This window comes from Pan troglodytes, chromosome 1, assembly GCF_028858775.2.
Source record: "Pan troglodytes isolate AG18354 chromosome 1, NHGRI_mPanTro3-v2.0_pri, whole genome shotgun sequence".
In the NCBI taxonomy this organism is placed as follows: domain Eukaryota; kingdom Metazoa; phylum Chordata; class Mammalia; order Primates; family Hominidae; genus Pan; species Pan troglodytes.
The window spans coordinates 43,317,110-43,384,283 of record NC_072398.2 but is presented as its reverse complement, the minus strand read 5'-3'; the positions used below and the strand labels follow the sequence as shown (position 1 = coordinate 43,384,283).

Here is a 67,174-nt window from a genome sequence, read left to right as displayed (position 1 = left end):
GCAATTCTCCTCAACCTCCCGAGTAGCTGGGACTACAGGCACACGCCAACATGCCTGGCTAATCTTTTGTATTTTTAGTAGAGACAGGGTTTCACCATGCTGGCCAGGCTGGTCTCAAACTTCTGAACTTGTGACCTGCCTGCCTTGGCCTCCCAAAGTGCTGGGATTACAGGCATGAGCCACCACGCCCGGTCTACCCATAATGTACTTTTTTTTTTTTTGAGAGGGAATCTCGCTTTGTTGCCCATGCTGGAGCGCAGTGGCATGATCTAGGCTCACTGCAACCTCTGCCTCTTGGGTTCAAGAGATTATCCTGCCTCAGCCTCCTGAGCAGCTGGGATTACAGGCATGCGCCACCATACCCAGCTAATTTTTTTTGTTGTTGTATTTTTAGTAGAGACAGGGTTTTGTCCTGTTGGCCAGGCTGGTCTCGAACTCCTGACCTCAGGGGATCCTCCCACCTTGGCGTCCCAAAGTGCAAGGATTACAGGCGTGAGCCACCATGCCCAGGCCCATAATGTACATTTTTAAAGGTCATTTTGGGAGGTATAAATTTGGCTCCAGTTAGGACCTGAGAGGTGCCAGAGGCAGGAAGAGTAGATGAGAGCAGGAAACAGACTCGAGAGCCTATAAGCCCGACTTTTTTTTTTTTTTTTTTTTTTTTTTTGAGACAGGGTCTTGCTCTGTCACCCAGGCTGGAGTGCAGTGGCACAATCATAACTCACTGCAGCCTTGAACTCCCAGGCTCAAGTGATCCTCCTGCCTCAGGAGGGATCAATAAAACCAGTGAAAAAAGTAATGATTGGCACAAAGAAGTTTGGAATAGAACAGAAAATGTGCTGTGACCACTAGAGTGGTGGGGAGGGCCTTGAATGAGGTGGAAGGGCTCTTTTAGACTGGCCACATCCAAAGCAAACTCTGTCTCTATCCACCTCCTTCTATCTCCCCTACCCCATGCCCACTCTGGAGGAGGCAAGACCGGAGGCCCAAAGGGCGATGGGAGAGAGAACTGGCAGACCACACATCCAGGAGCGCAGTGGCCTGTTGCCCCTGGTCACCACCACCACTGGCTTCAAAGGCCAGGGGCTCTTCCCAGCCACATCTCTGGCTCCAAGGGGAAGCAGGAGGAAGTCAGGAGCTGGGAGGTGCCAGAGGCAGGAAGAGTAGATGACAGCAGAAAACAGAGACTCAAGAGCTTATGATCCCCTTCTGTTCCAAAAGACACGAAGGGAGGTAACCCATGTTCAAAAGAAACAAGAGTGGGAACAAGGAAAGGAGGGTTCTATTTCCCCCCATTCCAGTGGCCTAGGGCTGGGGAACAGTCCCATGATGGGATCAAAAGGTCAAGTGTCTTCGTGAGATCAAAGGTAGCCCTGGGAGGAGGGCTGTGCTGGGCCAGGCACTTTCTGGAAGGCGTTGGAGGGACCAAGGACTTTGGCTGCTTGGGGTTTGGAATCTGAAGAGGGGGTGGTTTGGTGGATGGTTTGCATTTGCTGGGCTGGAGGAGAGGGGCAGGCGAGCATCTTGTCCAACACACCCTGGTAGCTGCTCCAAAGAGGGATGCACACTGTCTGTGTCAGGCCTTTAATAAAGTAAGGAGAAGCTCACCTCGAAAGCAGAAAAAACAGAGCGTGGAATACCCAGCCAAGCAGTAACTGAACTAGTGACCCCTTGGGCCAAACCCTATTTGTGAATTCCTGCTCTGCTTTGAGGCAATCCCTATGCTCCAAAGAGGGGGCCTGCATCTAATTCAGTCCACTTCTGAGTCCAGTCTCCCTGCCTGAGTTCAGTCTGTCCTCTGTCTTACTCGGATGCCCCCTACAAGCTTTCTTTAAACCAAACTCCTTTTCAGAGGTCTTTCCTGACTAGCCAGCCCCAAAATCTTTTTCTTTTTTTTCTTTTTTTTTGAGATGGAGTCTTGCTCTGTCGCCAGGCAGGAGTGCAGTGGCACAATCTTGGCTCACTGCAACCTCCGCCCCCCAGGTTCAAGTGATTCTCCTGCCTCAGCCTCCCTAGTAGCTGGGACTACAGGCGCAAGTCACCATGCCTGGCTAATTTTTGTATTTTTAGTAGAGACAGGGTTTTCACCACGTTGGCCAGGCTGGTCTCAAACTCCTAACCTCAGGTGATCCGCCTGCCTCAGCCTCCCAAAGTGCTAGGATTACAGGTGTGAGCTACCAAGCCCGACTTTTTTTTTTTTTTTTTTTTTTGAGACAGGGTCTTGCTCTGTCACCCAGGCTGGAGTGCTGTGGCACAATCATAACTCACTGCAGCCTTGAACTCCCAGGCTCAAGTGATCCTCCTGCCTCAGCCTCCTAAATTGCTGGGACTGCAGACATGAGTCACTGCACCCCTAATATCTATTACTTCTTTACTTGCCATTAGGGTGGGGAGGCAGAAAGGAAACTAATATTCATTCAGGGACTACTGTGAGTCAAGAACTTTATGTATCCTATTTTACTCATTGCTCAGGACTCTTATGAGAAAGATACTATTATATCTTCATTTTACAGGTTAGAAAATGTAGTCTCAGAGAGATTAAGTAACTTGCGCAGAACACACAGCTAAAAAGTGGTGGAGGCGGGGTTTGAATAAAGTGTTCCCAAAGCCCCTGCTGTCATCACTGTTAGAGCTGCTTCAGGATTCCTGTAACCTGCATGTATATCATTTCACACACTGTCCCATGCCATGTCCACTGTCACTCTCACCCATATATTACCATTTGTTCACTATATGTAATTTTGGCCTCCTGTAGTCCCAACTGCTTAATACTAATCATGACCACGCGTCCTTTGATCAATCCTTTCATCAGACTGAGCCTTGATTTTTGGCTCATTGTTCGTAGAAATGACCATCCCCCACCGTCATTCTTGCTTTCTTCCCTACTCCCACCTGGACTACAGTGCTAGAGCAGATTGTCCTGAGTCATTTCCAAGGAACACTGACTGAGGATCTGATGTGTGCCCGGCACGATACTGGCACTGGATAGACAAGCACGTAAAAACTTGATGTTCATATAAAAATGAACTGTCACATAAATGTCCATAGCAGCCTTATTTGTATAGCTCCAAATGGAAAACAACCCAAATGTCCTTTGACAGGTGAATGTTCAAACAAACTCTGGTACTAACATACCACAGATTACTACTCAGCAATAAAAAGGAATGAACTATATCTTTTTTTTTTTTTTTTGGACAGAGTCTTGCTCTGTTGCCTAGGCTGGAGTGCAGTGGCGTGATCTCGGCTCACTGCAACCTCTGCCTTCTGGTTTTAAGCAATTATCCTGCCTCAGCCTCCCGAGTGGCTGGGACTACAGGTACACACCACCACGCCCAGCTAATTTTTGTATATTTTGTAGAGATGAGGTTTTGCCATGTTGCCCAGCCTGGTCTTGAACCCCTGAGCTCAAGCAATTTGCCCACCTGGCCTCCGAAAGTGCTGGGATTACATGTGTGAACCACCGTGCCCAGCCAGGAATGAACTATTGATTTATGCCATGACTTGGATGAATCTGTAGGGAATTATGCCAAGAGAAAAGCCAATCCCTAAAAGTCACATGCCATATGATTCCCTTTATATAAGGTTTTTGAAAGAAAATTTAGAAATGGAGGGCAGAATAGTAGTTGCCAGGAATCAGGTACAGAAAGGGGAATGGGAAAGGAGGAAGTGTGGTTTCAAGACGGCAACATAAGGGACCTCTTCATGTTATAACTGTTCAGAATCTGGATTGAGGTGGTGGATACTCACATGTGGGTGATGAAATTGTATAAAACTCAACACACACACACATACAGGTACAAATAAAACAGGAAATCTGAATAAGGTTGTTGGATTGTATCAGTGTCAATATCCTGGTTGTGATATTTTACTGTAGTTTTGCAAAATGTCATCAATGGGGGAAACTGGGCAAGTATACAAGGGATCTCTCTGTATTGTTTCTTATAACTGCATGTGAATCTACAATGATCTTAATAAAAAGTTTAATTCAAAAAAAGACTTGAGGCCGGTGCAGTGGCTCAGGCCTGTAATCCCAGCACTTTGGGAGGCCAAGGTGGGCAGATCACTTAAAGTCAAGAGTTTGAGATCAGCCTGGCCAACATGGTGAAACCCTGTCTTTACTAAAAATAAAAAAATTAGCCTGGCCTGGTGGTGCACACTTGTAATCCCAGCTACTCAGGAGGCTGAGGCAGAAGTGCTTGAACATGGGAGGCAGAGGTGGCATGATCCCTCAGTGAGCTGAGATCACGCCACTGCACTCCAGCCTGGGCGACAGAGCAAGGCTCCATCTCAAAAACAAAACAAAACAAAACAAAACAAAAACCAAACACAAAAGACTTGAAAGGTCTCCTGCCCTCAAAGGGCTTGTACTCTCAACTGTGTTTCCGGTTTCTTTCTTCTGCCTGTTTCTCTTATCTAGCTGAATGCCATCGATGCACAACAAATGACTGTCCTGATTTTCTTCCGGGAAGACATTGCTAAATGATTGGTGAAGGACCATATGTTCAGGTTACTCCTCTTCCCGATTTCCCCAATCCCAGTCTCTTCAACTTTGGCATTTTATTTTTTTTAAAGGAGAATTGGGAGGTGGGAAGCTCTTAGAACCTTCAGGATAACCCTGTTTCTTGTTTGTGTTTGACCTGTTCATGTGTATGATAGAGAAATAGAGAGGCAGAGTATGAAATTTTTGTGTTTTTTGGAGGGTGGGTGGCTGAAAGAGAAGAGGCCAGAGATTTTCTCTTGTGTAATCCCACATTGCCAGGCTCCCAGCTGACCAGCTTCCATCTCACTGTAGGTGTTGAAGAGACCATGGAACCACTGTGGGTCTCTCTCTCTCTCTCTCCTTTCCAGTAGTGGAAAGAGGAAAGGTGCCCAGAACCCTCACATCCTGGAATCTGCTCCATGAGTAACCTCTCTAGGGAAACAGCAGCCCAGCTGTTTCCTGGACCGGTAACTTCTCTCCCCAGCACCCCCTCACCTATAGTCCCCAACTGACTGTTTTCTGAAACCACCTCCCAGAGACTGTGCTGACTGAGGGAGGCCCTGGAGGGAGAGGAAGATCTTGCAGCCTTGTCCTGGGACTTCAGCCAATCTCCCCTGCCTCCCCCACTGTGTCCCTGCCCCCAACCCCAGCCAAGCTTAGAGCAGCCGGCTCTGTCCCCAGCAGCTGTACACAGCAGGGGTGGGGGACAGTCACACTCCCTCGCTCCTAGGCTGCAGCTGAGGGGCTGTGAATAAAAAACTTGGCTTCCTCAGGGGTCTGGTTGACATCCAGCCCGTATCCACCACCTAATCCCATCCTTTGCTTGGGTTTTCTCAACGTATCCATGTCCTGGCCATGCCCGGTGGCAGGTCTGGAGGCTCCTGCTGGCAGAAGGAAATGGTTCCTGTCTCCAGGTGGGGCCGGGCACCCCTCAAGAGGGTTGGGAAGGCAAGAAGTAGGAGCAGCTGCTTCCTTTCTTGTCCTTCCCAGATACCCATGATGAGGGGGCACCAGGGACTTGGGTTTCCCAGCTTAGCTGAGAAACTATTTCCTTTCATTAAATAGGCAAGTAATTAGCTGGGGGAAATGGGAGGACCCTGGAGAGTGAACACATCCTTTGGTGCATTGACAAGAGAGGGGCTCCAGAGTGATGAGAAGCCCCTGTTCCAGCCCCCCACCCTCCCAAACACACAAAAATTCCACACTCTGCCTCTCTATTTCTCTATCATACACATGAACAGGCCAAACACAAACAAGAAACACTAGGTGTGCCCTAGGGTACATAGAATTCCGAAAATCTTGCTGCATTAGGAGCACTGTGCAGCAGGAGGCAGGCAGATGCAAGCCCAGCCCCAGCTGTAAGTCCTAGTTGTGCGTTCCTAGAGGTGCTGTGCCTCCTCGTGATCCTTTTCTTCCTGCTTCTAGTCCAGGTCTGGGTTGCCAGATGGACTGCAGTGGTCAAGGTGAAAAAGCAGAGGTTGCCTGGGGCTCCCTAAGCTAGGCAGGGCAAGTGGGGCCAAGGGTTGGGCTTCTTCTCTTGAAGCCAGCTTTGTCCCTCGCTCTTTGATAAGACCTATAGAATGAAAAACTCAAGACCAAATCACTAGAAAAAAAATTGTAGGAAACATTTAGATCAGTGTTGTCAATTGAGGCAATTTTATTCCCCAGTGGACATGTGGCAGTGTCTGAACACTTTTTATTTTTTTAATAACAACTAGAAGGCTGGGCGTGGTGGCTCACGGCTGTAATCCCAGCACTTTGGGAGGCTGAGGTGGGCAGATCACAAGGTCAGGAGTTCGAGACCAGCCTGGCCAACATGGTGAAACCCATCTCTATTAAAATTACAAAAATTAGCAGCGCGTGATGGCGCATGCCTGTAATCTCAGCTACTTGGGAGACTGAGGAAGCAGAATTGCTTGAAACCGGGAGGTGGAGGTTTCAGTGAGCCGAGATCCTGCCACTGCACTCCAGCCTGGGAAAAAGAGTGAAACTCTATCTCAAAAAAACAAAACAAAGCAAAACAAAACAAAACAAAATGACTAGGGAAGAGAGTGCTATTGGCATCTGATAGGTAGAGGCCAGGGTTGCTGGTAAACATCCTACAATGCACAGGACAGCTCCCCAAAACAAAGAATTATCTGTCAATTCGTGCTAAGGTTACAAAATCCTGATTTCGGCTGGGGTGGTGGCTCACTCTATTGCACTCCAGCCTTGGTGACAAGAGTGAAATTCTGTCTCAAAAAAAAAAAAAAAGAAATCCTGATTTAGATAAACCAACATTTGTCTGACTCCTTATGATAAAAATTTCTCCTTCTTCCCCATCCTACAGGAAAAAAAAAAAAAAAGCCCCACAAAACTGTCCACTTAACAATATATTACTTCCTGATCACTTTGGGTCAATTTTTCTTCTCTCAAGGAAAAAAAAAAATGGAAGCAAAGCTCCCCACTAACAAAAAATTTGTCCTCCACCTAGCTGGCAGATCAGCTTGCATCCCCTTCCACAGTGGCACATTAAAAAAAAAAAAAAAAAACAAAAAAAAAAAAAAGGAGAAACACAGCCAAATAATAAAACAATATCTTCTGTAAGTAAAGAGTACAGCCCTGTTTACCTGGTCGCCACTGTTTATTCTGAAAGCCTACACTAAGCAAATACTGAGCCTGACAGCTAGGCTGGAGGGGAGGGGTCTCTAGGCCACAAAGGTGCAAAGCCCTCTTTCAGATCAGTCTCCACCATTTCCCTTCAGGATGGTGGGTGCAGGACCACCCCTAGCCATGAGCAACTTGAGTTCCTAGAGGGAGGTGGTCCTTTTCTTCATGCTTCATGCTTCTTGTTCACTTTCTATTCACCATCAGCTCTTCCCTACCTCCCCGCAAGACTGAGAGCCTGTAGTTCTACAAGGCTGACAATCAAGAGTCTATCCACCTATGTGTGGATGTGGATGTGAATTCCAGGCCTCCCCACCACACTCTGACTCTGCTAAGCCCATGTAGGGAGGCGGAGGCGAGCAAAAAGCTGACTGGTGGGAAATACCCAGTGTGGCCTGTCTTCCTCTCCAAGGCTCAAATAAACTCAAGTCATCTGCACCAAGGGAGCAAGGGAAAAGGAACAAGAAAGCTGTGTGGGGTTATTCTGCATCTCACCTGCCCACCACCTGCCCTTCCCTCCTTTTTAGGAATCCACTGCAGCATTAGAGAGAGAGGCCTAAGAGGGAGCTCACCGTACTCCCAACCCATCCCTCTGCCCAGCTCTTATTATTATGGTCCCATTTCCTAGGGTAGAGCTTCTACATTCAGTGTCTCACAAGGGGTACTAGTTACCTATCATTTCCATCATGCCCTCCACCCACCACCTAACCAGGGAGATCTGACCAGCCAAGAGAATGTTGTGAGGCCGACCTGATTGTTGCCCTTCTGAATGTTAGGGCATTCCAACAGAGACCTCTGCCTGGCTCCATCCACAAGTATCAGAATGTCATAAGAAGTGTGTTGTTTGCCAGATAGTTCACAGAACAAGTATAAGTTAACAGATAGCGTCTGAAGCAAGGCACCCAGGGAGGCACAGAGGGACGCAGGAGCGCTGAGACATGGTGGATGGTAGGATTCCAACCTGCCCTCCTTTCCCCTTATTTACCCAGTTTGCACCATCATCCCACTCTCCAGAGAAAATACGGAGACAGGGAACGTCCCTCGGCAGCAAGAATGAAAGGTACGGTGGCTCAGCAACCAAGGCTGCTCCTTGTTTCTGCTACTGATGTCCTATTAACTTCTTATCTTCCAGGGTGAAGATATTACTGCAAGGCCTTTTGCCAGGCAGTTTCATGTATGATCCTTATTACAACCCTGAGAAGTAGATGTTACTGACCTGGTTAACAGTCTCAGAAACTGAGACTCAGAGAGATTGTGTTCCCAAAGACCCAGCTGGTTAGCAGAGAGCCAGAACTCAGACCTAGGTCCCTGACTTTCTGTCTAGAGTTTTTCCCACTGTTTCTCTTTTCATCTATTTTTGGTCAATTCACTGCTCCCTGATGCTTCTGCTGGAGGCTCTATATTCTGGGAAACAAGCAAAGGCAAGCAAAATGCAGCCAATCAGTGCTGACCTTAGTCAATAAAAAGGTTGCAAACAGTTGTGGTTGTCAGGCTTTGTTGCTTAACCATCTCTAGACCTCTGTTTCTTTCTCTGTAGATTGGGGACAGTAATATTACCTGTATCTCATGGGACTGTGGTGAGGATTCAATGATAAAAGGCAGGATAAGTGCTCAAGAGGATGCCTTGAACATAGTAAGCCCTCAATAAAGGGGAGCTGCGGTTACTACTAAGACAGTGTTGGAGAAAGTACAAGAGCCACAGTTTTTCCAGGGTAAGAGGTAGATTATTAACGGCTGATACTGTATATGTTCTCTTAGCTCCTCTCTTGAACATAAACATCTGTGGTTTGTCAAAGACATTTTCAGGATCCGGTTTTCTTTTCAGAAAGAGGAAGGAAAAAAAACCCAAGGCCTGAATCTATAGGAAGTCCAAATGCACCCAGGATTCTTAAGTCACAAGATAAAAAGTGGAGATGCTTGAAGAGGCATCTGATAGTGGAATTCATGGAAGAGGAAAAGGTCAGTTCCATCTCTAGTGACTCCATCAGAGGGATGAAACATCCAAGAATGAAGAAAATTATTTCCAGGAATGGCAAATGAGGATGGAACCATAGGATTTAGTTATTGTTGTTAAACCAAACCCAGTGCAATAATTGGTCTGTCTCAATAACATCACTCCGGCCAAGTTGCCGTTTCCAAGAAGGAAAGAATAAGAATTTAGTCCAGCTGATCCTTCGGCATGATTTAAACCAGGAGTTGTTGTCAAACCTTAGTGTGCCCCTTCGGTATGATTTAAACCAGCAGTGGTTGTCAAACCTTAGTGTGCCTCAGAATCAACTGGAGGGCTTGTTAAATCCAAACTGCGAAGTCTCATCCCGAGTTTCTGATTTAATGGATTGGGGGTGGGACCCAAGAGTTTGCATTTTGAACAAGCTACCAGCTGATGCTGAGACTGCTGGTCCATCCGGGGACCACATTTCGAGAACCACTGATTTAAAGCACTTTTCTATGGGCAATCAAAGAATATCAAATTGCATAATTCTTTTTTATTTTTATTTTTGAGACGTAGTCTGGCTCTGTCGCCCAGGCTGGAGTGCAGTGGTGCGATCTCGGCTCACTGCAAGCTCCGCCTCCTGGTTTCACGCCATTCTCCCGCCTCAGCCTCGCGAGTAGGTGGGACTACAGGCGCCCGCCACCACGCCCGGCTAATTTTTTTGTATTTTTAGTAGAGACGGGGTTTCACCGTGTTAGCCAGGATGGTCTCGATCTCCTGACCTCATGATCCGCCCACCTCGGCCTCCCAAAGTGTTGGGATTACAGGCGTGAGCCACCGCCCCAGCCTCAAATTGTAGAATTCTTAATACCTTGCTTCTCAATATGTATAACAGTTGCATTTACTTATTAGCCTCTCTCCTCTCTTCAGTCATATTGATTAGAAAATGAATACGTGTTTCTCAATTAAGAATCTTATGGTAAGGCCGAGCGTGGTTCCTCACGCCAGTAATCCCAGCACTTTGGGAGGCCGAGGCGGGTGGATCACGAGGTCAGGAGATTGAGACCATCCTGTCTAACACGGTGAAACCCCGTATCTACTAAAAACACAAAAAATTAGCTGGGCGTGGTGGCGGGCGCCTGTAGTCCCAGCTAGTCGGGAGGCTGAAGCAGGAGAATGGCGTGAACCCGGCAAGCGGAGCTTGCAGTGAGTCGAGATGGCACCACTGCACTCCATTCCTGGGAGACAGAGTGAGACTCTGTCTCAAAAAAAAAAAAAAAAAAAAAAAAAAATTTATGGTAAAACAGGAAAAATCAAGAGCAAAAAACCCAAAACAAAGAAACTTCCTGTGCAAGTCTGACTGACATAACAAGAACTAACTTGGCTTGTCAAGTAGGTAGACACAGGGGGCTCCAGAAGCAGAGGTGCTTATTTCTCACTCTACTCCTTCACCATTGAACACCTTCAGAGTGAGAATTGGCCTTGCCTATGTTTATCTCCAACTAAGTTAGCATTCTGACTCCACAAGAATGTTGTGAAAGCGAAGCCTGGGGAAAGAATGCTATCCTAGTTTTTAGCTAAGTTTTCTTAATATCATACTCTTCAGAGGGAACAAAATCCAGTTCTCACGACCTTAAATGCTGACACTTGTCCAAAAGGCCTAATGAGGGAGAAGCATGCGTCATGCACGTTAACAGAACTCAGTGATAGAAATTGGGTTGAGACAAGTGAAAATTTTACCAAAGCCAAATGACTAGTTCTATCTCCTTCAGCAAGATAACATGACAAGAGGAACTTCAGACTTCTGAGAGTTATCTTATCAATCCAAGAAGCACAAATGATGATCTTAGCAATCTAGAGGAAGAGGGTATTACAAGATAACAGGCTCCTGACCAAAATTTCAGTATTTATACAGTCTGTTACTCAACTTAGATAAATCAAACTTTTAAAAAGGGCCTCTTCACTATGTTGAAATTGGGCCTTTCTTCCCCAAAGATTGAAGAGAATTTGCGGGGGATGAGGGCGGTGTCTATCTTATAGCTTGTCCCTGGGGTTCAATTGCCAAAATGTTATCAGTCTATGTAAGGGTCTCATGATAGGGGCCACCCACAAAAAGCATTCTAGTGAGACTTCAGTATTGTGAGAACACAGGATGTCACATTTCATCAGTAAAACAGCCCAGCTGAGCCCCAGGATTCTGTCCCCAATCATGGCTCCAGTAAGTTTTGTGGCTTCCTTTCTGGTATTGAACTTGAAAGATCAAGGACACAAAAATAGGATGATTTCATAGACTGAAAATATGCTATTGACAAGTATTTGTAATTAGGTTTCCAGTCCAAAATGAATGTTCTCTCACTTGTAATATATATCCCATAACTAGAAATACAGTTTGAAACCATTGGATAAAATTCTTTTTTTCCTAGGAGAAGCTAAAGAAGCATTCAAGATCCAATCAATAATTCTGTGTACGTACACTGGGAAAAAACAAAACAAAACAAAACTTTTACTAGTGCAGGTGACTTGGAAGTTACTGTCACTCTTCCCTCCCCTCTAAAACCATCCTATACTGTGAGCTGGTTAAAGTTTACCTTTCTGCAAGAGTTAGTGTTCTTACTAATAAATAACTCATTTATACTTCAGAGACAAAGCTAAAAGGATTTCAGTTCTGCAGGAATGAGGTTTTCAGCCCCCATAAACCTTGCCTGGAGGTACATCGCTGCTTTTGTTTGAGGCTAGTTGGTCTACAGTGCCAATAGCAACATATGTGCATAGACAGCTTATGTTCCAGGCATTAAGTACCCATGGCCTCACTTATTCTCATAATGTCCTTTTGGGTTTTTTTTGTTTTTTTTAGACGGACTCTCGCTTTGTCACCCAGGCTGGAGTGCAATGGCGCAATCTTGGCTCACTGCAACTTCCATCTCCCGGGTTCAAGCAATTCTCATGCCTCAGCCTCCCAAGTAGTTGGGATTACAGGCGCCTGCCACCACACCTAGCTAATTTTTGTATTTTTAGTAGAAGACAGGTTTCACCATGTTGGCCAGGCTGGTCTCGAACTCCTGATCTCAGGCGATCCGCCTGCCTTTGTCTCCCAAAGTGCTGGGATTACAGGCATGAGCCACAGTGCCCGGCCCCATAATGTCCCTTTGAAGCAGAGGAGAATCAGTCCCTTATAATCCTCATTATATAAAAAGAAGAAACGAGCATAGAGTGGGAGGTAGGTGGATAAGCTGACTTGCCCAAGATCACCCTGCCGATTGATCTGACTTCATCTGCAACCAGCCACATAGCTTCTCCAAAGCAGGTCGCCAGACAAGGAAAAGTGATTGGGGGTTCAAATAAAACAAATGACTACTCATGCTATAGTTAGCACAATGTGTTGTTCTGAACTCTGCTGTGGAACACCTGTTGCACTTTTTATACTATTCACATACATTACCTGGAATACTCCAGTTTTCAACATTGTCTGCTTCAGTCCCTTAAACCATAGAAGTATCCAGACATGCCAATATCATGAGAACCAAACTATACCTTAAACTGTTTTTTCTGTTGAGGAATATGAAAGAACTCTTCATTGTAGCACAGATCCCAATTTTTGGTGGAATATAGTCACCACAATTTTCATTGTCAATAAATATTGCTGGCTAATTCAGAGGTGACCTGTGGAAGCAACACATGCTCTAAGAACTCCTGTTTCCACTGTCTGGTATTATTAGTGTGTCCTTACTTAGACTTAGCTCTCCCAGAGAGAGAGCCATCTGCTTCTCTCATTGCACAGTGACTGTGCAATGGTGTTGACTTCTAGAGAAGAGTAGCCCAAGAGCTAAATATTAGAGGTCTTACTGCTTCCCTTAAGTGCATGGCAAGAGAAAGAAGGAAAGCAAGGTGAGAAAAGGACTGACTTGCTTTGCCAATGGCCCAGGACTGGTGATTTTATAAGGTTTAGCACAAAAACCACTCTTTTGAACTAGATACTGTGTATATCCTGTGTACTTCAAGTCACACCAGCATTCCCTACAATAGAGCTTAGGAATGCTATTTATCTTGTACTCAGGCCAACTGTGTGGCTCTCTACCGAACAGCTGGTTCCCCATCCACCTCTAGGGCTATCTAGTTGATGTATAAACAATATTTTTGCCTCAAAAACACTAACCCCATGGAAACTAACTGTTCATACACACACACACACACACACACGCACACATACACACACACAAGAAGGAAAAGAAAGATGGGGTTAATTAGGTCAGAAGCGGGAGGAAAAGACAAAACGGGGAGCTTGGGGTTTGTAACTGAGATGTGGCATGCATTAGATTTGAAGTCAGGTTACTGAAGCCCCAGATTATGTTCCAAGGTCTAAACAGAACGTCCATTGAGTCTTTGATTCCTAAAGACATTTAGTGCCTTATAAAAGAGCTTAGCTATATCATTATTCCTGATTACCTTAGAAGTAAAACGATATTTTTAAAGTGTTTAGTATTTGTATTCCTCTAGGCTGAATTAGTGAACCACAAGAGACCCAATTTATAGCCACAAAATGAGGATCCAGTGTGGGTCACTGTCTACACACTTCTTGGTAAACACCAGTGTTTCACAATCTATTTTTCGTTATTTCTTTTTATCTTTTAAGAGACAGGGTCTCATTCTGTCTCCCAGGCTGGAGTGCAGTGGTGCGACCATAGCTCACTGCAGCCTTGAACTCCTGGGCTCAGGTGATTCTTCCTCCTAAGCCTCCCCAGTAGCTGGGATTACAGGTGCATGCCACTATACCCAGCTAACTTGTTTATTTTGTTTTTGTAGAGACAGGATCTCACTGTTTTCCAGGCTGGTATGAACTCCTGGCCTCAAGCAATCCTCCTGCCTCAGCTTCTGAAAATGTTGAGATTACAGGTGTGAGCCACTGCACCTTATTTTTTGTTAATTATATTACTACACACGTTCAGTTCTTTATGGATGAGACACTTCTTACCAGATAACCAATCAGCTAGGGTTACCAAATTGGTAGTTATCATATCCTAAAATTTAGGCTATCATTTTTCTTGGATCAATGACTTTCTATCTCCTTCAGAGCCTTACTTTACCCATCTACCCTAATCTCTTATAATCAGGAGAGCCCTGACTACATATAGACTGTGTATTTGTATTTCTTCCCAAGATGGAAAAAGTATAACTATTACACACATTGCATTGTACATCAGCCAAGGAGGTGGTCTTACACATTCTAATAAAAGGGTTTGTGTATTCAATTTAATAGCTAAAACATTACCAATAATAATATATATGTGTACTCTTCCTTGATCAACCTGTTCCTTAAAGTTAGATTTTTAAACAAATCCCTTCTGGGTGCCAGCTTACTGCTAAATCAAGGCAAACAATTATTTCCAACATTTTGTTATCATATTTTAAAGTAATTATTTGCTTTATTAGGATGGGAACTCTGGCTGTACCCTCTCACTCCCTGACCCCAGAATTAACACAGCATTTATTTCACAATATTTGTGCAGGGTTTACTATTGAACCAGGGGGCACACCCATGAATAATACTGATTTCTCTTGGTGGTGACCCAGCCAAAGCATGTCAAAATGAGTACCTATCTATTCTATTAAGATAATGGAGGAAAAGAGAAGCATGTCATCAAGATAAAGGAACACAAACTACCACATTACCTTGAAAACAAATCTAAGTATTTGTTGTGTGTGAACACATATCAGTGCTGCTTGTACAAGAAACAAGGCTTTTGAGCTGGAAGGCAATTTCAAAGACAACACCTGTTTCAAAATAGGGCAAAGAGTTCACAGCTGCATTTTGAAATTTCAGTCTGCACTTTTATTTTGGGATGTTATCCACATAGGCTTAGGAGATGTAAAGAGGGAACAACACAAGAGGACAGATGTGCATGAATCAAGAAATTCTACTTCCTATTTAAAATTCAGAAAAGATTGCTGCTACATACATTAGGATGTTAACTGGGTACACTGATCACAGGGCTTCGATAACCCAAGTAAGTGGCAAGGTGTCGATACACTTGCAGAATATCAACTGAGCCTAGCCGACAGTATCTAAAAATGTCCTGAGCCTAGTCTGATAGTATCTAAAAATGAGATGGGGAGAGCAAGCATTCCACTATCTATGGAGGACAAACACTGCCCTCTACTGGCAGACTGTAACTGCTATATAGTCAACATGACGAACATTTTCCTCAACAGTCACTATCATGAGACATAATCAGAAAATAAAAGCTTTTAAATAATTTGAGGCTTTGTGTCTAGGGGTCACCAGGATTTTCAAGCAAACCGAAGTATTCAATGAGAAATCTCCTTACTCATTGAAGTTTCCGACTTTCCCCATTAAATCTTTGATGTAACTCATTGGACTGGTTCAAGTATCACTGTTACTGCGAGATGTGAGAGAACAGCAAAATGCTCAAAAGCGCAATACCAGGAAGAAGGCTTAAGGGACCCATGTATACCAAAGGGAGCTGGCTTTAGAACGAACAACTGTGATAACTTAAAGCACACAGCACTGATTCAAACCCTTGTTGTACTACATACTAGCTACATCAGGTACCACATAAAACCTCATCTTACCTGAACCAGGTTATTCTTTACAATATTGGAAGAACAAACACTTGCCGATCTCACAGTTGTTGGAAAAATTAAATGAGGTAATATGTGTTGCACAACTACAGTGTAGTACTGTATACCGATGTTCATGGATAGGAGTCTAGGTAGCTCCAAGTGTGTTTTAACCTCTCTTCATCTGTTTATCCACTTGTTGGTTTTTGAAATCCTTTAAATCAGACTGCATTTCTTCAGCACTGTCCTGAAACATAAAATTGTCTATGTTATCCATAAAATACTTAAGGATTATGAGGAAAAGTAGATGGTTAATGCTCATCCAAATTCAACTTTAACCTGAGACAACTCATTATATTAAGAAATAAATGTATGTGGGCAGTGTGCCTGCACCTGTAATCTGAGCTACTGGGGAAGCTGAAGCAGGAGGATCCCTTGAGTCCAGGAATTTGAGACCAGCCCAGGCAACATAGCAAGACTCTCATATCTCCGAAAAAGAAAAAAATGGCCGGGAGGGGTGGCTCACGCCTATAATCCTAGAACTTTGGGAGGCCAAGGTGGGCAGATCACTTGAGATCAGGAGTTCAAGACCAGCCTGGCCAACATAGTGAAACCCCGTCTGTACTAAAAATACAAAAATTAGCCAGGTGTGGTGGTGTATGCCTGTAATCCCAGCTACTTGGGAGGCTGAGGCAGGAGAATCACTTGAACCCGGGAGGTGGAGTTTGCAGTGAGCTGAGATCATGTCATTGCACTCCAGCCTGGGCAACAAGAGCAAGACTCCGTCTCAAAAAAAAAAAAGAAAAAGAAAAAAGAAAAAAAAATTTAAAAAGTTAGTCACTGACGGATAACAGGGTGCACAAAGCATATAATTTCAAAGCCAAATTTACATTTCAATTATAGTATTTGGCTGACAAGGCAAGTATGTAAACAAGAGGAAAAGTTAAAAAGAAAAAAGCCCTAATAGCTACAATATCAGCCCAGTTCTAAAGAGGGATCGTGTACCACATTCTCCACCTAAGAAGTAATCTTTAATTCAAAATTCAGTGTAGTTCTTATGGGTATTTGGAATTGAATGCAAGTGTGTTTTGTGAGTATAAACATTATCTTTTATTATATATGATTGTTAAACTTTGCTTTCCACAACACTTCATAACCTTGGATGTAAACATGAGAAAAAAATGCTAATTAAGAATCCTTATGCACCCAGTCCAGTGCTCCCTTAATTAATCAAACTGGTAAGTCTACTGCTTCTTGATTCCATCCTGAGGTACTAACTTTTGAACCAAGACATGCTTATCTTTTACCAACAACAGGGATGGTCACTGTTAAAGTTTCTAAATAATTTATTAGGGAAATAAGTTCCCCCAAAGTCAGGCTAAACTGGGAGCTGATTAACAAAGCTGTGTAAGTTAGTGTGTTTGCTTTAAAGTGTTACAAGAAGTACACAGAGCACACATCTGGGTTATAAAAGCCCTTTTATAAAGCCATTTTTAAACAAAACAAAAAAAAGTTTACAAAAGAAAAAAAGATACAGAAAAAGAATAACTTGCTTCATATGTCCCAAAAAGAGAAAAAAATAAAGGGGACAATGCCAACATGCTCAACAATAAAGGGTTCTTTTTCTTATTTTTTTAATACAAAATACAAGCAAAGGATACACATACTTAAAACAGAGCTCAGGAGCAGACACGCAGTCCTGGAAACCCTTCAATAAAAGCAAAGCAGGAGTTTGTTTTTTCTTTGTCTATGCAGATACATACAGAGACTGGGATATGTAAAAATTAAGTATCACAAAAGACCATCACACGATTCTACCAATGCATGTTGCATCTATAATTCACGAACATGGTCAACAAAATCATGTTCACTTCAACCCCATTTCATTTAAATTAAAGAAAAAAACCTTTTAAATAAAGTGGTTACATTCAAACTTTAACTTCCTTAGTACCATGCTGCAGATTTCAGCACTGTTAAGGTATTGCAAGAATGCCCAACCCTCTGGTGTCTGATCATGTATCTAGCAACATTGCAGTATGAAGAAAAGAGATGCCCCGGTCTCAGCCCATGGACTAGTTAATACAGTGAAGCAGGTTCCTGTCTTTTACCCTTCCTGCTCAGAACATAAAAGATTAAGGACTAAAATCAAGGAAGACTGGGAGTTTTAGAGCAGGCAAAATGAAGTCTAAAAGATAAATCAAGGCAAACAATTACTGAGAACTTGGCTGTTGCTTAACCTGGCAAGTCTAAAAGCCTTTCTTTAACCTTGTAGGAATTAGATGCATAAGGTTTACTGCAACATGTTCATGGTAAACAAACTAAGTAGAGCTCTTATTTACAAATCTTGTAACAAATACTTCTGGAGGAAAAAGAGAAAAGAATTCACTAAGTTCCAGAAGACAAAGCTTTAATTGCCAGACATATACAAACACACACTCACACATACACACCCACACAATACTTCAGGGGTTTTTATACATGTTATTTTAGGGCATAAGCTGAGTACTATACCCCCACACCCCATCAAAAAAGGAACAACAAAAAAATCCCAATTTTACCCTCCCCCAATAATCTAGAAAACCCTCCCTTCACCCCTGATGTACAAAGTGTATGCACAACGGTGGCATTCTACCAGCCACACAAAGCATGCTCAAACAGATGTCACCAGTTCAGTCACTCCATTGGCATGGCAACAGGCAGGTTTACGGGATGTTTCCCAATAGTGGTTATTACACAGTCAGCACCACTGTGAATTTTGTGAATTTGAAAAAAAAAAGTGTAATTTACGGATTCAGGATTCAAAAAGAATCATTTTGTATCGAATTTACCCCAGACAAAGGGAAAACTGGTTGCGACTGAAACTTGGCTATAGATAGCTTGATGTCCCAATATTCAAACAATAAGCCAACTCTCCATTTTCAAGTAAATCCAGCTTCATCCACAGAGAAACAGACAATTTTCTAACCTCAAGAGCAACCAGCTTGTTACATTTTCCCTATCCTGTGGCAGGAAATGCGTATTACTTCTGTTCTGTTTAAGTATCTCAGTCTAAATGCCATGAAGACCAGAGTCCAGGTTTCTTCCTTTTCAAATTCTTAAGGTGAAAGTTTTTTCTTTTCAGTGCAGCTACCAATGATGCAGGCAAAGAACTGTTCAAGCCAGCACTCATTCTTCAAAGCTGCAACGATGGCCACCATGATCTTTTATAAAGCTTTCCCCGTTGCTCCTGATATTTATTTCTGCTTTTGCCTAACGCTCTCAAAGCATCTCGTAAACTGAAGTTTAAAGAAAAGCACGATTCCCATCCCCAACCAGTACTTGAAAATCCACTTATCTGAATGTTCACAGATAAAAAAGCCATTAAAAAAAAAAAAAGTCAAGTTTAGTCTAGCTGACCATATTCACAAGTGTTAAAAACTTTACTGGAGTATAACCTCAAATTTCACTCTTGATTTGTTATCTGTAAGAAAATGCTATTTGAGCCAGTACCAAATTAAGTATTAAACTGAGGATTGAACTGGGGCAAACAGGTTATTGTGAAAACAGTCAATATGTAAGCTCCTTCAAGGGAAATCAACTACTGTTCCTCAAGATTAGAAGATGTCCACACTCTTTGCATTACCTCCCTAAAGGAGGAAACACCCATTAATTTTCCCTTATGGAATCAATATGGAGTGGAAATATGAAATGAGGAGATGTTTTAGAAAACAGGACAAATCTACCTACCATTACTGGAATTAAAATGTATCCTCTGGGCCCACTCCATTGATTCCGATCTGAGGTGAGAAGGACTAAAAGCAGCAGCAGGTTACAGAAAGATTGAATAAGATGAAAGTATGCTACGTATGTCTAGCTGGGGAAGGGGGGATCTGGAAAAAAAATCTTAAGAACTAGAATGTAGTGTCAGTCAGCATAGCTGCCGAAATCTACGTTGTAGAGGTAAACCTAGCAGAGCTAATACAAACAAGCACCTTCAAAGTTAACGTCCCACTTCCTGAGCACTGCAAAATACGACAGTGAATGCTATTGCCATTTCACCATAGGCACACTAGAGAAAAAGAGGAAGGTTAGTCAAGGATGGTGCCAATGGCCAGTCAGTATCGGCTTACAGCTTGTAATGCGTCCTGACATCACTATCAAGCCTGACTATTGAGCACCTGTATCCAGTTGAGTCACCACCACTGTCCTCCTATTTGCATGCATGATTTGAGGGGAAGACTAGAGTGTTTTAAATCATCAATAAAAAGTGGAGAAAACAAAGGTTATTCAGAGCCTGTCTCACTTGGGGACACAGATCCTTCTGTCCAGTCTATCAGAAATATAGAATACATCTTTCAATCTAATGAATTAATTTTAAAAGGGACTCTAAACAAGAAGCCCAATCAAATGCACACAAGTAATCTAGAAGACATGATTACCTCTAAAATATGTGCGTATATCACAGAGATGTTAGTGCAGATTAATATATTAAAGAGACTGTTAAACAACTGAGGCTGAAGTTTTAAAAGAGCCCTCCCCCCAAATCTTCACGAAACATAACCTAAGAAAAGCCCAAATGTTATAGGAATGTAAGACTTAAAATTATAAACTCCTAAAAAATAGAAGTGCATGGTGGAAACACTGATAGGTCTTTTACTATATGAACACAAACTTCTTTGTTAAAAATGGATACCTGAACAAACCCATTTAGGCAAATAGATTAATCTTTAACACCCTCATTACAAAGTTCACACCTCTGAATTTAACCGTCATGAAAGAGAATGATCCAACTGCTATTTATGTTCAAGTCCTGTATTTTTGGCCACGTAACTGAAAACTCCTTATTCATTCTTTAACACACAGTGCAATAGTGAAATGACTCTGCCACTGTGTGTTTTTTTAAAAAAAATCAGAGTAAGCATGTTCCTAGTAAACCACAAAGTAGGATATTGAGGAAGCAAATCTAGATTAAAAGGCAGGAAAAAAAAGGCAGAAGTCTAAATTTCACTAATTTTTCAATTTATTAGCATACCAGGACCCTTTAAACCTTGTTCCCATTAGCGCCTGGTATCAGATGTGAAGGATCAAACCTATGGATCTATCTCCTGACTGCTTTTATAAGGCGTGTAAAAGTCGGTTTTCAACTGCACACAGGCCTCCTAAAATGCCTTGTTTCTCTAGTCCCTCCTGCTTTAAGCAGCATGAGCAGTAAAGCAGGGGTTGGACCAAATAAAAAGACAAGAGCTAACTGAATTGTATGGGAGCAGCATTTAACATATTCCTAGTCAAGGACAGGATGGGAAGTAAGTGAAGAATAGGGCCAGGAAAATAGTGTCCTATAGCAGAGGTGGTCGGCACTCGGGGTAGGGTGTGCAGTGGTGCCCTACAAAGCAGCAGGATCACAGGGATGTACTTCTTATCACATTTCTATGAAGAAATGGGAAGATCGGGATATGAAAAAGAAAATGTTCTATCCCCAAATAAAAGCAGAGCATGGTTAATGGGACCTGAATGCACATTTATAGCATAAAAGAATGTCAATTCTATTTCATAAAGGAAAAATCTCAACTCTCTGTGACTGAGTTTCACATTAACTGGAACTTTATTTGCTTAAAACCTAAACATTGTCAGTTTGAAAAGAAATCCACTGTGACGTGTAGACTGATCTTGTTGATTAAATTCTAGGGCTTTTTTTTTTTTGGATTCTTGGTAAAATTTTATCCAAAAAACAGGATACATATATATTTAGAGAAGGAAATATGAAATCAAGAGTTTTGGCAGCCCCTGCTTTTTTTTTTTTTTTTAGCTCCCTAAAGACTGTAGCAGGATAAAAGGATCACTGGCTCCGAGTCTCTTTGAGATAACAAGTGATGAAATAAAAAAGAAAGCCCATACCCTCAAATAAGGTCAGGTAACCCCATTGCCCACCCTCCCTACAAGGTAAAAAATGAGTACTTTTAGTAACAGTTCAGAATTCATCTTTATCTCCTACCTGCCTCATCAGTGGAAGTTTAAAGTCATGATTTTTTTTAGACATTGATACTTGTGTCTATAGACAAATAAACTCATATTAGATGACAATTGATTTTTTAAAAGTCCAGGTAGAGAAAGGAGCAATCATTTTGAACTAAAATCTTTCTATGTTTTTTGATTACTATTCAACTTGCTATTTTTTAGCAAAAAGCAAAGTTTCAATAGTGTTCATCTCAAATCTTATTGCTTTACAACTGTGGTACACCTTTCATTAAAAATAAAAAGATGAAGCAGTCAATCCAGTGATTAATTTGACATGGCTTTCATTGGGAAAGGGGAGGGCTGGCAAAGAGACCAATAGACAAAAAGGTAACTTAAACACTTAAACATACAATGGTTTGCTTTTAAAAAAAAAAAAAAAAAAGAGAGAGAGAGAGAAATGTTACTTTCAACAAATGGAAAAAAGCACTGAAAGCCCATGAGTCAAGCCATAGCCAAAACCATGTTCTATCTTAAGTAGGTTCTTTTTTTTCCTCCCTCTTTTTTCTTTTTTTTTCTTTTTTTTTTAATAAAATCTCTCCCCAGACCATCATCACTTTTAATCCTCCCCAGAAGGGGCTTCATCTTCAGACCCTTCATCCCCAGATTTCTCGGGTGGGGGGCTTGTAGATGTTTTCTTTTCTGGCGGGCTTTCCGGTTCCTCATCTTCTTCTTTGGGAGAAGGAGTCTTTTCCTTTGATGCCTTTGAAGCTGTGGGGCGACCCACTTTCCCTTTGCCTTTCACTGGACTTGGCGTCACTGAAAATAGAAAAATAATTTGGGGAAGGGAAGAGAAAAAAATGTCTTTAATAAAAGTCAGCTACAAAATACAACAATCTGTAAGAATAAAATCTATAAAGACAATATGCAACTTACTAAAAACCAAGGTGGGCACGAGGGAGCACATATATCCCTAGGTAAATCTATCTCAGTTTCTAAACTGGTCATAAGTTACTACACTATGCTGCAGTATTTCCCATCAGTTTTTACCAACACTCTATGATGTTAGCAGTAATACCTGTAATGAAGAAGCACCATGCTATAGAATATGCACAACATCCTTAATTGCTTGGTAAACTAACAGTTGTTTATGATAAAAGTTGTTTATAAAAAGCAGGTCAAAAAGATGGAAGGAAAAGAATTAATCTGATCAGAAACTAAAGCCATCAAATAACATTTGATAGTTCCATCATTCCTAACAGTAGGAAGTGATAAACAGAAGTTTAACAATGACTAGTTCTACCTAACAGAATAAAACCACCTACACAAAAAGCAAATTGATTTCTGATTTAGTTAACAAACTAGCTCCAACGAGGAGAAACCATTAGGGCTCAGAAAAAAATCAACTCATGTCATCAAGTGTGGTTTTATTCTGATAGCACAGAGGATGGGGTAGAGTTCAGAACGTGGAACTTAAACGTATTACTCTAGGTTTGTGCATTTTCACAATTAAGTCTTTGCTGGCTGCTGAGACTGTGATACCAGTGAGGAAAAAAGAGCAGTAACAGCTATGATGATACAGTGTTTCTACCACTGTGTCTGAAACAAATAGATCATTCTGAAATCTTGCTCAAGTACTGGCAGTAGTTGAAGAACATGGCTAAGCCCACTAGACTCTTAAACAGGCTAGTGTCTTTATTAATAAGAGATACTTCCAGTTGCAGAATACAAGACCCTTTTAGATTTCTTGTATTCCTGCTAAACATCAGGCCAATGCCAAATCCTAATGAGGAATTTCTGTATTGAAAATAATGGTTCTCAAAATCTTTAAAGCAGTAAATTTAATTTCACTTCTGCAGAAATTACCTGTAGCCTTTAGTCTGGGTTTGGGCATTTTCTTTTCTTTTCTTTCAGGTTTGGACTTCTTAACCATCTTTTTGTTTTTCTTTTTCGAACTGCCATAGTCACTATCGTCATCATCTTCCATTAGGAAATCTTCATCGCTGCCGGAATCTTCTGAGAAGAAAGAAGAATTTCAACATCTAACTTAATGTACACATCCTTCCAAGTAAAAAAGGAAGAGAGTGCTAAGAATGACTAGAGGATGGGATTTGGGAGTCAAACACCCTTGGATTCTATTTGGAGCTGTACTACCAATTTGACTGGAGTCATCACCGGCCTCATTTGTCAAATGGATTTTGCATGCACCTTACATGAGAGAGTTACATGAGTGATGTGTTTGAAAAGTAGATTGAAAACAGGAAGGGTAAGAGTTAATCTGAATAAAAACTGAAACTATCAAATAACTTTTGGTAGTTCCATCACTTCCAAGTAGTACTGGTTGAGACCAGGGAAACAAAACTGAACTGACAGGGCCTTTTTGGTCCAATTATGAATAAGTGAAACAAGAAAACCAAACACAAAACAAAAATACATAGAATTAACTAATCTGAATAACCTGTGAAACACCTAAATTTTATTATTAACATGTTTTTTTCCTGTGAAAAGAGGTCTACAACCTCCTCCACCAGGGTAAAATACAAATCTCAATCACAATGCCTAATGTGACTGTTACTTAAGCAAATTGTTCATTCAGTGTTTGAACACAGACATCATTAAATAAAGGGTGCAACCATTACAAATGGTGGGCAATCGTGAGAATCTCTGAACCTTTAAAAATATTAACAGGAACCAATACAGTCATCTCTTTTAACAGGGAGTATCTACCCAATTTAAGGGACTGGTTGTAACATTTAGCATCCTAGAAAATGCCAACGTAACCAAGGTCACAAACTACAATTATGACCAAACAACCAAAGTACACAAAACAACTTCACATACTCTCCTGGAACGGTGCCTCATCCTCCTCTTCTTGTTCTTCCTCACTGCCCACATCTTCCATGAGCATCTCTCTCTGTTTAGAAGCTGCTTTAGACGCCGCCTGCCGTTGTTGGCGCACATTTTTATGATCTTCTTTTTCATCTTCACTATCCTCTGCAATATCAGAATTACCATGATATAATGATTAAAGAATTTTGTATTTGACAAGATAGTGCAAAAGATTAATAATTGACTGAAAACATAACTGACTGAAAAGGCCAACATAGTGGCCAATATAGGATATAATCTGCAGCTTTATTTCATTGTAAAAGGGCAAATTCTATCCTTCAACATTTCTGCAAAATGATGGAATCAACTCAAATGCCCATCAATGATAGACTGGATAAAGAAAATGTGGTACATACACACCATGGAATACTATGCAGCCATGAAAAGGGAAGGAGATCATGTTCTTTGCAGGGACATGGATGGAGCTGGAGGCCATTATCCTCAGCAAACTAATGCAGGCACAAAAGACCAAACACTGCATGTTCTCGCTTATAAGTGGGAGCTGAACAATGAGAACACATGGACACAGGGAGGGGAACAACACACACTGGTGCCTGTGGCGAGGGAGGGGGCAGGGTGGGGGGATGGAGAGGGAGAGCATTAAAAAATAGCTAATGCATGCTGGGCTTAATACCTAGGTGATGGGTTGATGGGTGCAGCAAATCACCATGGCACACATTTACGTATGTAACAAACCTGCACATCCTGCACATGTATCCCACAACATAAAAAAAAAAAAAATTCTACAAAATGTATAAAGGGGACCTAAATTCACAAAGAATGAACTTGGACAAGACTATGTACCCACTATTACATATAAAGTAACAAGGGCATGCAATTTTAAGCAGTAGCCAAGCTGAATTAAAGCATGAATACATGACTCCTATACTTTAAAGTTACATCATTGCTTTGCTCTAAAATTCTCAATTACATTCAAATCTATGTTCACTGTTTTTGAAAGCTAAAGTTAGAAAAATATCTTAACATAGTATGAGAGAGAAAGAATGTCTTCCAATAATCTTTATTCTAAGACATAAAACACGAAAACCCTAAAATAATGTCAAACTGTTACCCTTTACAATGAATGGCTTGTGACCATTTCAATTTAGAGGGGATTGTGGAAAACCTTTTTTTTTTTGAGATGGAGTTTTGCTCTTGTTGCCCAGGCTGGAGTGCAATAGCGCAATCTTGCCTCACTGCAACCTCACCTCCCAGGTTCAAGCGATTCTCCTGCCTCAGCCTCCCGAGTAGCTGGGATTACAGGTGTGCGCCACCACTCCTGGCTAATTTTGTATTTTTAGTAGAGACAGGGTTTCACCATGTTGGTCAGGCTGGTCTCAAACTCCCGACCTCAGGTGATCCACCCTCCTTGGCCTCCCAAAGTGCTGGGATTACAGGCGTGAGCCACTGTGCCCAGCTGGAAAATCTTTAAAATACATATTTAGATTAATTAGTGAAAGACATTTGGAGAAGCCTATAAAAAATTTACTTTCACATATTCTTAGAGTCTATTAATGAAAAAAAAATTTTTTTTTTTTTAAATTTGGAGTCTCACTCTGTCGCCCAGATTGGAGTGCAGTGGTGCAATCTTGGCTCACTGCAGCCTGTGCCTCCTGGGTTCAAGCTATTCTCTTGTCTCATCCTCTCGAGTAGCTGGGACTCCAGGCACATGCAGCCATGCCCGGCTAATTTCTTGTTGTTGTTGTTGTTTGCTTGTTTGTTTTTTGAGATGGAGTTTTGCTCTTCTTGCTTAGGCTGGAGTACAACAGTGGGATCTCAGCTCAATGCAACCTCTGCCTCCCAGGTTCAAGTGATTCTCCTGCCTCAGCCTCCCGAGTAGCTGGGATTACAGGCACCCGCCACCACACCTGGCTAATTTTTTTATTTTTAGTAGAGAAGGAGTTTTGCCATGTTGGCCAGCTGGTCTCAAACTCCTGACCTCAGGTGATCCACCTGCCTTGGCCTCCCAAATTGCTGGGATTACAGGCATGAGCCTCCGGGCTCAGCCAAATTTTTGTATTTTTGATAGAGACAGGGTTTTGCCATGTTGGCCAGGCTGGTCTTGAACCCTTGACCTCAGGTGATCCACCCACCTTGGCTTCCCAAAGTGCTGGGATGGTGGGTGGGAGCCACCATGCTCAGCCTAAAAAAATTTTTAACACAGTTGTGATTGTGAATAAATTTGGTTAAAGGGTAGGCTGCCAGCCTACTGCCTCTAGACTAAACCATATTTGCCTTAGTCTCTACCTATAGCCCTTTTCTGAAAACACTTCTAGTCCCATGAGCCTTGCCATAGTCAGTGTTCAAGTCATCTCTTTCACTTTTAAAAATCTCATCTAGAGACAAACAGAATAAAGCTGACATGGCAGACCCAAAACTAAACCCACTTGGTAGAAGCTTAGCTTAATACTAGTACAGAGTTATTTATCTAGAAGTGCTCAATAAACTAGCAAGTGTAAGAGATTCAAACTAGGATTTATAAGGCAAATGACTGAAAGCATATACTATATTATCACAGGATCACCAGATAGTGCAAAAGATTAATACAGTTTCTTTTCAACTTAGGTAGCCAGATAGTATACTTGAATAGGAGGGAAAGCAAAACAGCTAAGCAGAGTGAATTTAGCAGAACTTTGTCTCTCCCCTTTGTATTAGCTAAACAGCAGTCTCATTTAAAGGGAGATCCAGGGAGACAACAGCAAGGGAATGTAGGTCAAAACTAAAGTGGCTGGAAGTAATATGGATTAAAAATCTCAATTCTTAGAAGATTGAATTTAAAAATAAATACCAACAACAAGTAGAATCATCAGGACTGAACATTTTATTTGGCCATGGAGACTCCCCATTAATTCATATTAATTTAAGTTAAAATTTTTACAAAAAAAACTTTCTCTATGGCTACTGTTTCAAAAGGCTATGTCTCCACTAAAAAGAGTGGGAATGAAACTTTCATTTGCTTTTCCACCCAGAGTCCACCACTCCCCCTTTTAATGCCCCTATTTTACCAAGTTTTATATTTATATATTATCCTATTTAGTTTGATGTCTTTTGTTTATGTAAATGATTTCCAATATTGACTGTGCATAAGAATAATGTATAGATACTTAAAGAAAACCAAGCCCCAACATCCCACTTAGATCTATTTAATCAGAAATTTTGGGACAGGACCCAGAATATGCATTTTAAAAAAGATTCATAGATGACTGTAATAAGCCACCAGGACTGAGAATCATTAGGAGCTCTTTGAAGATGGAAACGTCTTTGTAATCCCAGATTTGCAACAGTGCCTGGCATAGAAATCACTTATTAAAACATCTAATAAAATAATATATAAATATAATTATACCTCTTACATTTAAAATAGTTTACTACCTGCTGAGTGAGAATCATCCTTCTTGGTCTTCACATCTTTGTCTTCTGAGTCCTCACTATAAAGGGAGGCAAAAAAGCAAATGCATAAAAGTCTTAGCTCAAAATCTAAGTGAACATAGATCTCTGATTTCTGACTTGAGAAGAAGTGAAAAATACCTCTTCTATACAAAATCTTCAAACAAATGCTAAGGAGTACTTTATTTCCTTATTTACAGGGATGCTGGTGAATAAGCACAATTTTATTTACGTTACAAAACACTGCTTCCAAAGACTCAAAGGAAAAAAAGAAGCTGTCTCAACACAGGCTGGAATTTTTTCACCTATGGATAAAGCTTGGTTCACAAGAATATTTAATAAGAAAAATATTCTCGAACAGAGGCAGAGTATAAAAACACTAAAAATACATAGTGTTGATGGCAAATAAAGATCACTAAATATACACAAGAAAAACTGCTAAAATATCTAAAATTATTAAAAGGAACTGTAGTCCGGGCGTGGTGGCTCACGCCTGTAATCTCAGCAGTTTGGGTGGCTGAGGTAGGCAGATCGCTGGAGGCCAGGAGTTCAAGACCAGCCTGGCTAACATGGTGAAACCCTGTCTCTACTAAAAATACAAATATTAGCCAGGCGTGGTGGTGCATGGTTGTAATCTCAGCTACTCGGGAGGCTGAGAGAGGAGAATCACTTGAACCCAGGAGGCAGAGGTTGCAGTGAGCTAAGATTGCACCGCTGCACTCCAGCTTGGGTGACAGAGCAAGACTCCATCCCCCGCCCAAAAAAAAAAAGGAAATGTAGTTCAGTTATCTTACCTAACTTATAATATGCCTAAAAATTTACCTAGAACAAAATGGAAAATAAATTGATTGAATTATCCCCTATTAATATTTCCTTCCAATATTTCTTTGTATCAGAAACATCAACATATAGTCCTGCCTGGTGGTACCATGAAGAAAATAAAATGAGCTCAAAATCACTCCACAAAGTAAAATAAGAAGTTAAGGAGCTTCAAAGTTCAATGGAAAGTTTTTAAAAACAATTTTTAGTTACAACCGAACACATTATGTCTTCATAAGTCTTAACTCCAGAATCTGGATTCTAGTATCCTATCTCTCTTTGTTAATTTCCATATTTTTAAAAATAGAGATGGGGTTTCACCATGTTGCCCAGGCTGGTGACGAACTCCTGAGCTCAAGTGATCCACCTGTCCTGGCATCCCAAAGTGCTGGGATTACAAGCGTGAGCCACCATACCCAGCACCTAGTAGTCTGTTTGTCATTAGTTAGTTGTATGATCTTAGGCAAATCACTTGGTATTTTTCAATGCTACAATTTTATGATTCCATGAAAAATTCTGAAGAACAAAAACCAAAAACTCGCACGTAACAACTGCCTTCAAAGCTTTCCTTTCTCAAATAGCAGGTCTTATAAATCACTTTTGGTATTCCCCATAATCTAGACCACACTCAAATGAGAAATTACTGAACCCATGATTCCTAAGCAAAGAGAATGACCAAACATATTCCTTTACTAAGCAACCTGAGTCCAAGACACTTTATAATTCTGAAACCTGTGACTGTTCTGTATAAATGTTTTTTATGCAAAATAAACACCAAATTCATAATTCTAACACAATGATGAATTATATTATTTTTTCCAGCTCTTTTATCGAGTTTATAGACTACATTAATCTTTAAGCACCACTACAGCAAAGTTAAGTGAAGGTTGAACTTTGAAAACAGAAAAATCAACAGAGCACTGGTCTGAGAATAAATACACAAGGCATACAGATAGCAATAAAACCCGTATTTATTTCAATCCTTCCAGCACTCAGAATAATAAAATCAAATGACTGCAACAAGAAAAACTGTAAGCTAGATGTTAATTATGTCAATGAGACATTATAACATGCCACAAAGCAGGTCTTTCCTAGGAGAAATAAGATAATGAATATAATGAAAAATAGTTCTGAGTTGGGCTGCCATATAAAACTGTTTGGCCCGGCGGGGTGGCTCACGCCTGTAATTCCAACACTTTGGGAGGCCGAGGTGGGCTGATCACGGGGTCAGGAGTTCAAGACCAGCCTAGCCAACACTGTGAAACCCCGTCTCTACTAAAAATACAAAAATTAGCCAGGTGTGGTGGTGGGTGCCCGTAGTCCCAGCTACTCGGGAGGCTGAGGCGAGAGAATCACTTGAACCCAGAAGGCGGAGGTTGCAGTGAGCTGAGACCATACCATTGCACTCCAGCCTGGGTGACAAGAGTGAGACTGCCTCAAAAAACAAACAAACAAACAAACAAACAAAAAACTGTTTTAGGCCAGGCATGGTGGCTCACACTATAATCCCTGCACTTTGGGACGCTGAGATGGGAGGATCGCTTGAGCCCAGGAGTTTGAAACTAGCCTGGGCAACATGGCGAGAGCCCATCTCTATTAAAAACAAACAACAACAACTATGTTAGACATATACCAAGAAGCTCTAGAAGACTTGTTTCCCAACAGTATAATTCTGTATTATTTTTCCTTAAAAGCACACTTCTGAAATGCTCCAGCAAAAAAAGTATTAGAGGTTGTCAACATAAATAAAACTACTAGGTAAATACATGAATTTAATAATGATTTTGGTGCTCCAAGATTCTTAGAAGTAGTGAGAAATATTTCATTTATTTGAACTGCTCATTTGTAATAGTATTATTTGGAAGCGGTATAGAGCTCTAATGGTTAAACAATGTACTTCGGAGTCCAACAGACATGGTTTCATAACCTGTTTGTCCATTTGCTGGATAACTTTGGTTAAATCACAGAACCCCTCTAAGAAGTTAATATTTACCCAAATAGAGATGATGTAAGAATTAAATGATAGTGTACGTAAAACACATAATAGAGATTGTCACATAATAAACAGTAGCCATCATCATCACTATAATCACCATTATCACCAAGAAGGTCTTGTTACACCAAGTGTAACAAGTTCATGTTACATCAAGTGTGAGAGTGTGTATAACTTTACTAACAAGGCAGAAATTACAATATCCTCGTCTTGTTGTTGTTTTTTTTTCCCAAGACAGTCTTGGCTCTGTCACCTAGGCTGGAGTGCAGTGGTGCAATCATAGCTCACTGCAGCCTTGAACTCCTGGGCTCAAAGGATCCTCCTGCCTCGGACTCCTGAGTAGCTGGGACTACAGGCAAGTGCCACCATTCCCGGCCAATTTTTAAATTTTTGTGTAGAGATGTGGTCTCCTTATATTGCCCAGGCTGGTCTCAAACTCCTGGGCTCAAGCGATCCTCCTACCTAGGCCTCCCAAAGTCCTGGGATTACAAGCATGAGCCACCATGTACTCCTAATATCCTGGTCTTATGAGGCAAAATTATAGTTAAAATCACAACTCATTTGTAAAACTAAGGGAAAAGAAACTCTCCAAAATGGTTAAATTATTTAAACAAAGGAGAATTGATTATGAGACAGCAAAATGCAGCAGGCTATACAACTTAAGATTCTACAAGCTTTAGTTATAATTGTGCCAGTGATTTGTGACTGAATGAGATATATCACTTATTTTTTGTTATCACTACAATGAAAGTGTCAGTATTAACCTTAGATAACAAATTATATACTCAAGCACAGCCTGAGATAATATGAAATATGCAAAATATTAAGTGGACAGTAAGTACTTTTCAAAAGTATATGAGATTCCAACAATTTAGAGATCAGAGACTGCTCTCATCTCAGAGTGGTGACAGTGTAAGCAGGAACAGAAAAACAATGCCTCTTACCTATCTTCCTGTGAATTCTTTCCAGATCGCCTCTTATTTTTAGCTTCTCGGGGAGATGATCGAATTTTCTTAGTGGGAGGGCCCGAATCTCTTCCATAATCTTCATCTAAACAGTGTTTTTCAAACTTAATTAACTATGATTTTTACATGTTAAAATCACCACTATATTTACTGACATAATTATCTCTCATGCTGTTTAAATGGTGAGAGGAGCAGGATTTCCCAAATAGTTTCTTTCATCTTTAAAAAACTAAATTATTTCCCAATGCAGTCCTATCACCTTCACTTCGTTTTTGCATATTACCCTCTAGTCCTTATGATATATATTTCATCTATCTATAGCTAAACCTCTCTCATCATTTTATACCCTCCCCTTTTGATTTCAACATCTTCACACTTATTTGAAAATTATTGTAATATGGTTATATTACAAACATTTTAGGAAGTAAACACAATTACTATTACTAAGCAAATTACTTTTAAACTAAAGCATTAAATACAACATAATCTTGCACTTGAAGAAAATATCTCCAATTTCAAAAGCCCTATAAAACTAATGAAAATGACTCTACCTTAAAAGGAAATTATTTCCAAAACTGTTTACTGCACCATTTGCACACACACACATGCACACACACACACACGATGGCGAGATGCTGGAAGTAGTCTGGAGCGTCAGCAATTATTAAGTGGTCAGAAACATTATAAATTCCATTATGGGATATTATATAAGCATTGATAGGAATTTTTCAAATACCTTTTATTAACAAGATACTCAAAATAGAAATAATAATAGTATATCACACATTAACAGATTATTCTAAGTAAATATTAAATACAAACATTTGAAACAATTCCTGACATGTAGTAAGCATTTAATAAATATTAGTGCTACATATTATTTTTTTTCTCTTCTTTATATCTTTCAGTATTTTCTAAGTCTTCCCAAAGGGCACATATTATCTTTATAAAGAAAAGTTAGAATAAAAATAAAGAAAAAAGAATAGTAAACATATCTGGAAAGTAATGAGATTAAGGAGACAACTCTGAAAAAACCTCTTATGGCTAAGACTTAGCTACACAACACTCATTCCTTGATGAATTAGTTCACAAATATAAGTTGTTTCACAAAACAGACTCTCATCTTAGTTGCTTTATTATGTAAAAACATAATACAAGGCACAAGTTTTATTGTAGCAACAGCAGGAGATTTTTTTTCCCCTGCAAAGTGCTGGGATTATAGGCGTGAGCCACTGTGCCTGGCTGTAGTGGATTTTTTTTTTTTTTGAGACAGGGTCTCTTTCTGTTGCCCAGGCTGGAGTGCAGTGGTGCCATCTCGGCTCACTGCAATCTCCGCCTCCCGAGTTCAAGCGATTCTCTTGCCTCAGCCTCCAGAGTAGCTGGGATTACAGGTGCATGCCACCACTCCCGGCTAATTTTTGTATTTTTAGCAGAGATGGGGTTTCACCATGTTGGCCAGGATGGTCTGGAACTCCTGACCTCAAGTGGTCCGCCCACCTTGGCCTCCCAAAGTGCTGGGATTACAGGCATGAGCCATGGCGCCCGGCTGACAGCAGGAGATATTTTAAGTAATGAACACTATATCAGAATTACTGGACATTTAAACTTTGGACTCCAAAACCAGGTAAGAAAAAAGCTGTTTAATGTTTATTATCAATGATTTACCAAGGAAAAGTTAAAATCCATGTAAGTTCAACTTTTGCTTTGGTTGACACAGATCATGACATGGTTTTGGTAAATGATCTAAAAATAAAAAAGTAAAACTTATTCCAAAAGCGTAATAAAACTATATAAGCTAGTAACCTCCACTGGTCAGTCCAACTTAAAATTTGTTGAAACCACAAAACTTACCTGCATCATCAGATTCCTGAAACTGTGAGTAATCAACAACCTTCCTATTTCTGTAGAAAGAAGAGACTCTAATTAAAATCATAAAACTGTAGGATTTTTCTAAGACATCAGAACACACATTTCTCTTTCATAAACAGAACTGAACTAGCACTTTGAAAATTATTTAATTGCTGGACGTGGTGGCTCACACCTGTAATCCCAGCACTTTGGGAGGCCAAGGCTGGTGGATCATCTGAGGTTGGGAGTTCGAGATCAACCTGATCAACATAGAGAAACCTCGTCTCTACTAAAAACACAAAATTAGCCAAGCGTGGTGGTGTATGCCTGTAATCCCTGCTACTTCGGAAGCTGAGGCAGGAGAATCACTTGAACCCAGGGGTCAGAGGTTGTGGTGAGCCGAGATAGCTCTATTGCACTCCAGCCTGGGCAACAAAAGTGAAACTCAATCTCAACAAAAAAAAAAAGGAAAAAAAGAAAAAAAAAGAAAATTATTTAATTAATTTTTTGAGACAGGGTGTCACTCTGTCACCTAGGCTGGAGAGCAGTAACACAATCATGGCTCACTGCAACCTTGACCTACTGGGCCCAAGTAATCCGCCTGCCTCAGCCTCCTGAGTAGCTGGGACTACAGACGCATGCTGGCTAAATTTTTTTCATTTTTTGTAGAGACAGGGTCTCCCAGTGTTGCCCAGGCTGGTCTCAAACTCCTGAGCTCAGGTAGTCATCCTGCCTCAGCCTCCCAAAGTGCTGGGATTACAGGCACGAGCCACTGCACCCAGCCAAAAATTATTTTTTAAAGGCCCCCACTTAAGCCTAAGTACTTAACATTCTGTTATAAGAAAGCATAGCATAAACCACAAGTATGTCAAGCTACAATTCTCATACTGCTCATCTCAGTGATAATTCAAATACCATTCTTTTCTCTCTCTTTTTTTTTTTTGAGATGAAGTCTTGCCCTGTCGCCCAGGCTAGAGTGCAATGGCGAGATCTTGGCTCACTGCAACCTCTGCCTCCCGAGTTCAAGCGATTCTCCTGCTTCAGCTTCCTGAGTAGTTGAGATTACAGGCGTGTGCCACCACGCCTGGCTAATATTTGTATCTTTAGTAGAGACGGGGTTTCACCATGTTGGCCAGGCTGGTCTCCCCTGATCTCGTGATCCGCCCGTCTTGGCCTCCCAAAGTGCTGGGATTACAGGCGTGAGCCACCACGCCCGGTCTCAAATACCATTCTTTTCTACAAAACAATCTCCCGTCTCTCAAAACAAATATACATAAAACAGCGAAATGAGCCAAATCACCATGTACCTATATATTCATTATATACAAAGTTGCCATATTTATAAGCTAACGTTGTAAATGATATTTTACTCTTACTGCTACACACACATATACGTATACTTGATAAACAAGGTTATTACTAAGCTTTTCAAGGCAAAAGCAATTTTTAGGTATAGTACAGTTACATTATAATGCACAAAAATTATGGTAATGTTAAGCTTTATACAGAAGGGGAAGGAAACAAATTAATTGGTCCAGTCAAAAGATGCTTTATTTAAAAAACTATGAAAGCCTCACAGATTTATGTACATCTATGTATTTGACTCTATTCTTTTGTTTCTAAACTTTTTTTTCCTTTTCCAATTTTACAGACCTGGTTTATCAGCAACATTTATAAAACTAGACCTCGGGAAAGAACTAGTTCTGGGGATATATGCATGGTCTTAATAAAGTGAATGGTTAGCCTGTCCTGACTATTACAAAATCAAAACAGTGAGAATATCTGCAGAATCTATGACTCTAAATGACTTTAAGTACTCCCTATCAAGTAACGTATCTTTAACATCTCAAACAAATCTTCATTTCTATTTTTGTACTCTGTATTCTAAATCTAAAAGTTTAATACTTCTTCTCTAGAGATATACATGTAAGCTTCCATGTTAGTACGCAAACAGCCTACCTGGCAAAAGAGCCTTAGATTAAAAAATGCACTGTTACCGTAGGCCTAAATCGATCAAGTGAACTTAAAAAATTAAGAGAAATAGGCCAGGCGCGGTGGCTCACGCCTGTAATTTCACCACTTTGGGAGGCCGAGGCGGGCAGATCACGAGGTCAGGAGATTGAGACCATCCTGGCCAATGTGGTGAAACCCGGTCTCCACTAAAAATACTAAAAAATTAGCTGGGTGTGGTGGCGGGCGCCTGTAGTCCCAGCTACTCGGGAGGCTGAGGCAGGAGAATGGCTTGAACCCGGGAGGCGGAGCTCGCAGTGAGTGAGCCAACATCACGCCACTGCACTCCAGCCTGGGCGAAAGAGAGAGACTCCGTCTCAAAAAAAAAAAAAAAAAAATTAAGATAAATATACGTTACCACCTATACTTAAACCTGAGCAGAGGGATATTCTTGGCTGTATAGATTAAGACACCATTTAAATTCAAAGACAGGATGGTCAGACTGCAAACACTGGTCCACCTTCTAGTATAGTATGTGGAGATGGTATGGATGGAGGTGAATTCTGGAAAAAAAGGCTTGGGCTTATATGTAGAGGAATATATAGTTACATACTCAGCATTAGAAAGAGAAAAAACAAGGCTCTTAAGGAGTTCCACCTTCTGTTTTTCTTTAGTTTATCAAAACTATAAAATATACTCCAACTATATATTTTATTGTAAGAAGCTGAGTTTATATTACCAAAGATACCATATTATTAGGAAAGCTAACTTTAAATATGACTATTAATTCCATGTACATGAGGGACCTAGAGTAGATGAATTCAGAGAGACAGAAAGTAGAGTGGTGGTTGCCAGAGGCTGGAAGAGTGGGGATGAGGAGCTGTTGTTTAGTGGGTTTACTTTCAGTTTTGCAAGATTAAGAGTTCTTTACAACAATGTCAAGTACTTAACAATACTGAACAATACACTTAAAAATGGTTAACATGGGCCGGGCGCAGTGGCTCATGCCTATAATCCCAGCACTTTGGGAGGCCAAGGTGGGCGGATCATGAGGTCAAAAGATCGAGACCATCCTGGCCAACATGGTGAAAACCCGTCTCTAGTAAAAATACAAAAATTAGCTGGGCGTGGTGGTGCGTGCCTGTAGTGCCAGCTACTTGGGAGACTGATGCAGGAGAATTGCTTGAACCTGGGAAACAGAGGTTGCAGTGAGCAGGGATCGCACCACTGCACTCCAGCCTGGCAACAGAGCAAGACTCTGTCTCAAAAAAAAAAAAAAAAAAAAGTTAAGATGGTAAATTTTATGTTAAGCATATTTTATTACAATATATTTTCTTTCTTAAAAATATGACTATGAAAAAAATCTAATATTTTTGGGCTAATATGGAAATGCCTGCCATGTTCTGGCAAAACAGTGATTTTTAATGACAAATGCCATGAAAAATAGTATGATGATCATAATGCAAACACGACCATTTTCTGTATTATTTAGGATAAAAAAAAATGGGTCACAGAACCAGGGGAAGAAAGGTATCTAGAAGAGGAACTCTTACATCTTATCCTCTAATAATTAAAATACAGGTTCCGAACTTGTAGGTATAATTCTAGCTTATCCCATGCTTGTGGGGTGGCAACTAACATATTATTACCCAGTTTCTGGGTACAACATAGCAATGGATATATCCTATGAAACTACATAAGGATGGACAACCAGAATGGTAAACGGTGTACCATATGAAGAACAAATGAATAAATTGAGAATATTTAACTTGTAAAATGGGAAAACATGTTAGCTACTTTAGGGCTTTGATGTGAAAGGAGTAGTAGAGGTACAGCTTAGCTTTAGCAATCACATTAAGTGTAGGTTCAACATAAAGAGCTTTAACTGTCTGCTAACAATGGCTACTTCCTTACTCTATCACTAGAAACACTCAAGAAAGGTATTAGTATGGACTCTTTGTACTAGGAATCCTGGGTTCTGGTTCTAGAATGTCAAGAAAATCATGTAATTTCTCTAGGCCTTAGTTCTTCCTCTGTTGGAACTGATAACCTAAATTGCTTGACAGATCTAAAAGATATTCTATAAAATTAAATGTTTAAATAATAAATTAAATAATAAATAAAATATTTAATAAATAACATAAATGGCAGGCATTATATTAAAATATAATATAGAAAATGGTCATTGCAAATGATCATATTGCATTATGATCACAATACTGTTTTTCATGGCATTTGTCATTAAAAATTAACTGCCCTCCACAACAGAAGAAAACTTAATCTCCTCCTCCTTCCCTGTATATCTATCTGTATCTATCTAGACAGACCTACCTACCTATCTTCCATCTGTACGTCCATCCATCCATCCATCCATCCAACAATTGAGACAGGGTCTTGTTCTGTCACCCAGGCTGGAGTGCAGTGGCACAGTCATAGCTCACTGCAGCCTCCAACTCCTGAGCTCAAGTGATCCTCCCACCTTAGCTTCTGGAACTACAGAAAGGCACACAGCCACCATGCCTGGCTAATTAAAAACAATTTTTTTTTTTTGTAGAGACGGGGCCTTTCTATGTTTCCCATGCTGGTCTCAAACTCCTGGCCTCAAGCAATCCTCTCACCTTAATCTCCCAAAATGCTGGGATTACAGGTGTGAGCCACCGGGCCTGGCCTGTAACTTGTTACTTTAAACCTAAGACACTAAAAAGGATACTTTTTATTTAGCACATTTTTTTCTATCCTACTTTTCAACAAACAGAACTACAGAAATGCCATGTAGACTATATTGGCATTATATAAACAATTAAATTTTAAAATTAAATTGAAAGACTATCCCTTCCATTGAAATACGAAATATTTTAACTTTCAATGATCTGAAAACAGCCAGAATTATCTCATATAATGCCATTTATCACAAATACCATAAAATCAGTGTAAAGCAAAATATGAATATAGAAGCAATTCTGCCTTATTAAGGGCAACCAGTCAGAAACAAATATAGTCATCCATAAATGCTAAAGAGGGAAAAGATAAAATAACTTAAATAAATAAAAGATCTGTGATAACAAGGGCCATTCTTGATGACTCATAATGACTCATAATAATTTGGTTCAGGCCGGGCTTGGTGGCTCACGCCTGTAATTCCAGCACTTTGGGAGGCCAAGGCGGGTGGATCACCTGAAGTCAGGAGTTCAAGACCAGCCTGGCCAACATGGTGAAACCCCATCTCTACTAAAAATACAAAAAATTAGCCAGGTGTGGTGGCGGTCGCCTGTAATCCCAGCTACTCGGGAGGCTGAGGCACAAGAATCGCTTGAACCCGGAAGGTGGAGGTTACAGTGGGCCAAGATTGTGCCACTGCATTCCAGCCTGGGTGATAGAGCAAGACTCCATCTCAAAAAAAAAATAAAAAAGTTCATTTCCCAAACAATGTCCTGCCTCCTAAAGATGCTTATTCAAAATAATATAAATAACATACTATTTCCACCATTTAGAGGCTTGCTTTGTCTGGGGTTGAAATACATTTTTGATGAATTTGTTCCTAATGAGATGATAGGACAGAAATCCAGCATTTAAGAATTTCATTTAAGTCCCAGGGCATGAGAGGTTCTATTCCTAGGTGAAAACAAAGAAACATTCTAATTTCTTCAAAATACAATCATGTGCTGCATGACATTATGGTGAACTGCATACATGACAATGGTCTCACAAGAGTATTATACCATATTTTTACTGTACTTTTTCTATGTTTAGATATATAAATACCTACCATTGTGTTACAATTGCCTACAGTATTCAGTACAGTAACATGCTATACATGTTTGTAGTCTAGGAGCAATAGGCTATACCATACAGCCTAGGTGTGCAGGAGACTATACCATCTGGTTTTGTGGAAATACATGCAAATCACCTAAAAATGCAGTTCTCAGAATGTATCCCTGGTGCTATGTGACACATGATAGTTAAATGCCAAAGCTAAACTAACTCTTCAATGTAAAATGAGTATCAATAACTAGAACTGGAGGACAGCATAAAATTTCAATATAGCAGAGAGGTTAAAAACACAGATTCTTGAATTTACGTCCTGACTCTTACTAGTTGTATATCCTCAAGCAAGTTACTTCCCCTGACTGAACTTCAGTCTCATCATCTGTAAAACAGGAACAACAATACCTGTTACAGGAATAACAAGAGTGTTGAGAACATTTCAGAACATTTGTGCAAGGTATATAAATATCAATAACAGCTATTATTACTTATAAATATTAACTTGTTCCACCCAGAATACCACTGTAATTTTGAACACATAACTAACTCTTATTTGGATATGATGATTAAGTCACTTTGTTGAAAAATATGTAAGTCTTAAAAGTATTGGTTCTAGTATCATTCACAAAGATTGTCTTTGTTTTCTTGTTCATTTCACTAAAATGTAATACCAAAATATCTTTTTTTTTTTGGAGACAGGGTCTGCTCTGTCATCCAGGTTGGAGTGCATGAAGTGCAGTGGTGTGACCATAGCTCACTATAGCCTCAAACTCCTGGACTCAAGCAATTCTCCCAACTCAGCCTCCTGGGGAGTTGAGATTACAGGTGTGTGTCACAACAGCCAGTAAATTAAAAATTTTTTATTGTAGAGACCAAGTCTTGCTGTTTCCCAGGCTGGTTTTGAACTCCTGGCATCAAGTGATCCTTCCTTCTTGGCCTCTCAAAGTGCTAGGATTACAAGCATGAGCCACCACATCCAGCCCTCCCTGTTTTTATTTCTGACTTTATGGCAAAGTTCAGGTTACCATTTAGACCAAAAATTTTTAAATCATTTTTTAAGTTTAAAGCATTCATAAAGCCTATCAAAGTCTGATGGTCATGGGGGTGGGAGATATGGTGGTGCTGAGAGTATTATATGTAGTAGAGCTACTGGACCCTAGACAATCTAATTCAACCTTTAGCTTGTATCCTGTTAACAAATATCCCTAGAAGAGAATGACTGAGAACTTCTCATGATCTCCAAGGCAGCCTATGCTAAGAAAATTCCAGTAATTGCCAGGTGTGGGGGCTCACCCCTGTAATCCCAGCACTTTGAGAGGCCGAGGCAGTGGATCACCTGAGGTTGGGAGTTCAAGACCAGCCTGGCCAACATGGCGAAACTCCATCGCTACTAGAAAAAAAATATAAAAAATTAGCCCGGCGTGGTTGTAGGCGCCTGTAATCCCAGGTACTTGGGAGGCTGAGGCAGAAGAATAGCTTGAACCCGGGGGACGGAGTTTGCAGTGAGCCGAGATCACGCCACTGCACTCCAGCCTGGGTGACAGAGCAAAACTCCTTCTAAAAAAAAAAAAAAAATTCCAATAATTAAATAGTTCTTTACAAGGAGATGAATCTGCCTCTAGTGTCCACTCACTGGTTCTATCTAGTTCCACCTCCTGGGATTAGCATGGTCTAAATCTAACCCCTCCTCTTCAGAGCATTCCTTAAATTTATATGACTATTCCCACTTTTTCTCTGAAGCTAAATACTAGGGCTCCTTTTTAACACTTCCTCATATTTCAAGTACTCGCTTCATGCTCTAGCTGCTTTCCTCCATACCACCTCGGATTTAGTAAATACTAAAGCACCACCCAGGATGAAACATAATATGGTTATAAAAAGATGGGGAATGGGGAGCAAATCAGGATTATGACCCTCCTCTTCCTATTCTACTCTATACTTCAATGCAATCCAAGATTTCAGTTCCCTTTTGGACTGTTCCATCATTCAGTGGACTATATATTGTAATTCCAATGACTAAAACCTCCTTTTCCATAATCTAAGACCGTTTGGTATCCTGATCCTGCCATTTCAGCATATTATTTATCTTCCCCAACTTCTTAACATCTGCAAATTTAATCAGCACACCATCAGTGTCCTCATCTATATCATTAATTAGAAGATATGCCAAGAACAGAATCCTTTCAGGCAACAGTGGAAACAGTCTTCCAGGGTAACAATCTATTTATTTGTCAGCCCTCTACGGGTAAGGCTGCTCAGGCAAAGTCCCTCACACTGAGCTATCATTCTGCCTGTATTTCTCCATCTTACAAGGACCTATGTGAAGCTGTCAAAATCCTTGTTGAAATAAAACCTCGGTATTTTCACAGAATTCTTTTGCTCTAATAAATTTTTAAAAAAGGAAATTAGTTCATTTAAATCAGTGACAGTTAAACTTTTTAGCAGTAAACACTTTTTGTTCAAATAAAATCTTCCCAGGAATCATAAAATTAAACACAGCTAATCAAAGTATTTTAAAAGTATACATTTGTCTTATAGTATCGTATTTTAAAAATTATCTCATTACAGAATTGTCCAACCTGTGTTGTCAAAATAGGTTTTCTAAAGATTTACTGGTAATTATCAGTTGGATATTATCAGTATTACCACCCCAATAAACATTCAAAATGAATTTTAATGTGAAAAGCTTTGAAAATTCCACATTAAAGAAAACTGCTAAACTTTACCTCCAAAATTATATTTATCTATTTTTATCTTTTATTTATTTTTTGAGACGGAGTCTCGCTTTGTTTCCCAGGCTGGAGTGCAGTGGCGTGATCTCGGCTCACTGCAACCTCCACCTCCCGGGTTCAAGCAATTCTCCTGCCTCAGCCTCCCCAGTAGCTGAGATTACAGGTACCCACCACCATGCCCGGCTACTTTTTTTGTATTTTTAGTAGAGACAGGGTTCCATCATGTTGGCCAGGCTGGTTTCAAACTGCTGACCTCAAGTGATCTGCCCGCCTCGGCCTCCCAAAGTGCTAGGATTACAGGCATGAGCCACCATGCCCAGCCTATTTATTTTTAAAAGACAGGTTTTTACTCTGTCACCCAGGCTGGACTGCAGTGGCTCACTGTAGCCTCCAGAGCACCCAGGACTAGAGGTGGACACTACCATGCCCAGCTAATTTTTTTTTTTTTGTAGACAGGTTGCCCAGGCTGGTCACCAACTCCTGGGCTCATGCAATCCTCCCACCATGCTGAGATTACAGGCGGGAACCACTACGCCTGGCCCAAAATTATACTTAAAAATTTGAGCCAGGCGTGCTTGCTTTGGCAGCACATATACTAAAATTTGAGCCAGGTGTGGTGGCCCACACCTGTAATCCCAGCACTGTGGGAGGCCAAGGTGGGCGGATGGCTTCAGCCCATAAATTCAAGATCAGCCTAGGCATCATGGAGAAATTCCATCTCTACAAAAATAAATAAATAAAAATAAATTAGCTGGGTGTGGTGGCATGCGCCTGTGAAGTCCCAGCCACTCCAGGGGCTGAGGTGGGAGAATAGCTTGAGCCTGGGAGGCGGAGGTTGCAGTGTGAGTCGAGATCACCACACTGCACTCTGGCCTGGGTGAGAGAGGGAGAACCTGTCTCAAATGAATAACTACATAAAATTTAAATCAAATGTTTAAGACACCTCCAAAAGCAAACATTATGAAGACTCCTGACCTATATGACATTTTTTGTGTGTGTGAATCCACGGCGACTTTTAGTAATAATTATAACAGCAGTTACTTCAGATATTTGATATGTTCTAGTTACTTTGCCTAAATTCTCATTTAATTCTCACCCTAATGTCACAAGAGGAGCTAATTAACTGAGGAAACTATGCTCAAAAGGCCAAGTAACTTTATTGCAAGCCATTAAGTGGTAAAAACCATTTTCCAACCCAAGTCCTTCCAACCCTATAATCCACACATGCCACTGTTGATGCAGCTTCTCAAACCTTCCTTTCCTAAGTCTTTACAAATATAACTCTTCCAAAGAACTGATGCAATTAAAGTTGCTGCACACCAAGTACTGCTGCCTTCCCTTTAAAATTTGGAAGATTTACCTCTTTCCACTCTTCCTGCCTCAAAGATGATTAAGAAATCTCACATGCAAGATTTTCTCAACACATAAAAATATTGAGGGCAGAATGCCTGAACACAACTCAAATTTTTTTTTTCTTTTTTTGAGACAGGGTCTCACTCTGCTGCCCAGGCTGGAGTGCCATGGCACAATGACACCTAACAGCAATGGGGACCTCCTGGGCTCAAGCGATCTTCCTACCTCAGCCCCTACCCCAGTAGCTGGGACTACAGGCACTGGCTAATTTTTTTGTAAAGATGGGGTTTCAGCATATTGCCCAGGTTAGTCTCAAACTCCTGGGCTCAAGCAATCTTCTGCCTCAGCCTCTTAAGTAGCTGGGACTACAGTTGTGCAACACCATGTCTGGCTGATTTTGTTTATTTTTTGTAGAGATGAGGTCTCCCTATTGCTCAGGCTGGTCTCAAATTCCTTGACTCAAGCGATCTGCCCTCCTCGGCCTCCCAAAGTGTTGGGATTATAGGTGTGAGCCACTGTGTGGCCAGCTCCAGGTAATTTCTTACAGTAGCTTCACTTATCTTGACCTTCAAGTTCCTTTTGCCTAAAATACATTGTTTTCACTGTATTTTACATCATCCTGCTATTTACTTTAGGTTTTTTTTTTTTTTTTTTGAGAGACAGTGTCTCCCTCTGTTGTCCAGGCTGGAGTACAGTGGCATGATGATGGCTCACTGCAACCTCTGCCTCCCAGGTTCCAGCGATTCTCCTGCCTCAGCCACCCCAGTAGCTGGGATTACAGTTGTGCACCACCACATCTGGCTAATTTTTTTTTAAGTTTAGTAGAGAAGGGGTTTCACCATGTTGGACTCAAACTGCCCTCAAACTGCCCAGGCTGCCCTCAAACTCCAGGACTCAAGCAATCCACCCACCTCGGCCTCCCAAAGTGCTGGGATTATAGGCGTAAACCACCACACCTGGCCCATCCTATTTACAATTTAAAATATCAAATTCCCTCTGGTTGTGGTAGCTCACGCCTGTAATCCCAGCACTCTGGGAGGCGGGATGGCAGGATTACTTGAGTCCCAGGAGTTCAAGACCAGCCTGAACCACACGGCAATAACCTGTCTCTTCTAAAAAAAATTAGCCAGGTGTGGTGGCGCGCGCCTGTAGTCTCAGATACTTGGGAGACTGAGGTGGGAGGATCGCTTGAGCCCAGGAGGCTGATGTTGCAATGAGATCAGGCCACTGCACTCCAGCCTGAGCGACAGATTGAGACCCCATCTCAAAAAAATAAATAAAATAAATATAAAATTCACAACAAAGCCACAAGATATGAGGAAGCAAAAATAAAACCAAAATCCCCAATAGCATTATAGAAAAGAGCTCCTAATTTTTTCAAATCGGATGTTTCTAATTTCTGCAGAAAACGGAGGTGGGTAAAGGTGTTCTGAATGACTGAGCCAGACACATTTACTAGATCACAATCTCCTACTAAGTATATATATATATATATATATATATATATATATACATATATATATAAAACCAATATATTACCAACTTGTTAATGGTTTAGCCCCATGAACAAGTATTAACTCTTATAAGGCACTCCTTATTCCCAGGACTCAAGTTACTTTATTTCACAACTTACCATGTTCAGTTTCACCATATAGGAAAATGTTTTCTTTTAAAGTCACACACGGCCAGGCGCGGTGGCTCACGCCTGTAATCCTGCCTCGGGAGGCCGAGGCGGGCGGATCACTTGAGGTCAGGAGATCCAGACCATCCTGGCTAACACAGTGAAACCCCGTCTCTACTAAAAATACAAAAAATTAGCCGGGCGTGGTGGCGGGCGCCTGTAGTCCCAGCTACTCCTCGGGAGGCTGAGGCAGGAGAATGGCGTGAACTCGGGAGGCGGAGCTTGCAGTGAGCCGAGATCGCGCCACTGCACTCCAGCCTGGGCGACAGAGCGAGACTGTCTCAAAAAAAAAAAAAAAGAAAAGAAAAAAAGAAAAAGTCACATACAAATTTCAATGAGCATAAGATAAAGTATTTGATAAATAAAGTCAGCTAGGTTAGATTTTTCCCAGTGGAAGTTTAGTGTAAAACCTATGCAACTGGGGACAGAGAAACCTCCAATGTGTGAGACTGAAGGGGTCTCAGATGCGAAATTACTGAGTAGAGTCCCTTGGTCTTGGAAACCTCGGTGGTGTCTTCCAAACTGTGTAACTCAATCGCTAGGGACAAACCTGTAGCCTGACAAATTTAGGTTTATTGACTGAATACAATGAAGGACAAGCACATCAGAGAAGTGTGAAGCATCTCATGTAACAGAAAAAATTACAGAATTTTGGAGAAGGGTAGAACTAAGATAAATGAAGCAGTATCTTGATAGACTATAAGCACACAACTGTGTTAAAGGGATCAATATCAGGTCTGGACTGCAGAGTGGAACTAGGGTCCTATTTCCTGGGAAAGAAGTTAGGGTAGATGCAGAATTTTGTGTTTAACAACCCCTTTTCCAAAGCTCTGAAGTTGTAAATCAAAGCTAGTTCTCTGTGTCAAAATGACTTAGATCTTCCTGACAAAAGTGTGACGTTCATTTTTACTCACAGAATTCCAAACAGTAAAGTTTCTGATAGTCTCTGATTTTACAGAACCAAGTTTCTCTGTAAGACAGCAGTAGTCACTCAAGGAAGAGGGGTTGTTAAGAATCTCTAGAGCTGCAGCAAGTCCTTGGAAGACAAGCAGCTGTATGTTATCCCAGTGTAAGAGATAGCAGCATGGACTTTTACTCTTTCAGTGGAGCTAATATTTAGTTTCTTGAGTAGTTCATTTTCTAAGTCATTTTATTGTGACCTAGAACACTCCAACCAAAGGTAGCTGGAAAGGAAATCTCCCTGAAGATCGCCTTGCTTAGCACAGAACTGAACAGATACACAATTCAAATAATAGTAACACCTAAGAAGCACCTGAAAACTGCAATACCTAGTTGAAACACTCTTAAGCAGCCTGTGATCTCTTCATCTAAAGTGTTTCAAAGACCTATAATTAAGACCATTTAAATAGTAGTTATTTTAAAACATGGCAATATAACTGTATAACGATTAGTTTCACTTCCTAGAATCTAGACAGCAATAATTTTTTTCCCAACAAAATAAAGGGGCGCCCAGTTTGATCGAAGTGGTCTTGTGCTAAAAAATAAAAGGTTTCCTCCTGGGGCCGGACGCTGTGGCTCACGCCTGTAATCCCAGCACTTTGGGAGGCCGAGGTGGGCGGATCAGAAGGTCAGGGGATCGAGACCATCCTGGCCAACACGGTGAAACCCCGTCTCTACTAAAAATACTAAAAAATTAGCCGGGCGTGGTGGCGGGCGCCTGTAGTCCCAGCTACTCGGGAGGCTGAGGCAGGAGAATGGCGTGAACCCGGGAGGCGGAGCTTGCAGTGAGCCGAGATCGCACCACTGCATTCCAGCCTGGACGACAGAGCGAGACTCCGTCTCAAAAAAAAAAAAAAAATTAAATTAAAAATAAATAAATAAATAAATAAAAGGTTTCCTCCTATTGTCCACAACATGTGAGTCTCCTAGGTGCAGTCTCCAGTCTCAACAATCCAAAAAGCTACTTCTGAATTTAGAGTAATACGGTCACATTCCTTTTACAGCTAGGAATTGTTTTAAAAATGCAAATTTAACACTTTTCAGCATGCTCAATACTTTTTAAGTTCAAAGTTTGCAAAGTAACCCATTTGGCCATGCAGACTGTAAGTCATACAACTCTAGAGGGACAACCTTCATGTAGAATGTGTAGGCGCAGTATCCCAGAGTTACACAGTATGGTGACTGTTACATTTTTGGGGAAAAACAGGCCAAAAAAACCCCAAAAAGCAAAAACCTTTATTCGAAATTAGCTTTCTTTCTCAACCAACGGTGTTTTTGGGCTGGAGGAAGCCAGTGAGAAAAAGTTTTGAAAATTGTAAAATGCTTTGTGACTGCAAGGTACTATTACTCCAATGGAGTTCAACATCTCCACTATATAAACCCAGAAGAGGCTGAAATCCGTTTCCTGATACCCAGGGCTTCTTTTGTTGTGCCAGGATTATCTCTCCCCAATAATTAATCACTAATCGACTTAAAACACTAAAAACTCAACCACTTAACCTATTTGTAACCTCAGTCAAGTTAATCATTTCCTTCTAATTTTAATGCATTAAGTTTTACAATAGGCATTAAACCTTTTTCAAATGCAATGGTTTTTTCCTTTAGTCTTTTAATACGTTGACTCACAGAAAGATTGTTTTGTTCTTGGGACAAACCCTACTTGATCACATATATTTTTAATACAGTTCTCACTTAACGTCACTGATAGGCTCTTGGAAAGTGGGGCCTTAAGCTAAATGTTGCAGTAGACCTTTCTCATCAACCTTGTAACACAACATTATTAAAAAACCTCCTTACTGTATATCATTTTGCTTAAAGTTAGAAGTTTCCAAGAGCCTACTGATGACAGTGAGTTAGTGTACTCATTGGTTTCAGTTAGCTAATTGTCTGTTTAGCATTTTTGCATCCATATTTTTATGTAAAACGAGCCCCTCATTCCCTTTTTGTCCTTTAGGTGGCTTTGGAATCACCTAGTCAAGGGGAAACGCCCTCATATTTTGAAACGTATAAACTTAAAACAATGCCATCTAACATTTTCTCGGCAAAGGCTCACACTAAATACTCCACTGGTTTTTCCTCCTGTCAGGTGTATCTCCCCTTAATCTCTTCACATTTTCTCCTCTTCCTCCCTAGAAAATTAGGCCTCCCCACAAAAGTTCTATTATGAACTGTAACTTGCTCCAAAGAAGACAAAATGTGAAGTGTACCCTGTGACAATGTCACATTGAAAAGATCACGAACTGGCTTTGGGTTGTTCACAGTAGGATTCAAATTCCTGCTTCATCTCTTAATAGTTAGGTGAACTGTGTAGTTACTTTTTTTATCCTAACCTCAGGCCTAACATATGAAATGAGGATAACATATGCCTTGAAGAGTTGTGCATGATTTCGAAATATGTATAAAGTACCTGGTGGAATTATTTGGCATCTAAGAGTTGCTCAGTAACTGCTAATTCTACTAAGTGAGGAAGTGATTTTTTTTCAGCTCATGCTGTTAAATGTCCTCAATCCACCAACCCACAATTTAGAAATCCAAAAAGTTCTGAAAATTATTTTCATAACTTACATGGTGGCAAAATATGATGACCTAAATGTGAGGCCTTTCATATCTCAGTGTGAAAATTCCTAAGTTCACTAGAGTTTTTGTTTTTGTTTTTGTTTTTGAGACAGAGTTTCGCCCTTGTCGCCCAGGCTCCAGTGCAATGGCGCGGTCTCGGCTCACTGCAACCTCCGCCTCCTGGGTTCAAGCGATTCTCCTGTCTCAGCCTCCTAAGTAGCTGAGATTATAGGCATGCGCCACCACGCCTGGCTCATTTTGTATTTTCAGTAGAGACGGGGTTTCTCCATGTTGGTCAGGCTGGTCTCGAACTCCTGACCTTAGGTGATCTGCCCGCCTCAGCCTCCCAAAGTGCTGGGATTACAGGCATTAGCCACCGCGCCTGGCCCTCACGAGAGATATTAATGTGACTGTTTACAGGAGTACTACCCTAAACTAGTGATGGAACATTACTATACAGTACATGCATCCTGTTACCTTTTGGGAATTCCACATTTTTCAAAAATTTTAAACCACATATGGCCCCAATGTTTTCAAACTAGGAATGTGGACTTCTAATACACTCTCTGTAAAATCAAATACTGTATATACAAATAGTAAAAAGGAGAATGACTAAGATTTATGCAGTCTAAATCCAGCCTTGATATTATCTCTACACTAACTCCTTGGGTTCAAAGTCATCACTGGTAAACTGAAGGAACGGGACTTAAGTTCTTTCTAGCTTATTTTTTAAATTTAGTACTTTTAACTCTCTCTCTCAGCCTGGGCAACATGGTGAAACCCTGTCTACAAAAAATTAGCCAGGCGTGGTGGGCCACACCTATAGTCCCAGCTACCTGAAAGGCTGAGGTGGGAGGATCACCTGAGCCTGAAAGGTTGAGGATGCAGTGAGCCTGTGATCGCACCAGTGCACTCCCGCCTGGGTGACAGTGAGACCCTGTCTCCAAAAAAAAAAAAAAAAAAAAGAAAAGAAAAAAAGTATCTCTGAAAATTATTTTAAATATTGAGTTGAGCAAAAATGCTAAGTTAAACATTTTGGCTGTTTTTCCTAAAATGTTTTAAACAGAGAGCTAAAAATCAAGGTATATGGAATGTATTCACCATTGAGGAGATATTATAAAAACGTGACCATCTTCACACTGAATACTAGGCAAGAAAGATTAGTACCATGGAAAAAAATGCTAGTTTTGTATTCAGATCTGAGCTCAAACCTTAGCTCTGCTATCATAGCTCTGTAACTGTAACATATTCTTTAAGCTTGTTTTGTCATGTTACATGGTGATAAATACTTGTTACAGGGTTGTAATAAGGATAAAACAAAGTGAAAACCTCTAGCACAGTTCCTGACTGCATTTTTTCTCAATGTTTGTTGAAAATGAAAACATTTTAAACATTTAAAATGAAAAATTTAAACACTGTAATTTTCAGGTAATTAATTACATGTATGTTGAGCAAAAGTGAATACTTTTCTTATCAAAGTAACTTTCCGGCTGGGCGCGGTAGCTCACGCCTGTAATCCCAGCACTTTGGGAGGCTGAGGCGGGTGGATTGCCTGAGGTCAGGAGCTCGAGACCAGCCTGGCCAACATGGTGAAACCCTGTCTCTACTAAAAATACAAAAGTTAGCTGGGTGTGGTAGTGGGCACCTGTAATCCCAGCTACTCTGAGGCTGAGGCAGGAGAATCACTTGAACCCAGGAGGTGGAGGTTGCAGTGCGATTGCACCATTGCACTCCCGCCTGGGCAACAAGAGGGAAATCCCATCTCAAATAAATAAATAACTCCCCCATTATTCAAGGCATTGTAAATTATGTATCTTTGATGGCATGTCTTTGAAGGAATTATGTCTTTTTAGAGGAAAGTGACAGGTAATTTTAAAAAGTATAGATCCAAGGTTAATAAACTCACTTCTCTCTCTCTCTCTCACACACACACACACACACACACACTAGAGAATAAGAGAATGAGCCAGTCTCATCTACAACCATATTAAACTTGTGTCTTCATGTGCACATTTGGTAACAAATTTTGAACTACCTTGAATTTTCAAGTTTCTAGTTTTTCTCTTTAGCTGAGGACTTCTTGAAACCAATTGTTTTGGGGGAGAGAATATTTTTAGAATCCAGGCATGGCCCAAACAATTCTCTTTGAAAAGAAAGCAAACTGGAATCCTGGGAAAGCCGTTAATTCTCAACATTACTTATAAACATGACAAACAATAAAATAAATTCTATAACAACTTGTAAGAGCTTATGTTTTCACATCTAAATTTTCAATGGTAAGGTTACTTACAATCTCAAGTGTTAAACAAAAGGTATCAAGCACACTTAGGTTACAAGGAGAAGCAAAAAGATTGGTTTGAGCAACCTGGATCACTTTCAATAAGGGAGGAGGATCTCTGGAGAGTGTAACAAAGCTGAATTTCAAGAAATCTGGTTTCTAGTTTGGGCAAGTCAGTAAATCTGAGCTTTCTTTCTCACCTCTTACAAGTAATGGCATTTTCCTTCCTTCCTCACAAAGTTGACTCATGAAAGCACTTAAAAAAGTTAAAAATGTTACATACTATGTTCTTTAATCAGCACTAATAACATTAATATTGATCGGGCAGAAGGTACAGCGATCATGCGGGTGGGGACCAGAATTGGGAATTGGGAAATGTCGGTTCTCGGCCCAACATTTGCACCTGCTAGTTCGTGATGCAAGGCACCTCACTTATCCAGGTCCCCATTAAACTAGGCTTAATAAAGTGAGTTTGCCTAAACCTCTTCCTAGCTCCAAGGCTAATTTTAAGCTATTAATTTGAATCCAAGGCCTAAAATATTTGAGCTCTCATTTAACAGTCAGCCACTGCAAAGGGTAAAGACAGCAATCTTGTATGAACAAAGTTAAACATAACGTGCTAGACACAGGTCTATGCAAAACCATGCAGTAGCCAATAGGTCCACCATACCACCCTTCATTTGGAAATTGATGCTAAGGTGCCATAGGTACATTTCCAAATGCTCCTAAAATGTTTAGGTTCATATTAAAATAAAAATGGATATTTATGGTAAAATGAGAACCAGAAAAACTGCAAAATTATACACAGGCCTAAGGGCAGAAATACCCCAAAAGACGACACAGTGACAATATTTTCCAACTTGTGCTTTTTTGTTTTTAAAACAAGGCTGATGATTCTGAAATCAGGTCAATGTCTATCACTTTTTTTGTTGATGTTAAATGCACTAAGAGAATATAGATTCTTCAATTATACTTTGAAACAACAGCATTTCCCTAAGTCAGGACTTTTTTATTGCAAAATTTAACAAACCACCAAACTCAAGTTTAATTATTTCTGCTTTATTATTGGTCACGAATAAAGACTTCTTTTAAAAAATAATTACAAAGAATTTATGACTAAAATATACTCGGTAACCAACTTGCTCTGAAATTAATAATTTGAAAATGGCAAAAAAAAAAAAAAAAAAAGCCCACAACATATTAACTTCACTCTTCAATTAGGGGCAATAAACAAGGTCAAAATTAGTTTAAACAACATACTGAGTAATAAAAAAGTTGTGCAGAAGTCCCAATGCCTCCAAAAAACTGATAGAATGTGCTTAATATATATATCCCCACATGGTAACATAAAAAATCCAAGTTTTCCAGTAAAAATGTTCTGTTCATGTTCCAATACCTAAATCTGGGAAAACAAATTCAGGCAGATGAGATAAGAACGTCACCACAATAAAATAAAGTCATCAAAACTTAGTGAACTAAAATTTAAAAGGTAGAGGAATTATTTTTCCTAATTTGACCTAATTTGACCACACAGTAATTACTTCCAGAAGACAAAAGATCCAATCCAGGTAAAATAAATCTTTATTATTTTACCTGATCCTAAAGAAAATATTCTACGTGAGTTGATGGATACATTGGTCAAGTTTTATGCCAAAAAAATTACGCAAACTATACTCTGAAAGAGCTATCCAGACTCCTTGCCAAAAGGCCAGCATAACTTTCAGAGTAGAGATCGTGAGTTACCACAGATGCTGATTGAAACAGAGCTAACAGCAGCTCTTTCTCCTCATTCCCACCCCGTGTGTAGGAGTACGCAGTCCCATACCACCACCAGTTGGAGGATGATCTAGTCTGGAGACAGAACGGTGTAGAACAAAACCCTTGCCAGGGTCCCAAACCTCTCTTTAGAACTCTAATTAAAGATACTTCCGTTTCCCACACAACTTGGAATGAAGGGGAAGCAACGACTGTTAAAACATTTAAGAACTAAGCCTTTATCTATTTATTTAGAAAACACACTATGCAAAGAAGCCAATTCCTTACATTAAAAATATTTATTTGCAACAGCTCTCCTTTTTAAAGCCTCAACAGATTGGACTAAACCACACCCCTCCATAAATGGCACATTCCATACAATAGCCTGGAGGATGGCATAGGACGATTCCACCGACAGCTGGGGGAATAGCAAACTTGTTGAAATTCCGAGAATGAAGTCTGATGGTTACCCGAACCTAGCCCTTTTATTACTAAAGTCACTCGGGGACAAGAGGGTTACAAAAATATCCCGAGACGCGTACGCGGGTGAGAGTGGAACGAGAACCACACGGGATTTGGGCCGTGCTGTTAACCCGCACCTCCCTGAGTACGGACATTTCCCCGAGGAAGGACATTTCTAGTCGGAGAGAAAGAGCGAACTTTGGGGTTAACTCTCTCAAAACTCTGAGGTGGGGAGAGAGGCAGCAGCCCATTATTTTCCAGGATCCAGTCCCGAACTCTCACTTTTGCCCGGGGGGAAAAAAACGGGTCCCGCCCACGCTCGGCCCGATCCGGGAGGCGGGGCCTGCAGCGACCCCGAAGGACAGAGGCGGGGCCGGCTGGCAGTGCTGCCCCTCCCCCTTTGCCAGGAACACCCCCGTCCGCTAGAGAAAGGGCTCAGGGCCCCCACCCCCGCGCCAGTCGCGGGGGGAAGGGGCAATACGGGTGCCTCCGCCCCTCCTCGCTGAAGGTGGGGAGTGGAGCTCGAGTCCGCCCGCCTCCCCGCGCTGGCTCCAAGGGGACGGCCCCGAGGAGGTGGGGCCTCTTGGGGGCGCTGACTTCACACCCCTCCCCCTCCGGCCGCTGGCGGTTCAGGGACACCCCGCCCGCTCTAGTGCGGTGGGTGGGGGAGGCAGCTGAGCAGACCGGAGCCCTGCAGCGGCGCGGGGCGGGGAGGGGCGCGCGCACGGGCGCGCAGCCACCACCCCCGCGCGCCAGCAGGGCCCCCCACGCTCAAGGGTGCGCGCGGGCCCCGAAAGGAAGGAGGCCGCGCGTGGCACCGGGGATGGCGGACTCTAGCCTTCTGTCCCCCACTCTTTTCACCACTCGCCCCCATCCCCCTCCAACCCGCTCCAGGCCTCAGACTCCGCACTGACCTGACAGGCCGCGACATGTTCGCTGTCGAAACAGGACCGAGTCGAGAAGCCAAAGACCAGGACCCCCCCCACCCCGCGCGCTCGGCGCCCCACCCCCCCCGAACTTCAGCCGATGGGACCGCTGCTGCCGAACCGCGAGCTGCTGGCTTCTCAAACTCCGCTGCTCTTTGGTTCAGGGCTCCTGGAACAGACGAGCCCCCCGCTCCCCCGTCTCTTCAAAATGGATGAATCAAACCAGCCGAAAATGCGCCAAAGCCGCCGTGCAACCAAACCCACTAGGGTTTGTGCGCTCCTCCCCAACACGCCTGCTCATTGGAGACTTCTGCCAGATGCGCCCAGATCATTAGTCCGTTTGAATCATCACGTCTTCCAGGCCCCGCCCTGCTCTCTGATAGGCTCCACCTTCACCGTGGGGTCCTGTTAGTCAAGATGCTCTGAGAGCGCACGGCCGCAAAACAAAAATGGTCGCTGCTTAGCCCGCCCCCTGGTTTCCACTCCAGAGTTGCAGATTCGTCTGGGGTCGTATCTTAGAAAGACTAGAAAAAAAGATTTATGTAGGGTTCAGCGTTGCTCAGTGTTAGTTTAATGGTGTTTCATCTCGTCTGCCTTGATCACCTTGAAAATCCTCTAATAGCAAAACCCGTGGGAGAGGCAGCAGATTCGTCACTGAGGGGCTGCTACAGAATTGGAGGGAAATTCCTCAGGTTCAAAAAATTTGACCTTAAACCTACAAGCCCCTTACCCTGGCTTCGGCATTAACCCTCAGGGACCTAATCAGGCTGCTGGAGTAGAGAGGCAGGATCATAATCAAGGAATATCTTCACCCCCAATTTCCATTCTCCATTCTGGACCTTGAGATCCACTTCAGGGTCATTAAAGTCCCAGTCTGGTACATTACTATTTTAAGAAAAGAGTCAGGTGTACAATAACTAAGAGCATGAGCTCAGGGGCCACAAGGTATTTCAGGTGGAATCCCAGGTCCACTACTTAATAGTGGTATAACTTTCCTTCTCTGTGCCTCAGTTTTCTCATCTGTAAAATGGGAAACAAGGGTACCTAACTGCATAGGCTTATTAGTATTACATGAGTTGATATATCTATCAAAAGTCTTTAGGATAGTCTCTGGCTCACAGTAAGTGCTACGTAAGTGTTAAATCCAAGTTTTAAAAGATGATTCCATCCCTGGGTAGAGATGGGTGGAGCTAGCTCAAGACCCTATGAATTCTATTGATTTACCCTTGCACTTTGAAAAACAAAACAAAGACTCTTCGAAGTCATATAACTGAAAGTAACGCACATCATTTCACTTAAATCCGTGAGCATTTGTTGGATGCCTAATACTCTCAAAGGCAGAGCTCAGGATTCCTATGTGAATGGCTAAGGCTGAGTCTGCTATCGAAAATAGACGTCAATCCCTGTCACAGTCAAAGCGATCATTTTTGTTTGGTGGCTGTGCGCTCTCAGAGCATCTTGACTAACAGGACCCCACGGTTAAGGTGGAGCCTATCAGAGAGTAGGGTGGGGCCTGGAAGACGTGATGATCCACACGGACTAATGATCTGGGCGCATCTGGCAGAAGTCTCCAATGAGCAGTCAGTTAATAACCAATTGAAGATACACTTTCCAAACAACAACAACAACAAACACACCACATCTGCCTCCTGAAAGTCTCCCTTTGTAAAATCTGGCTTCCCAAAAAGAAGAGAATAGGACAGTCCACCAGTGAAGCATTAAACAAATTAATATCTTTTGTCTCTTCCATGTCATTCCACCCTCTGTCCCTCTTATTTTTATTTTTAATTTTTATTTTTTCGAGACGGAGTCTCACTCACTATGCTCCCCAGGCTGGATTGCAGTGGCATGATCTCTGCACACTGAAACTTCCACCACCCGGGTTCAAGCGATTCTCCTGCCTCAGCCTCCCAAGTAGCTGGGATTACAGGCGTGCGCCACCATGCCCAGCTAATTTTGGCATTTTATTGTGGAGATGGGGTTTCACCATGTTGGCCAGGCTGGTCTTGAACTCTTGACCTCAAGTGATCTGCCTGCCTTGGCCTCCCAAAGTGCTGGCATTACAGGAGTGAGCCACTGCACCCGTCCCCCGCAATTTTTTTAAATTGTGGTTAAAAAAAAATACATAACATAAATGTACCACTTTAACTGTCTCTAAGTGTACAGTTAAGTGGCGTTAAGTACATTCACATTGTTATGCAACCATCACCACGATTCAACACCAGTACTTTCTCATTTTCCCAAACTGAAACTCTGTGCCCATTAAACACTAACTCCCCACTTTCCCCCTTCCCCACAGCCGCTGGCAACCACCGTTTTACTTTCTGTCTGTATGAACCTGACTGCTCTAGGAATCTCATGTTAGTGTAATCATACAGTATTTGTCCTTTTGTGACTGGCTTATTTCACTTAGCATAATGGCATCCAGGTTTATCCATGTTGTAGCAAGTGTCAAAATTTCCTTTCTCTTAAAGGCCAAATAATATTCCACTGTATGTATATACCACATTTTGTTTATCCACTCATCCATCAATGGACACTTGGGTTGCTTCCACCTTATGGCTATTGTGAATGATGTTGCTGGGCAAGTGGGAGTACAAATATGTTTGAGTACCTGCTTTCCTTTCTGGATATATACCCAGAAATGGAATTGCTAGATCATACAGCTATTCTGTTTAATTTTTTGAAGAATTGCCGTATGGATTCTCTATCAGCTGTATCATTTTACACTCCTACCAGCAATGTGCAAGTGTTCCAATTTCCCCATGTCCTTGCCAACAGTATGTTTTTTACAATAGCCATCCTAATGAGTGTCCATATACGGTTTTTTTTTTTTTTTGAGACGGAGTCTCGCTCTGTTGCCCAGGCTGGAGTGCAGTGGTGCAATCTCTGCTCACTGCAAACTCCGCCTCCCAGGTTCATGCCATTCTCCTGCCTCAGCCTCCCAAGTAGCTGAGACTACAGATGCCCGCCACCACGCCTGGCTAATTTTTGTATTTTTAGTACAGACGGAGTTTCATTACGTTGGCCAGGCTGGTCTCAAACTCCTGACCTCAGGTGATCCACCCGCCTCGGCCTCCCAAAGTGCTGGGATTACAGGCATGAGCCACCACGCCCAGCCTTTTTTTTTTTTTTTAGATAGAGTCTAGCCCTGTCACCTGGTCTGGCTCACTGCAGCCTCTACCTCCCGGGTTCAAGCAATTCTCCTGCCTTAGCCTCAGAGTAGCTGGGATTACAGGCATGCGCCACCACACCTGGCTTTTTGTATTTTTAGTAGAGACGGGGTTTCACTATGTTTGCCAGGCTGGTCTCGAACTCCTGACCTCAAGTGATCCACCCACCTCAGCCTCCCAAAGTGCTGGGATTACAGGCGTGAGCCACCGCGCCCGGCTCCATATATGTTTTGACTAAGTGTATTACCATCCCCACTATTGTCAGAATGCCAGGGCAGAAACTTGGGTGGCAGAGTGATCACCAAGTGGCTTTGGTGGAGGCTCTTTTATTAGGCCAAATTGTTATTATTTTAGTAAACATCATTATTTGGTATTGTGAGATGGGGCAGAGGAATTCTTGTTACTCATTTATTAGGTAGTGAACAGAAATGACCATAGTCAACATTTGCAGGCAGGTGGAAAGTTCAGAATAGGTCTTCAGGTTGTTGGCCTGATAGTGTAGTGCAAGGCCAGTATACAAATGGCTGCTGAGTGAAGACTCTCCTCCTTCCAAGTTCAGCCTCATATCCTACCTTTCTCTTCACTGCAGCTTCAGCTAACATCTTCCTTCCATTTGCTCATTTATTTACTTAGTATTGCAATCAACATCGTCTCTCAGGGAAGAAATAACTTAAGACTTGAACTTCGAGTTTACTTTTTAGTGGACAAGTACAGAACTATGGCCAGTAGTGCCAAAAGAACGTGGAATGCAGTCTCCAAGGTCAGTTCCCTCTAACCTGTACCCCAGTGATCTGCCCTGTGTACCTGTTTTAACCACAATCAGTTTGCTGGAAACTGAAGAAGGACACTGATCATAGGATAGGTCAGGTTTTAGAAGCACTATCTGATAACCCTGAAGGGACAATATGTGTAATAAAACTAGGAGAAACTATGAAAACAGAAAAGCCTCAGGAGACAGAAAAGGCGGAATTATTCCTTTTCCCTGGAAATGAAATCTCATGGCCTTTTAAACACAGTGCTTAATTTTCCCCTGTGATTTTTAGTTATGTTTTGAGAAGTACCATTTTCCTTCTACTTCACATATGTTAGACAGTAAGAACTGGCAGTGCTGGGATGGTAAGACTGACGGGTTTTCCACATACCCAACAAAAACCCATTTCCATCAAGGGCTACACTATAGCAGCTGAGAGCTTCATAAAAATTTTTCAGCATTGTGTGCTGGGCACTTCCAGTTCTGTGAACTCATGAAAGTCAACCAACCAGGTCTAAAGACAGAGACTGCTTCCACAGAGCACAGGACCACAGAAGGGTACCACTCTTTGGAGATGCTGCCAGGAAGTTAAAGAAACCTCCAACTCTTTTTTTTTTTAATTTTTTATTTTTAAATCTTCTACCTCCAACCTGCTGGCTCTCTCTGTACTACCACTCTAGAAGACAGGATGGGATAGAAGAACTGTGTGTATTAGGTCTGTCTCTCTACAACCCCAGAGACTGAGTAGCCTGCTTGGAGATAGATCCGTGATTAGAGGAAATTTTCCCTTGTCTTCTTTTTCTCAAGTGTGTATTTCTTTGCTCCAGATTCCCATCTTCCTCTCTACTTTGAATATTAAGAGCTAAGCTTAGGTGATTTTGTACTACTAAAACAATAAAGATGTACAACTCAATATCCAGTTTAAATTGAAGAAAAATACAACAAGACTAACTTACTGTTTTGCTGGACACAAAATCCATAGAAAACTTGTCATTGTAACACTGAGGGAGAGACAGCTTTATCTATGTAAACCACTGACAAATATTGTGAGGTGAACACTGCTGAAAAGCGAGGCCCCAAGGTAGAACAAAAAGAGCACTGAACTTGTAATCAAGATTATCTGTCTCTGAGCTCTGTAATTTACTACCTATGTCCTTTAGCAAATTTCAAACTCCCTGTGCCTCAGCTCCTTCATCTGTGAAATGGAGATAATTATACTGGTCCTTACCCACTTCACAAGATTAGTGTAATAACAAGAGAAAAAAATGGGATCACTTGCGAAAGTAGTTTGTAGACTGTGAAGCACTATGAGCGGTAGAATGGGATCACATTCTCTTCACTAAAGGAAAACCCCAAATTCCGATAGCTGACTTATTCCTCCAACAGAATACAACCATCCCTGAATACTGGTAACAGTTAAAAAAACTGCTCAGCAGGGCGCGGTGGCTCATGCCTGTAATCCCAGCACTTTGGGAGACCAAGGTGGGCGGATCACGAGGTCAGGAGTTCGAGACCAGCCTGGCTAACATGGTGAAATCCCGTCTCTACTAAAAATACAAAAATTAGCTGGGTGTTGTGGTGCACACCTGTAATCCCAGCTACCAGGGAGGCTGAGGCAGGAGAATGACTTGAACCCAGGAGGTGGAGATTGCAGTGAGCCGAGATGGTGCTACTGCACTCCAGCCTGGATGTCAGAGCAAGACTCCATCTCAAAAAAACAAAACAAAACAAAACTGCTTACAGCTTCCAGATGAGATGAAGAAAAGGTGCAGTAATGAGGAGTGATGACCATCAGCTTGCAGCACTGCGATACACTTCCTGTTTCATATAGAGAGACAATGACATTCTCTACCTCCCAACTATTCCTAGGAGAATTAAGCTGCTCCAACCATGACCATATAGGCATGATTTCACCAACTAGTGCCAGCCTTTCTACCTCTGTATTGGTTCCAGCTCGGTATCCCTAACTGCCTAACAGGTATTTCCACTTGGATGTCCACAAGCTCAATTTATTTATGTCAAAAAAAATCATCTTTCCCACCCATATTATTTTCCTGACTCTATTCCTGTCCTCTGTATCATTTTCCCCTGTCAGTTTTATTGAGGTATAATTGACAAATAAAAATTGTATATATTTAAGTTGTACATTGTGATGTTTTGATACATTATGAAGTGATTATCCAATCAAGCTAATTAACATGTCCATGGCCTCAGTTATCTTTTTTTGGTGTAGTGAGAATACTTAAGATCTACTCTCCAAGCAAATTTCAAGTATATAAAATATTAACTATAGTCACCATGCTGTACATTAGGTCTCCAAAACTTGTTCATCTTATAACTGCAAGTTTGTGCCCTTTGACCATCATCTCCTCATTTTTCCCATCCTCTGACCCCTGGTAGCCATCCTCTACTCTCTTTTTCTATGAGATCCACTTTTCTGAGATTCCACACACTGGATAAATGAGATCATGCAGTATTTGTCTTTCTACGCCTGGCTTATTTAACTTAGTATAATGTCTTCCAGGTTCATCCATGTGGTTGCAAATAGCAGAACTTCAAGAAGGCTGAATAATATTCTGTCATGTGTATGTATGTATATAAACACACATATCACATTTTCTTTATCCATTCATCCACTGACAATCTGATTCCATATCGTGGCTATTGCAAATAATGCTGTGATGAACATGGGCATGCAGATACCTCTTTGAGATACCAATTTCATTTTCTTTGGATATATATCCAGAAGTGGGGCTGCTGGATCATATGGTAGTTCTATTTTTAAATTTTTTGAGGAACCTCTATACTGTTCTCCACAATGGCTGTACCAATTTACATTCCCACTAATGATGTATAAGGGTTCCCTTTTTTCCACCTCCTCACCAACACTTGTTATCGTTTGACTTTTTGAGAATAGCCATCCTACCAGGCGTGAGGTGGTATCTCATTGTGTTTTGTTTTTTTTTTGTTTTTGTTTTTTGAGATGGAGTTTCACTCTTGTCCCTCAGGGTGGAGTGCAATGGTGTGATCTCGGCTCACTGGTTCAAGAGAGTTTCCTCCCTCAGCCTCCCAAGTAGCTGAGATTACAGGTGCACACCACCACATCTGGCTAATTTTTGTATTTTTAGTAGAGATGGGATTTTATTACGTTGGCCAGGCTGGTCTGAAACTCCTGACCTCAGGTGATCCACCCACCTTGGCTTCCCAAAGTGTGCCCGGCTCATTGTGGTTTTGATTTGCATTTCCCTGATGACTGTGATGTTGAGCACCTTTTTCATATACCTGCTGGGTGTTTGTTGGGTGTTTGTATGTCTTCTTTGGAAAAATGTCTATTCAGGTCCTTTGTCCATTTTTTATTTGGGTTTTTTTTTTTTTTGCTATTGAGTTGTATGAGTTCCTTATATATTTTGGATATTAAGGCCTTACTGAAAACATGGTTTGCAAATATTTTCTCCCATTCTGTAGGCTGCCTTTTCATTTTGTAGATTGTTTTCTTTGCTGTGCGTTATCACCTTCCTCTTAGCTATCTGTATTCAAATCTTGGTACTACTGACTCCGTCTTATGCCTCACTGTTAGTCTTCAAAGTGGAAACCTCTTGATTCCTTCATTGCATTTGTCAAATTCATTTTTCACTTGCCATTTACATTGTCACCATTCATGCTTAAACTATATAACAGTCTTTCTTCTTTCCTTTTTCTGTAATCTGTAGTAGATACAACAGGCAATACTACCTTCCTAAACCACAGTACTCATATCATTCTCATACTCAAATTTTCAATAAGTCCATACAGCTTCCACAATAAAGGCTAAACTGTTCTAGCATTTAAGCTACCATCAGACAGATTTCTCAAGCCCAAATCTAATATTACTCTACTTAAAATACCTCCACGGGCCAGGCACAATGGTTCACGCCTGTAATCCCAGCACTTCGGGAGGCTGAGGCAAGCGGATCACTTGAGGTCAGGAGTTCGAGGCCAGCCTGACCAACATGGTGAAACCCAATATCTACTAAAAATACAAAAAAAAAAAAAAATTAGCTGGGCATGGTGGTATGCGCCTGTAATCCCAGCTACTGAGGAGGCTGAGGCATGAGAATCAAATCGCTTGTACCCTGGAGGTGGAGGTTGCAGTGAGCTGAGATGGCGCCACTGCACTCCAGCCTGGGAGACAGAGTGAGACTCCGTCTCAATAAAAAATAAATAAAATCCCTCCATGAACTGGGGAAAATATTTGCAATATGTGTGACAAAAGGTTAATGTTCATAATATAAAAAGAACTTTTTAAAAGTCACAAGAAAAAGACAAAATGAAAACAGACATGACACAAATAGGTGATTCATACAATAAAAATGACTAATACATTTAAAAATATGATCACTTGTAACAAAAAACAAATTAAAAACATTTTCTAGCATGCACACTGGAGGATTAGAAAAGGTAAATTATTTTAAGAAAATTAAAAAAATATTTCATTTCTTAGATTGGTAAAAGTTGAAAACAGTCTTGTTAAGGATATGGGGAAAATGGCCTCTCAGACCCTACTGGTGGGAGTTTATTTCAAAGTACATATACTCTGACCCATTTCTAGGAGTTCCTAAAGAAGTTTCACATAAATTTATAAATATGTTAGTTTGTAGCACCGTTTGTAATAGGGGAAAAAGGAATACCTCAAATACCCATCAATAGATAAAGGCCAGGCACAGTGGCTCACGCCTGTAATCCCAGCACTTCAGGAGGCCGAGGCGGGTGGATCACCTGAGTTCAGGAGTTCAAGATCAGCCTGGCCAACACAGTGAAACCTCGTCTCTACTAAAAATACAAAAAATTAGCCGGGCTTCTGGTGGCAGGTGCCTGTAATCCCAGCTACTGCAGAGGCTGAGGCAGAATTGCTTGAACCTGGGAGGCAGAAGTTGCAGTGAGCTGAGATCATGCGACTGCACTCCAACCTGAGCGACAGAGCGAGACTCTGTCTCAAAAAAAAAAAAAAAATAGATAGCTTGGCAACATAAATTATTAATATATCCATATAGTCCTATGCAACAATGAAAAGAAATGAGCTGGAACTGTATGTTCTTAGATGGGAACATAGCCAAGATACATTAAAAAGAAAAAAGCAAACTACAGAAAGCCAAGTATGAGCCTGTTTATTTTATTTATTTATTTTTTTAAGGGGAATGGTTCATAGCTAATACCGTATATGTAGAGAAAAACCTGAAAGGATACTCAAACTCTTAATCAAGTTATCTTTCAGTGATGAAATTAGAGGAAAATTCTCTTTATTTGTTTGTTTGTTTAGAGATAGAGTCTTGCTTTGTTGCCCATGCTGGTGTGCAGTGGCACGATCTTGGCTCACTGCAACCTCTGCCTTCTGGGTTCAAGCAATTCTCTTGCCTCAGCCTCCTGAGTAGCTGGGACTACAGGCTTGTGCCACCACACCCAGCTAATTTTTGTATTTTTAGTAGAGATGGGGTTTCACCATGTTGGCCAGGATGGTCTTGATCTCTTGACCTTGTGATCCACCCGCCTTGGCCTCCCAAATTGCTGGGATTACAGGCGTGAACCACCGCACCTGGCTTTTTATTTTTATTTTTTGAGACAGAGTCTTGCACTGTTGCCCAGGCTGGAGTGTAGTGGCATGATCTTGGCTCACTGCAACCTCCACCTCCTGGATTCGAGCAATTCTCTTGCCTCAGCCTCCTTAGTAGCTGGGATTACAGGCATGCACTACCACACCTGGCTAATTTTTGTATTTTTAGTAGAGATGGGGTTTTGCCATGTTGGCCAACCTGGTCTTGAACTCCGGACCTCAAGTGAGCCACCCGCCTCGACCTCCCAAAGTTCTGGGATTACAGGTGTGAGTCACTATGCCTGGTTCCTTTTTAAAAATGTCTATAATTTGAATTTTTAAAAAGTGTTTATTCTTGGCCGTACTACCAACTAGCTGTGTGACCTTGGGCAAGTTCCTTAACCCTTCTACTACTCAGTTTTCCCATCTTTGGTAGGTACAATAATGACTCCCCCAAAATGTCCATGTCCTAATTCCTGGAATCTGTGAATACGTGAGCAGCGAGTAACGTTGCTAATCAGCTGATCTTGAGGTGGGATAATTAACCTCGATTGTCCCAGTGGGCCCAAGGTAATCACAAGGGTCCTTAAACATGGAAGAAGAACCAGGCATGGTGGCTCATGCCTGTAATCTTAGCACTTTGGGAGGTCGAGGCAGGTGGATTGCTTGAGGCCAGAAGTTCGACACCAGCCTGGCCAAATGGCAAAACCCTGTCTACTAAAAACACAAACATTAGCTGGGCGTGGTGACGCATGCCTGTAATCCCAGCTACTCAGGAGACTGAGGCATGAGAATCCCTTCAACCCGGGAGGCAGAGGTTGCAGTGAGCTGAAATAGTGCCACTGCACTCCAACCTGGGCGACAGAGCAAGGCTGTTTCCTGCATCGCCCCTCCCGCCAAAAAAAACCAAAAACAAATAAAAACAAAAAAAATGACAGTGGAAGAGGAACAGACAGACGTGGTGGCTCATGCCTGTAATCCCAGCATTTTGGGAGGCTGAGACAGGAGGATAGTTTGGGCCCAGGAGTTTGAGACCCACCTGGGCAACATAACATCCTCTGCCTTGGTCCCCCTAAGTGCCTATCTCTATAAAAAATTAGGAAAAAAAAATTAGCCATGTGTGTTGGTGTGGGCCTGTGATCCTAGCTACTAAGGACACTGAGGTGGGAGGATTGCTTGAGCTTGGGAAGTCCAGGCTGCAGCGAGCTGTGGTCGTGCCACTGCATTCCATCCTGAGCAACAGACTAAGACCCTGTCTCAAAAACAAAATAAAACAAACAAACAAGTGGAAGTGGGAGGCAGAAAAGTTCAGAGTGATGAGATATGGGAAAGGTTTCATCAGCTATAGCTGGCTTTTGAAGATGAAGAAAGGGAACCATGAGCCAAGGAATGTGGGCAGCCTCTAGAAGCCAGAAAAAGCAAGAAAAATGATTCTTCCCTAAAATAGCTGCTAGAGAGGAATGCAGCCCTGCCAACACCAATTTTACCCGAGAGAGACCCATTTTGGACTTCTGACCTCTAGAGCTGTAAGATAATTAATTTGTGTTGTTTTAAGCCACTTACAAAAGAAGTAATGTTTATGTTTTTCAATAAGAAAAAAAAAGATTAAAAATGCCCTTTCAATAGTTCTCTACTACAGGGTGAAATCCAGGCCAGATGTGGTGGCTCACACTTGTAATCTCAGTACTTTTGGAGGCCAAGGTTAGAGGATCACCTGAAGCCAGGAGTTCGAGGCTGCACTGAGCTATGACCACATTACTGCACCCTAGCCTGGGTAACAGAGCAAGTCCCTGACTCTTAAAAAAAAAAAAAAAAAGAGCCTAAACACTTCAGCATGGCATACAGACTCTCATTAATTTGACCCAAACTCCAATCTCATTTTCTCACCTCTACCTTTGCTATGATCTGTATGTTTTTTGTCCTTCCAAAATTCATTTCTGTTTTTTTTGAGGCAGGGTCTTGCTCTGTTGCCCAGGCTGGAGTGTAGTGGTGCAATCATAACGCTCTGCAGCCTCAAACTCCTAGGCTCAAGCCATCCTGTCTTGGCCTCCCAAAGTGCTGGGATTACAGGCGTGAGCCACCACACCTGGCCCTGTTTTTGTATTTTTTTGTAGAGATAGGGTCTCACTTTGTTGCCCAGGCTGGTCTCAAACTCCTAGCTTCAGGCAATCCTCCCACCTCGGCCACCCAGGGTGCTGGGATTAGAAGTGTGAGTCATTATGCCCAGCCTAAAAATTCATATGTTAAAATCTATTTCCCAGCCAAGCATGGTGGCTCATGCATGTAATCCCCACACTTTGGGAGGCCGAGGTGGGTGGATCACTTGAGGTCAAGCGTTTGAGACTAGCCTAGCCAACATAGTGAAACCCTGTCTCTCCTAAAAATACAAAAATTAGCCAGGCATGGTGGTGCGTGCCTGTAATCCCAGCTACTCAGGAGGCTGAGGCAGGAGAATCGCTTGAACCTGGGAGACGGAGGTTGCAGTGAGCCAAGATTGCACCACTACACTCCAGCCTGGGCAATAAGAGTGAAACTCCATCTCAAAAAAAAAAAAAATCTATTTCCCAATGTGTTGGTAGTAGGAGATGGGGCCTTTGGGAGGTGACTAGGTCATGAAGGTGGCAGTCTCCTGACTGGGATTACTGCCCTTATGAAAGATGGCACAGGGAACTTGTTTTGCCCCTTCTGCCATGTGAAGAAGCAGCAAGAAGGTGCCACTTATGAAGAGGAGGGCGCTCACCAGACACCAAATTTGCTGGCACCTTGATCTTGGACATCCAGCCTCCAGAATTGTGAGCAATACATTTCCGTTGTTTATAGATTACCCAAATCTAAGGCATTTTGTTATAGCAGCCTAAACAAAGAGAACGCTACAGTCCTCCTGCCAGCTCCAGCTATAATGAATATCCACTATTCTCCGAATTTCCTGTAATCTTCCATTTGGCAAGCTCTTACCCAGCTTGAGCACCCTCTCCTTTACAAGGCTTTCCTTGACCTCATCCTCGCCCTCCATCACTACAAGAAGTAAAGACTTGGCACTCTCTGCACTGAGACACAATTCTTTTTACATGTCCACCTGCTTTCTGGACTGCCCTTCCTAGACAGGAACGTTCTTTTCCCCAGCCCTGCATCCTACATACCTAATGAAGTACCTGGCACATGGTAGGTACATCACTATTGCTTAAATTAATGACCTAAACAATCTGCCAATAATCTAAGCTTATTTCCCACGGCTCTAAACATAAACCCTGGGTTCTACTGGCTACTTCCCAAACCTGCATAAGAATTCTAAACTTCTTTTGCCCCAACCTGAAATTCTATCTCACCTCTTGATTTTTATCCATCTTAAATGCTACTTCAAAAACTCTTTCTTGACCTCCTTCTTCTTTGGACTTCAGTGGCATAGGCCTTTATATCCCCTACAACTCCTCCTGTAATCATGGACACATAAAAGGTGTGTAATAAAAAATACTCTGTTTAGGCTAGGTGCAGTGGCTCATGTCTGTAATCCCAACATTTTGGGACGCTGAAGTGAGAGGATTGTTTGAGGCTAGGGGTTTGAGACCAGCATGGGCAACATAGCAAGCCCCTGTCACTATTAAAAAAAAAAAAAAAAAAAGTTTTGTTTAAATATGAATACAATTATGTGAAAAAATATTTGCATAAAAGTTGATTGAAGGCAAATTTATGAAATGTAAATAGAGGTTTTGTTTGGGTTGCTGGGCCCTAAGAGGTTTGGATTTTCCTTTCTTCCGCCCCCTCCCCCCGCTCCCCACCCAGATGGAGTTTCACTCTTGTT

At 41.5% G+C, this 67,174-nt stretch overlaps 1 protein-coding gene and 1 non-coding gene across 3 annotated transcripts; both read right to left on the bottom strand.

Moving 5' to 3' along the window:
• Positions 1–17,096: 17,096 nt before the first annotated feature.
• On the bottom strand, positions 17,097–54,227 carry NUCKS1 (nuclear casein kinase and cyclin dependent kinase substrate 1). Of its 2 annotated transcripts, none has more exons than XM_514141.9 (7): positions 53,874–54,227; positions 33,471–33,520; positions 31,599–31,704; positions 27,828–27,883; positions 24,408–24,560; positions 23,433–23,582; positions 17,097–22,385 (listed from the first exon to the last, which is right to left on the bottom strand). In XM_514141.9, exons 1-7 carry the CDS (start codon positions 53,888–53,890, stop codon positions 22,186–22,188), a joined length of 732 nt encoding a protein of 243 aa, XP_514141.3. In that variant the 5' UTR covers positions 53,891–54,227; the 3' UTR covers positions 17,097–22,185. The 2 variants fall into 2 exon arrangements, with proteins under 2 accessions (XP_514141.3, XP_009439574.1); XM_009441299.5 differs by having other exon boundaries at positions 23,433–23,579; positions 53,874–54,223.
• Positions 35,124–35,255, bottom strand: LOC112207285 (small nucleolar RNA SNORA72). Its single transcript, XR_002941717.1, has one exon. It is a non-coding gene; the product is annotated as a small nucleolar RNA SNORA72 (small nucleolar RNA).
• Positions 54,228–67,174: the final 12,947 nt, after the last annotated feature.

Excerpts from the sequence above, each read along its gene's own strand:
- NUCKS1 (XM_514141.9), bottom strand. Across the intron at positions 31,705-33,470 it reads TCAGGAATCTGATGATGCAG|ATGAAGATTATGGAAGAGAT; the intron begins GTAAGTTTTGTG and ends AACACTGTTTAG. Across the intron at positions 27,884-31,598 it reads AAGAATTCACAGGAAGATAG|TGAGGACTCAGAAGACAAAG; the intron begins GTAAGAGGCATT and ends CTCCCTTTATAG.